The sequence below is a fragment of the Gossypium arboreum genome, chromosome 2, assembly GCF_025698485.1.
Source record: "Gossypium arboreum isolate Shixiya-1 chromosome 2, ASM2569848v2, whole genome shotgun sequence".
In the NCBI taxonomy this organism is placed as follows: Eukaryota; Viridiplantae; Streptophyta; class Magnoliopsida; order Malvales; family Malvaceae; genus Gossypium; species Gossypium arboreum.
This window is the reverse complement of record NC_069071.1, coordinates 14802392-14874480: the sequence shown is the minus strand read 5'-3', so window position 1 is coordinate 14874480 and position 72089 is coordinate 14802392. Positions and strand designations below refer to the sequence as shown.

The 72089-nt window shown below is 34.7% G+C and overlaps 2 protein-coding genes and 1 non-coding gene across 11 annotated transcripts; 2 read left to right on the top strand and 1 right to left on the bottom strand.

Annotated features, from left to right (window-relative positions):
- Positions 1–28649: 28649 nt before the first annotated feature.
- Positions 28650–28756, top strand: LOC128290038 (small nucleolar RNA R71). The gene has a single exon (XR_008279679.1). It is a non-coding gene; the product is annotated as a small nucleolar RNA R71 (small nucleolar RNA).
- A 21303-nt stretch (positions 28757–50059) lies between these two features.
- Positions 50060–63184, bottom strand: LOC108467182 (8-hydroxygeraniol oxidoreductase-like). 9 transcript variants are annotated; one of them, XM_053024391.1, is made up of 10 exons: positions 62914–63184; positions 62181–62226; positions 52222–52284; positions 51920–51968; positions 51661–51803; positions 51479–51516; positions 51004–51406; positions 50649–50918; positions 50384–50539; positions 50060–50297 (listed from the first exon to the last, which is right to left on the bottom strand). In XM_053024391.1, the coding sequence occupies exons 4-10, from the start codon at positions 51954–51956 to the stop codon at positions 50187–50189; spliced, it is 1158 nt and encodes a 385-aa protein (XP_052880351.1). In that variant the 5' UTR covers positions 51957–51968; positions 52222–52284; positions 62181–62226; positions 62914–63184; the 3' UTR covers positions 50060–50186. The 9 variants fall into 9 exon arrangements, with proteins under 9 accessions (XP_052880351.1, XP_052880362.1, XP_052880349.1 ...); XM_053024402.1 differs by lacking the exon at positions 51920–51968; XM_053024389.1 differs by lacking the exon at positions 62181–62226.
- On the top strand, positions 53209–54820 carry LOC108465629 (uncharacterized). The gene is made up of 2 exons (XM_017766005.1): positions 53209–53839; positions 53955–54820. Exons 1-2 carry the CDS (start codon positions 53209–53211, stop codon positions 54818–54820), a joined length of 1497 nt encoding a protein of 498 aa, XP_017621494.1.
- Positions 63185–72089: the final 8905 nt, after the last annotated feature.

Sequence of the window (72089 nt, the reverse complement as noted above, 5' to 3'; positions counted from 1 at the left end):
CTTTGTTTTGCTTAAAACTTACTAAGCATTAAATGCTTACTCCGTTTTCTCTGTTTCTCTGTTTTATAGATTTTGCTCGTTAGCTATCGGATTCGGGATCATTGAAGTCGAAGTCATCCACACTATCAAAGCCCCCATTTTGGTACAATTTTGGTTGAACTTTGAAATGGCATGTATAGGACTACCCTTTTGTTGTAGGTTATGTACCTTTCGGTTTTGTGTAAATTCGGATAGCCATGCGAAAATGGCTTATATCGTTTCTAGCATAGTACTATAATCGTTTGTATGTTGATCATTATGAGGTATGGAATTGTTTTGAAATGATTAGCCATTGGAATGGTTAATCATGATCACACCTTGTGCTATGTATGCAAAAGGGGCCAATTGAATCATGGAAACCATGAAATAGGTCAAGCCTACCTTAAAGGCAGATGCTGACAGCAGCAGTGATGTGGATGTGAAAAATCACTAAAAATAGTAGGAATGGTATTAAATAGTGAATAAATTATGTAAATGAACCTTGATGAATCTACTTTCATATAGAAGAAACGAAACGGTCATATGAGTTATATATTAAGAGATATTAAAGTTCTCGTGAAACAGGGCCAGAACGGTTTCTGGATCCCCTGTTCCGACTTTGGAAGTTCATTTTAAATTAACCAGATATAATTAGGAGTCATGCCATATATGTATAGATTTCTATCTGAGTGTAATTTCTATAGAAACAAACGGCATCAGTATTGAAGCCCTGTACAGGGAGATATCCAATTCGTAATGCACGAAGGTCAGTGCAGTCGGTCCCTGCAACAGGGGAGACTTTAACTAATAAACTGTACTAATTGGCCTGACCAAAAATTCTAGAAAAAAATATGTTGATGGACTTATGAGTCTAGTTTCAGGGAAAAATTACAAAACTGATTTTCGAGCTTTAAAACTCAAGATATGATTTTTAAAGCGACAGTGATGCAGTAACCAGCTAGTCTGGAAAATTTTTTTTATGGACTGTGAAAACAATTAAGCTAAGTCTGTGTGCACCTTGTGTTCGACTCCGGTAACGGACTCGGGTACGGGGTGTTGCATGGGTCCTCCCTACATGATCAAAACCAAACATTCTATACCAAATTCTCAACCAATTCACAACTAAAATATACATCATTCATGCTATTTCATTAACAACAAATTTCATCCTTTTTAACCAATTCAAAACATACCAAAAATCACATAGCAAACCCATTCATTCTAACATATCCTTATCTCAATATTTCACATCCAATCTCATGCCAAAATCATACCATTTTTATAACTAAATCACATTACCAACTTACCAAATTGACCATTTGTCACTAGGACATATATATATACACCAAAAATATTATTTTTGCATCACATATCACATATCAAAATCAAACCATAATCTAGCCATATCACATGGCATGATATACAAATTACAAAACATATTCAAATACTTCTAGCCTATACATGCCATACTTTAATATATACATTTTCAAAAGGTACCAAAATAGAGTTCGATAGTGTGATGATGATCCCCAAGCTCCCTCTAAAAATAATGCAAACACACACAAAGTAAGCTCTCAAAAGCTTAGTAAGCCATATACAAATAAACTCAACACATAACATATTTCTAAACCATTTCATTCATGTATTTCATGGAAAAACATAACCACATACTCATAATTCTCATATAACTCAATTATTCATAAGTCACTTACACATAACACATTTCATACTCATATAATTCATACATATTTCATATGTCCACATACAAACATATACTTACCTTTCATTCTTAATCATAATATACATTTCAAATGTACCTGAATTTGGATACACATTCTCATTTTCATTTATTTCTCGAAATGCCCGTTGAACAGTTCAGAATCAATAAGGATACTCAGATAGCTCGGAAAGCTCATAAAATGCCAACGTCCTAGACGTGGTCTTACATGTAATCAAATATCGACGCCACTGTCCCAAACAGGGTCTTACACAAAATCAAATATGATGTCGATGTCCTAGACATGGTCTTACACGTAAATCATAATTCGATGCCAACGTCCCATATGTGGTCTTACACGAAAACACATATCAGATCCTATGTCATGACATATGTATCGTAACTATTCCTATGGTTCCTACGGGGCTTATCGGACGTCGAAACACTGTCGATGCTTTCACAATTTCACATATTCATCTTCCAAGCCATTCATTTCATTTCAATAGCATATAAGCAGAAAAAAATTGATTTAAACACATTTATTTGTATATCGACTTACCTCGTACGGATTCAAATGAACGGAGTCAATTACTCGATGACTTTCGACTTCCCCCAATCTAATTCCGTTTTCTTTTGTTCTTGATCTATATAAATTCAAATTTAACTCTTTTATTCACCAAATCATTCAATTCAATCCCTATATGCATATTTGGGGAATTTTACAAATTAGCCCTCACATTTTCACATTTTAACACTTTAGTCATTAATCATAAAAATCACAAAATATACAAAATTTCCATATACCCATGCTTAGCCAAATTTTCATATAGTTCATACAATTCCACATATTTCATTTATTTCATATTTTAGTCCCTCAATTTTCCATTTTCACAATTTAGCCCAAATTATTCAAATTCATCAAAAATTCAAAGACAAAGTATATTTATCTATCACATATCTTTCATTTTTCATCATTTAGCAACACAAAGCTCACAATTTCATCAATAGGTCAACTCAAAACCATTAGCAAAATTAGAAATTGAGACATGGGCTTAGTAAAACACAAAGCAACGATCACAAAAATGTAGAAATAATAAAAAACCAAGCAAAATACATACCTAAATCAAAGAAAACATTGGCTGAACCCTAGCTTGTATTTTTCTTTCTTTTTCCTTGATAACTTCGGCAAACATGGATGAATGAAACACAAATTTCATGTTTTCTTTTATTAAATACTTAATAATACATCATTTACCATTTTTCCCATAATTAATAAACATTTAAAACATTAATGTATAAGGTCATAAATGTCCACTTACCATGTAAATGAAATATTAACAACATAAGGACCTTTCAATTAAAGAGACATAGCAATTAAGCACTTTAACAAATAGAAGTCCACTTTTACATTTTACGTGATTAGGTTCTTTTATCAAATTAAGCACACAAACGATCAAATTTTCATACGAAATTTTCACACATACTAATTCACATATAATAAGCACGAAAAATAATATAAAAATAATTTTCTAACTCAGATTTGTGGTCCCAAAACCACTGTTCCGACTAGGGTCTAATTCGAGCTATTACAACTCTCCCCCCTTTGGGATTTTCGTCCCCGAAAATCTTACTATTGAACAGATTCAGATATTGTTGTCTCATAACATCTTCGGGCTCCCATGTAGCCTGTTCAACACCATGTAAATGCCACATCACTTTGACTAACAAAATTTTCTTATTTCATAGTTCTTTAACCTCGCGAGCTAAGATACGAATCAGTTCTTCTTTATAAGTCATATCGGACGGAATCTCAATCTCAGGCGGAGAAATTACATGTGAAGGATCGGATTTGTATCGTCGAAGCATCGATACGTGAAATACATTGTGAATCTTTTCTAACTCAGGTGGCAACAACAATCGATAAGCAACCGGCCCGATACGCTCGACAATCTCATAGGGCTTGATGAACCTCGGACTCAATTTGCCTTTTCTGCCAAATCGAAGTACTTTTTTCCACGGGGACACTTTCAAAAACACTTTATTGCCTATCTCAAATTCAATGTCTATTCTTTTAAAATCTGCATATGATTTTTGACGATCAGAAGCTACTTTCAGACTTTTACTAATCATTTTCACTTTCTGTTCAGTCTCTTTAATCAAATCAACCCCGTGAATCTTATTCTTGCTAAGCTAAGTCCAATACAAAGGTGTACAGCATTTTCTACCATATAAGGCTTCGTACGGTGCCATTTTAATACTTGATTGAAAACTATTATTATAAGCGAATTCAATCAATGGAAAATACTGTTCCCACGTACCTTTAAACACAAAAATACAACATCTTAACATATCCTCGAGAATCTGAATAATCCGCTTGGATTGACCATCCGTCTACGGGTGAAGTGAATCTCGGGTCTCTATCTAACACAATAGATAATGGCACATCGTGAAATCTCACAATATCATAAATGTATAACTTAGATCGTATCAAAATAAAATGAGCTAATTTCGTCAATCAATCAACCACAACCCAGATATCATCTTTCTTTCGTGAGATAGGGGCAAACCCGAAACAAAATCCATCGTCACACTATCCCATTTCCACTCGAGAATCATAATCGGGTGTAACAAACCAGATGGCACTTGATGTTCAGCTTTAACTTGATAACAGATCAAAAATTTCAAAACAAAGTCGGAGATATCTTTTTTCATTCCAGACCACCAGTAATGTTGTTTCAAATCATTATACATTTTTATGCTACCTGAATGTATAGATAAACGACTATTGTGAGCTTCGTTCAAAATCATCTAAATCAACTCTGGATTTCTAGGAACACAAATTCTATCTCGAAATCTCAAAAAATCATTAGTACTAACTCAAAATTCAGAATCAGAATTCAAATCACATTGAGCTCGTTTTGCTATAATCTTATTATCAACCTTTTAAGCATCAATAATCTGTTGTAAGAACAAAGGTCTCGCTTTCAATTCAACTAAACATTCATAGCACGTAATGCAAATAATGATTTCTAACTCAAAGCATCAGCAACAACATTTGCTTTTCTCGGATGATAATCAATAAAAGTTCGTAGTCTTTCAGATATTCTAACCATCTTCTCTATCACAGGTTCAAATCTTTCTGAGTCATTAGATATTTCAAACTCTTATGATCTGAATATACATGACATTTCTCACCAAATAGATAATGGCATCAAATATTCAAAGCAAATAGAATTGTAGCTAACTCAAGGTCGTGTGTCAGATAATTCTTTTCGTGCGGCTTTAACTGTCTCGAGGCATAAGCTATGACTTTGCCTTCTTGCATCGAAACACAACCCAGACCGTTCAACGATACATCACTATAGATCACAAATTCTTTACTCGATTCTAGTTGTACTAACACCGGAGCTTCAGTCAATAGGGCTTTCAACTGATCAAAGTTTTTCTAACACTTTTCAGACCATTCAAATTTCACCTTTTTAAAGTAGTTTCGTCAACGGAGTTGTAATCATAGAAAAGCCATTTACAAATCTTCGGCAATAACTAGCAAATCCCAAAAAACTGCGGACTTCAGAAATATTTCTTAGAGGCTTCCAATCCAGAATAGCTGAAATCTTGCTTGGATCAACTCGAATACCAGATGTTGACACAACATGTCCGAGAAAACTGACTTCTCGTAACCAGAACTCACATATGCTAAACTTCGCATACAACTATTTATCTCGCAAAGTTTGTAGCACTATTCTCAGATGTTCAGCATGTTCAGTTTCATCACGCAAATAAATCAAAATGTCATAAACGAATACGACATACGGTCTAAAAATTATGTTAATCAAATCCCTAAAAATAGAAGGTGCATTTTTTAATCTGAAAGGCATAACTGGAAACTCATAGTGTCCATATCTCGCTCAATGCGTTTTGAATGTCGAATCTTTTACTCAAGAATCGATAGTAACCCGATCTCAGATCTATCTTTGAAAACATAGTAGCTCCTTTCAACTGATCAAACAAATCGTCAATTCTGGGCAGAGGATATTTATTCTTGATAGTTACTTTGTTCAACTAACGATAATCAATGCACATTCTCATTGTACCGTCTTTCTTTTTCACAAATAGAGCATGAGCACCCCAAGTTGAGAAACTCAGTCTTGCAAATCCTCTATCGGTCAACTCTAACAATCTAGACTTTAATTCTTTTAACTCTGTCGGAGCCATTCTATACGGAGCTATCGATATCGGAGTAGTTCCCGATACTAATTCAATGCCAAATTCAATTTCTAAAATCAGAGGTAATCCCAAAAATTCTTCAGGAAATACATCAGGGAATTCACAAACAACATGTACTGATTAAACTTTCTTTTCTCTTACTTTAGAATCAATCACATAGGCAGAGTAGGCTTCACAACCCTTTTTTAAAATACTTAGAGCTTTCATCGAAAATATCACAGCCGACAACCCATTTAAGTCACTAGATTCAATTCAGACTATTTCATTATTCTTGCATCTCAAATCAATAGTCTCTTGTTTGCAATTCACAATAGCATCGTGCAAAGTTAACCTATCTATATCCAAAATTATATTGAATTCGTCAAAGGGTAATAACATCAAATCATCCAGAAGACAAATGTCTCGAAACATTAATGGAAAATTCTTATAGACTTTATCAACCAAAACACATCTGCCTAAGGGGTTCGTGTAACGCCCCAAAACTTGGGCCTAGAAGAAAAGGGCTTCGCGTCCCGGAGGAATTGGAATTTAGTTGTGCAAGTGAATGACACAATTAAATGTCTACTTTAGTGGTTAATGGCCCTAAGAAGTGTTGGAGAAATCTTGGGTTCAAACTTGGGCTTTAGCAAAAATTTTAGTTTTAAGTGAATAAAACCCTGGATGCTTGGATGAAGGCCTTTTAAATTATTAAGTTAAATAAATGACACAAGGAAACATGTGGTCTGGTGGTTGTGGTGTCATTAAGATTGCAAGGGAGCCTGGGTTCAAGTCTTGGCTCTTGCAATTTATTTTAATTTTTGCTCTCAAGTGAATCTGAACGTTGGTATGTAGGGCTTATATTTTATTACGACTGATTGATAACACAAGTGAGCTTATGGCCTAGTGGTGGTGGCATGGCAGATTATTGTGAGAGTAAGGGTTTGAATCCCATGGCAAGCAAGGATTAATTATTTTGCTATCAGGGGATGGCAAGAGTTAGTGTTGGATTTGAACTCTAGTGATGGAAAATTTGAATTGGTCTTGTGGTTGGTTGTGGAGGATATCAGAGAGAGATAAAGGGAGAGAATTAATGAGATTTTCAAGGAGTTTGAGTGGAGAAGAGTTGTAGCCGAAATGGACAGCTTGATGATGCAAAATTCGGCCAAAGGGTTTGAGGGTATGCATTTTCGACAAATAGTATTGAGTAGTGGCCGAATTACCTTTTAGGCATTTTGGGGTTCTCCATTTTTAGCTTCTTTTTTCTCTAGTTCCGGCTTCCTTGGCTATCATTTGTGTTTCTTCGGGATTTGTATAGTGCAAGTCTTTTGTGTCAACATACCGAATATCTTGTTTTGTTCTACTCAAACCTTTTTCCTCTCTCCTTTGTTTCTAAAGCTGCCGAATCTCTCATTGGCCAAATATTGACTACCTATTCTTTTCTTTCTAGCCGAACCTATTACTCTTTTGTCTTCAATATTTCTTCTTTTGTTTTTAAAGTTTTTTTAGGCTGAACACAATTACTTCTTTCTCTTTTATTGTTTCTTTTCTCTTCAAGAAAGCTGAATACTCTGCATTCCTAACCGTTGCTTCATCTCTTCGATTTTTGGGTAAGTGGTTATTCTAGCCGAAACTTAGGTGGCTCCTATTTTCATGCTCGATTTTTGGTATCTCCTGGGCCGAAAGGCTATCTTCTTTTTGTTTGTCGTATGAATAAGTTCATCTAACACCTTTCTTCCTCGTTCAAATAATGCTAGGGATTCATTCTCCTTAACCAGGGTGTAGGCTGATTACCTTTCTTCTACAAGGGATCTTTCAATTTGTGGTAAATGTTTTTTGCATAGCATAAATGTATTCTTTTGGGATTATGGATTCATATAAGACGATTCACGGTTCTTGTGAAGGTTATAGCATTAAAGAGAGTACGGGTTTTTAGGGGCTGGAAGTGGCTGCAGTTGTTGACTGGTAAGTAGCATTAGTTTGTTAAAACGTTTTCAATATTATGGTGATAGATTAATGAGGGGCTGAGGCTATTGATGGGGTTGTCGTTATCATAGGTGCTTAATCTTGGAGGATGTTCAACTACAATCCATAACAAGTGTGTAACGGCGTACCGTGAATCGTTACTGTCAGGAAATCAAAATAGGTGTGCAATCGGACCCCCTTGGTTAACTGCAAATCTGCAAAAGCTGGAAAGCCGAAAAGCCAAAATGTCAACATTTGAGGCCTCGCGAGCGTGTGATCACTTGTGGGGTATACCGAGCCCACAAATCATGGGCGATAGACTGTAAAGGCTTCCACGTGCATTTTCGTAGACTTAAGTCGTTGTGGGCCTCGATGGGCCAAAATGGGCCGTAAGGCCCAATGGCCTCGTGGGCTCTACACGGGAAAAATCCACGGTAAGTGACTTTTAATGAACCAAACTATGGGGTACACATAGTCGTATCAAAATTTGGGCTAAATGGGCCACACGAGTGTGTGGGCCCACTTGGGCAGAGTAATAGGCTTTAGGCCCATTCATATCGTTATGTCTGTTTAGGTCACTTAAGTCGCTTGAGGTGACGGTGGACCTTCTGTTGGGTCGTTAAGACCTCGTTTGTAAAATTACCAAAATACCCCTAGTTGGTAAAATTACCAAAATACCTTTGTACAGTAAAATGACCATAATGCCCCTTAGGGTAAAATGATCGTAATACCCCTGTATGGTAGAATGAAGATTATGCCTTTATGTTCTGTATGACTGATGTGCTTATAATTTACATATATAATTGTACTGAGTATGACTTTGCATACACATAATATTTATGACATGACATACTGCATGGGGTTGGGTTATTATTGATGGAGGAAGTGTACAGCCTGTAGCCGTTCTGTGCAAGGCTTTCAACCATTCTGTGATACTTATGGCTTATAATTGTTCTGTTAACTAGCAACGTTATTGTGATATTTACGACCTTTAGTCGTTTTGTCTACGGTGTTGAGTCGTTCTGTCTATGGAGTGCCGCAACCGGTGTTAAGCTTGGTGTGTTGGCTAGGTGGGTCGATTTTATCCCCACATGGTGTCTTTGGTTGGACTGGTGGGAATCATCGCATATCTACATCGACATCGATTTCAGATTGGGCTTAGGCCCACCTGACTCTGTTAATGGGCTAAGGCCCACTTGATACTATTTCTGTGATGGGCTCAGGCCCAGTCTGTTTCTGCATACTGTATATCTGACTGTTTGCATTTTTAAGGTATTACACACTGTGTTTTCACAAACTCACTCTTTCTGACTAACTGTGCAGGTAATACCTAGCCTTAGACGATTTGGAGTCGTGAGGGACTCGAAGGTGGCCACACGATTGCAGTGGATCTGCAACTTGTCTTTATTTATTTTAAATTTCATATTAGGTTTTTGATTATGTAATAAGGCCATTGTGGGTTTCAGTTTTAATTAGGCTTTTGATTTCTTATATTAGACTGCTAGTCTAGGAAAACTCAAGCTTTCAAATTATTCACGGATTTTTGAAGAACACGAGCTTAAAACAATAAAGTTCTCAAAAGAGCTTCCGCGATTTAAGTTGAATTAATATTCCAAAGGCAAATATTTTGGCAAACGTTTGTGACGAGATGATTTTCTAACCCCGTACAAAAGGTTTTAATTTTAGGAATAAACTTTTAACGACAACTCGATTTTTGAACGACACTTTGATGCAACATGCTTGATTCAGCCATAAGGTCTAAGCCGGGTTTGGGGTGTTACAGTTCGATACTCTAATTACAAATTTAGTAGACTCTACAGGCAAAGTCTTACTGTTCACTAAGTCCATGCATATATAAGAATGCATTGATCCTGGATCTATCAATGCAATCACATAAGTATCGTAAAAGGTAAAAGTACCTGTTATAACATCTAGAGACGAAGCTTCCTCACAAGCACAAATGGCATAGGCTCTGGTAGGTGCGCGAGCCTCAGATTGAACAGCAGTTTCTTTAGTCCCTCTTTGACTACCACTCAGATTTTTCGTATTTCTAAGAGGTCTACCTCTAGCTGAAGTGTTACTCGGTCTTAGATTTTGCACAATCTCTTGCTCAACAGACTCGGGACAATCACGGATAGAATGATCTAAAGATCCACATTTCAAACAAGCTCGATCATACAGTCTATAATTTCCAGGTTGTCTTTTACCACAGTGTTTGGACTCAGGTCGATCGAATCGGACATTTCTAGCACTAGCAACAGAAGCAGCTGGATCTCTGAAGCTCAAATGTGATCTTGCACGATCTCTACTCGAATGTCCCCCATTAGCCTTTGAACGACTATAATCATCTCGAAATTTCTTTGACATAGACTGAAATAATTTTCTTGTAGATCTCTTTCTGAGTCAGCTTTTCTTTTCTCTTTCCCGAGTTTTTCAACTTTACATGCTCACTCAACAAGCACAATAAACTTTTTTATTTCTAAAATCTCGAAAAACAATTTGATGTCTTCATTAAAACCATCCTCGAATCTCTTGCACATGATTGCTTCAGTCGAAACACATTCTCGTGCATACTGGCTCAATCTCACAAATTCTCGCTCGTATTCTATAACACCTTATTTTAGATTAAGAAACTCTTTACGTTTCTGATCGATGAATCCCTGACTGATGTATTTCTTTTGGAATTTATCTTGAAAGAAATCCCAGGTAACTCGTTCTCTCGGAACCACATATATTAATGTCTTCCACCAATGATACGCCGTATCTCTCAAAAGTGAAACATCACATTTTATGCATTCATCCGGAGTCAATGACAATTCATCGAACACTCTTATTGTATTCTCTAACTAGAACTCAGCTCTCTCAGCATCATCATTAGTAGTAGCACAGTATTCTTTGGCCCCATATTTTCTAATTTTATCGACTGAAGGCTTATTCAACTCAAATCGAATTAGCTTGTGGCATAACAAGAACTTGCAGAGGATTAACTAGGGGTGAAGGTTGTGGCATAGCCGAATTAGTTTTGATATATTGCGTGAACCAATCATTCATCATTTGATAAAAGGCTTGCTTAGCCTCCTGTCATGACTGCTAGTACCAAGTCTAGAGTCGGATGGCGCTGTCCCTTACGCGGGAGCAAGCACATTACTCTCGACATCATTAGCTACGGCTCGTTTGAGATCCATTTACTATATAAAAACATATTTTCATTGTCAAGATTCATCACACTATCCAATTCATAAATATGGCATGTATAGCTAGACTTACATACGCTACGTTAGTCCTAGAATCGACTAAATCGTAGCTCTGATACCAAAAAAATGTAACACACTTAGCCTGTATCTGTCACCGGACTAAGGTTAAGAGTCATTATTGGACATATCGAGACATTTCGCATTCATTACACAATTATCATAGTATCATAGTCACGCATCATTACAGAGTCCCTTATATAGGTCAACAAGACCTTAAACATGCTTTAGAAAAGGGTCGAGAATAAACTGAACGCATACAAAATTTTTTGAAACTTAAACATTTTTCAAAGTTATAAAGGTCACACACACATGTGAGTAGGCCGTGTGTCTTACACGGCATTAGACAATAGGGCATACATACTGACTTGTCTGTACGGATTACACACCCATGTTCAGTTTCATCACGCGAATAAATCAAAATGTCATAAATGAATACGACATACGGTCTGAAAATTTTGTTCATCAAATCAATAAAAACAATAGGTGCATTTGTTAATCCGAAAAGCATAACTAGAAACTCATAATGTCCGTACCTCGTTCTGAATGCAATTTTCGAAATGTCTAAATCTTTTACTCGCAACTAATAGTAACCCGACCTTAGATCTATCTTTGAAAACACGGTAGCTCCTTTCAATTGATCAAACAAATCGTCAATTTTGGGCATAGGATATTTATTCTTGATAGTTACTTTGCTCAACTGACGATAATCAATGCACATTCTCATTGTGCCGTCTTTCTTTTTCACGAACAGAGTAGGAGCACCCAAAGGTGAGAAACTCAGTCTTGCAATTCCTCATCGGTCAACTCTTGCAATCGAGACTTTAACTCTTTTAACTCTGTCAGAGCATTCTGTACGGAGCTATCAATATCGGAGTAGTTCCCGGTACTAATTCAATGCCAAATTCAATTTCTCAAATCAAAGGTAATCCCGGAAGTTCTTTAGGAAATACATCAAGGAATTCACAGACAATAGGCACTAATTAAACTTTCTTTTCTGTTACTTTTGAATCGATCACATAGGCAAAGTAGGCTTCACAACCTTTTTTCACAATACTCAGAGCTTTCATCGAAGATATCACAGCCGACAACCCATTTAAGTCACTAGATTCAATTCAAACTATTTCATTATTCTTGCATCTCAAATCAGTAGTCTCCTATTTGCAATTCGCAATAGCATCGTGCAAAGTTAACCAATCCATACCCGAAATTATATTGAACTCGTCAAAGGGTAATAACATCAAATCATCCAGAAAACAAATGTCTTGAAACATTAACGGACAATTCTTGCTGACTTTATCAACCAAAACACATCTGCCTAAGGGGTTCGATACTCTAATTACAAATACAGTAGACTTTATAGGCAATGTCTTACTGTTCACTAAGTTCATGCATATATAAGAATGCGTTGATCCTGGATCTATCAATGCAATCACATAATTATCGTGAAGAGTAAAGTACTCGTTATAATATCTGGAGACGAAGCTTCCTCACTAGCACGAAAGGCATAGGCTCTGGCAGGTGTGCGAGCCTCGGATCGAACAGCGGTGTCTTTAGTCCCTCTTTGACTGCTACTCACATTTCCCATATTTTTAGGAGGTCTACCTCTAGCTGAAGTGTTACTCGGTCCTGGATTTTGCACAATCTCTTGCTTAACAGACTCGAGCAATCACAGATAAAATAATCTAAATATCCACATTTAAAACAAGCCTGATCATACAGTCTACAATTTTCGGGTTGTCTTTTACCACAGTGTTTGCACTCAGGTCGATCGAATCAGACATTTCCAACACTAGCAACAGAAGTAGGTGGAGCTCTAAAGCTCGAATGTGATCTTGCACGATCTCTACTCGAATGTCCCACATTAGCCTTTGAATGACTATAATCGTCTCAGAATTTCTTTGACATAGACTGAAATGATTTACTTGTAGATCTCTTTCTCACATCTCTAGCTTCTGAGTCAGCTTTTATTTTCTCTTTCCAGAGTTTTTCAGCTTTACATGCTCGCTCAACAAGCATAATAAACTCTTTTATTTCTAAAATCCCCGCTAACAATTTGATGTCTTCATTAAAACCATCCTCGAATCTCTTGCACATGATTGCTTCAGTCGAGACACATTCTCGTGCAGACTGGCTCAATCTCACAAATTCTCGCTCGTATTCTGTAACACCTTGTTTTAGCTTAAGAAACTCTTTACGTTTTTGATCGATGAATATCTAACTAATATATTTCTTTCGGAATTCGGCTTGAAAGAAATCCCAGGTAACTCGTTCTCTCGGAACCACATATATTAATGTCTTCCACCAATGATACGCCGTATCTCTCAAAAGTGAAATAACACATTTTGTGAATTCGTCCGGAGTCAATGACAATTCATCGAACACTCGTATTATATTCTCTAACTAGAACTCGGCTCTCTCAGCATTATCATTAGTAGTAGCACAGAATTCTTCGACCCCATATTTTCTAATTTTATTGACCGGAGGCTTATTCAACTCAATCAGATTAGCTTGTGGCATAACAGGAACTTACGGAGGATTAACTGGGGGTGAAGGTTGTGGCACAGCCGGATTAGTTCTGATATATTGCGTGAACCAATCGTTCATCATTTGATAAAAGGCTTGCTTAGCCTCCCCGTCATGACTACTAGTAGCAAGTCTAGAGTCGGATAGCACTGTCCCTTACGCGGAAGCAGGCGCATTACTCTCAACATCATCAGCTATGGCTCGTTTGAGATCCATTTACTATATAAAAGCATATTTTCATTGTCAGGATTCATCACACTATCCAGTTCATAAATATGGCATGAATAGCTAGACTTACATACACTACGTTAGTCCTAGAATCGACTAAACCATAGCTCTGATACCAATAAAATGTAACACCCCTAACCCGTATCTGTCATCAGACTAGGGTTAAGAGACATTACCGGACATGTCGAAACATTTCGCATTCATTACACAATCATCATAGTATCATAGTCACGCATCATTACAGAGTCCCTTATATAGGTCAACAAGACCTTAAACATGCTTTAGAAAAGGGTCGAGACTAAACTGAATGCATACAAAATTTTTTGAAACTTAAACATTTTTCAAAGCTATAAAGGTCACACACCCATGTGAGTAGGCCGTGTACCTCAAACGGCATTAGACATGCCCGTGTGTCTAGGTCGTGGCAAAACAAGGCTTACATACTGACTTGTCCACACAGCCATAAGACACGCCCGTGTGCCAAGCCGTGTGAAAATTGGGGAGGCTACTGAGTTGGTTCACACGGCCGACCACACGCCCATGTGCCAGCCGATGTGTCACACACGACCGCTAGACACGCCCTTGTATTTAGGCCGTGTCAAAACTGTACGGTATACTGACTTTAAATCGTAGGGTACCCCAAGGGACACACGGCCATGCAACATACCTGTATGTCACACACCGCTGAGGCACAAGCCCATGTCTCTTCCCGTGTAGACAAAAATAAGCTATTTACAAGGCTAACTTGCCACCCTAATTTTGGGTCCTCCCTACATGATCCAAACCAAACATTTTATACCAAATTCTCAACCGATTCACAACTAAAACATATATCATTCATGTCATTTCATTAACAAACAAAGGTCATCCTTTTTAACCAATTCAAAACACACCAAAAGTCACAAAGCAAACCCATTCATTCTAACATATCCTTATCTCAATATTTCACATCTAATCTCATGCCAAAATCATACCATTTCTATAACTAAATCACATTACCAACTTACCAAATTGACCATTTCTCACTAGGTCATATATATATACACCAGACATATCATTTTTGCATCACATATCACATATCAAAATCAAACCATAATCTAGCCATATCACATGGCATGATATATACATTACAAAACATATTCAAATACTTGTAGCCTATACATGCCATACTTTAATATATACATTTTCAAAAGGTACCAAAATAGAGTTCGATAGTGTGGTGATGCTTCTCAATGATCCCCGAGCTCCTAGTTGCTTCAATATCTAAAAACAATACAAACATACACAACGTAAGCTTTCAAAAGCTTAGTAAACCATCTACAAATAAACTCATCACATAACACATTTCTAAACCATTTCATTCAAGTAGTTCATGGCAAAACATAACCACATACCCATAATTCTCATAGAACTCAATTATTCATAAGTCACTTACACATAACACATTTCATACTCATATGATTCATACATATTTCATATGTCCACATATAAACATATACTTGCCTTTCATTCTCAATCATAATATACATTTCATACGTACCTGAATTTGGATACACATTCTCATATTCATTTATTTTTCAGAATGTCCGTTTAACCGTTCGGAATCAATAAGGATACTAAGATAGCTCAGAAAGCTCATAAAATGCCAACGTCCCAGACATGGTCTTATATGTAATCAAATATCAATGCCACTGTCCCAGACAGGGTCTTACACAAAATCAAATACAATGCCGATGTCCCAGACATGGTCTTACACGTAAATCATAAGTCAATGCCAATGTCCCATACATGGTCTTACTCGAAAACACATATCGGATCCTATGTCATGACATATGTATCGTAACTATTCTTATGGTTCTTACGGAGCTTATCGGACGTCGAAACACTGTCGATGCTTTCACAATTTCACATATTCATCTTCCAAGCGATTCATTTCATTTCAATGGCAATAAGTAGAAATAAATTGATTCAAGCACATTTATTTGTAGAATAACTTACCTCGTACGGATTTGAACGAACGGAGTCGACTATTTGACGACTTTCGATTTCCCCCGATCTAATTCCATTTTCTTTTGTTCTTGATCTATATAAATTCAAATTTAACTCTTTTATTTACCAAATCGTTCAATTCAATCCATATATACATATTTAGGGAATTTTACAAATTGGCCCTCACATTTTCACATTTTAACACTTTAGTCCCTAATCACAAAAATCACAAAATATACAAAATTTCCATATACCCATGCTTAGCCAAATTTTCATGTAGTTCATACAAGTCTGTATATTTCATTTATTTCACATTTTAGTCCCTCAATTTTCCATTTTCACAATTTAGCCCAAATTATTCAAATTCATCAAAAATTCAAAGACAAAGTATATTTATCTATCACATATCTTTCATTTTTCATCATTTAACAACACAAAGCTCACAACTTCATCAATAGCTCAACTCAAAATCAGAAATTGAGATATGGGCTTAGTAAAACACAAAGCAATGATCACAAAAATGTAGAAATCATCAAAAATTGAGCAAAATACATACCTAAGTCAAAGAAAACATTGGCCGAACCCTAGCTTATATTTTTCTTTCCTTTTCCTTGATAATTTTGGCAAACATGGATGAATGAAACATAAATTTCATGTTTTCTTTTATTAAATACTTAATAATACATCATTTACCATTTTTCCCATAATCAATAAACATTTAAAACATTAATGTATAAGGCCATAAATGTCCACTTACCATGTAAATGGCATATTGATAACATAAAGACCTCTCAATTAAAGAGAAATAACAATTAAGCACTTTAACAAATAGAAGTCCACTTTTACATTTTACGCGATTAGGTCCTTTTATCAAATTAGGCATACAAACGATCAAATTTTCATATGGAATTTTCACACATACTAATTCACATATAATAAGCATGGAAAATAATATAAAAGTATTTTTTGACTAGGATTTGTGGTCCTGAAACCACTGTTTTGACTAGGGTCTAAACCGGGTTGTTACAATCAAAGTACTTGTATGATCTATTGATGGATTCCTAAAGGTGAAACTCTTAATATTTGTGTACTTTGTAATGCATTGAACTTAGATGTTGTGATTAAAAGTGGTAAGTCAACTACTCATCATGTTGAGATTGTTTATAAGTATGAAATGCCTAAGTCGTATGCTCCGAAGTCAATACTTGTATCATATTTGCTCAAGGGTCACCATTTTAATATCATTGTTTATGTTGCTTAAGGACAAGCAATGACTTAAGTGTGGGGGAGTTTGATCTATCATAATTCGGAGTAGCAAATTAAATTAGATTTCGCAGTTAAGGAGCCTGAATACAAGCATTTCTGTTATATTTTAATTAAGTTTCTTTAGTTTTACTTATATCTAAGAAAATTTGCGAATTGAGTCTTTTATTGACCTTAAGGGCTGAATAAGGCCTAAGGGTGAGCTAACGTACTTTTTGAGTGGGTAGCAAACCATTAGAAGGTGTACTAAATGAATACTGGATGTTATTTTGCAACATGGATTACTTGATGTCGCAACATAGGGAACAAAATAAAAACTCAACTCTACCTTCAATGTTGTGACACAAACTGAGGGTGTCGTGACATACACCTAAAGATGGATGCAGAGGAGCATACTAGTTGTTATGTCATGACACAGGTCCTAGTGTGTTATGACATTGACTCTGTGACAAAAACTAAACATGAAGCAGGGACGTTTTGGTCTGCCCAATCAAACTTTAAAGCTCGGGAATGTTAGGCTACCTAGGGTTAAGGAAAATAGCCACCTGAAGGCTATAAATAGCCTCATTTGTCACCTCTTAAAGACATTATTCCTTTAGCTTAGATTCTTTGTGTAAAATTTAGTTTAGTATTTTCTATCATTCTTGGGTTTTAGTTTTATTTAGTTGTTCTTATCGATTTCAAGAGATCTGGATTGTGGAATCATTCAACTCTGTGGGTTGGCGCTTCATCTCAATATAATCAGGCTCTTTCATTTACTTTGTCTTCTTGATTTAATTAGCATGCTTTTTCTGTACATCGATTATATATTGTTTATGAATGCCATGAGGAACTAATCCTTCTATGGGGGATTAGTGGGTGGATGTAAGATATGTTAACTATTTTGTAGGGTTACTCAACTGATCAACTATTTGGGAAAGGAAGAACGTGAAACAAACCCTAGGCCTCCCAACCTTAAGAAGTCATCAAGGTGGGAATTAACACAAAATTAGTATTACCCATTCGTGAACACCTTAAGCCCAAACCAGTCTGGACTACGAGGTCAGAAGGTAAGTGGTTCTTGTTGACTCATTGTGTTAGTGGAAGATCAGAAGATCTTGCTAGGGTAGTGACTAGTTGATTGACGAGGAAACCCGAAATGATAGTTGATGGAGAATATCGAAGTGAGTTAATCACCCATAATCAGATTTGATTTATTCTTCCTTTTTGATCTCTTGAGTTTTATCTTTTTATGTTATTTTGTCTTATTACTATTATTATAAAAACCCCAAAAATCTTTTATTTTCTATTCTTTGTACTATAAATAATTAAAATTACTAATTATATCTTTTAGTGCTTAGGTTAAAATTGATCTAGCATTTTCCTCCCTTTGGTACGATCCTCGGAGTACTCACCTACTTCGCTATAAAACTATATTACAACTCGACCTGTATTCTTGCAGATACTACCTTGTCTATCTATCTTTTAATTGCAACATTCACACTCTAGGCATTAGTACGTCCAAAGGCGGTCAAGTTGCTCTCTAAGGTTAATAAAATACTCAATTTGCACATTTTATTCACTAATTAAAAATGTATGAAAACATAATTCAAACCTACTGAAAATGCTTGTTTTCAAGCTCCTAAAGTGGGATAATTATTTTAGTTTGCTACACAGAATTACGAAAAATCAAAGTCCTCCACACTTAAGTCATTGCTTGTCCTCAAGCAACATAAACATAAGCAAGAAATACAAATGATGACCTTTAAGAAAATACGATACAAGTATTGAGTTTGGAGCACATGACTTGAGCATTTCACATTCATTAACAACTTTATAATGATGAATAACTGATTTACCACTTTTGACCACAAACATCTAAGGTCAGTATGTTACAAAGTATACAAGCATTAAGGGTCTCACCTATAGGGATCCATCAATAAATCATACAAGTAATTTGATTATCTGAGCAGAATACAAATAGTCGTTTATGCATATGTTTAGTATGATGTCTATTCATGTATAAGGATATTTAGGTCACATAGGACTTTTCAGGTTGTAACATTCCGAGGCTTAAGACAGGTATGTATTTTAAAGATAGTAAGCATCAAGAGAGTTGCAAACATGAAAATAGTTTGGCACATCGCATTGATCCCTATTCTTTCCCCATAGTGACCTGTACCCACTCACCACATTATTTCTCCTTCTCTCACCTTCCTCATCTATCCATATATAGGAAATCATTGCATGACATAGTAACTATGGCTAGCCTACGAGTTTCTGTGCAATAATGAACGAGTTTCTCTTTCTTTTGTGACTTTATCTCTTTCTTTTTCAACTCATCTCACTTAAGAATACTCTTTTTTGAGAACTTTTTCTACTCATATTACTTTTTCTTTTTGAGTATTTCTTTTGTTTTGCACTTTCAAGTTAACCTAGGGTTCCAATATCACACTAATCTTTCCTATTTCCCTATATTTTTACAAACTCCACCGTGATGTATCTACTTAACCCTCAATACATATGGCCAGACATCTATAGTCGTGCAGCACAAGACCAAAAAAAAAGAGGAAAATACAAATTATCATCTTTAGGCTTGGGGTTTGTAATAAGGTTCATCAAGAAGTGTTAATAGGCTCAAAAATCGGTACTAAAGGTGAACATGAATAGGTCAGCTTTTTGGCTCTAAATGTGTTCCAACAATGCCTTAGGCCATCCCTGAATATCTCAATATGCACAAATTTAATCAACTAAGAAAACTCAAATTCAATCATTTATCATTCATACTAGCATGCTCGTTTCCTTGTATTTTCTATATCATTTGGTACAATTGATTACTTAATACCTATTTATAGTGTAACATATAGAACTTAGTAGTCTAATAATAAAAAATTTAAAATCACCTACCATCATGCCAATTTTTTTTGTGAACAATGCTCCTAACCAATCACTTGTATTTCTACAAACTCAAGCACACCAAAGACAAGAAAAATCCAAGAAAAATGTAGAAATTGAAAACAAATAAACAAGTTTTCGATGTTACCCCCCACACTTTAGTTGACACATTGGCCTCAATGTGTACCCCATAAAAAGATAAGGAAAGAAGTTAGCCGATTGATCGTGGTCGCTCTAACGGCTAATGGTGGGTGCTTCTCCCTTTGATTGTGTAAAGCTCGAATTGTTTGTGTCTCTTTCGTGTTAGGTTTCTACATAGAAAATGAAATGCAATATAACTAAAAATCTACTATTAATCCTACTCCTACAGAGTGTAAATCAAAATTAGTAAAAAATTAATACAAGTATTTAATAATGAAATTAAATTTATTCAATCTTTTTCTTCAAAATCCATCTTCTCGCTTTTGTCATCCTCTTCATTCTCTCATTCCTCTTCGGTTTCACGCCTCTCTTCTTCCTATTCCAGATTTGTTGGCCCAAACATGTCGAGTGTATAATTAGGGACCCGGATGTTGTTTTGCCAAGCAAATTATTGAAAAAGTGGTCTCAACTCTTGTATCCACTGAATCGTCCAATCTAACTTTGGATCACTACTCTCACCAACTTCTTACTGAGGTCATGCCAACCTTTGTGAAGAAGTTGGTGTAGTTGTCAATTCGTGCTGTTGCTTGTTCCAATCTTTTATCTGTTTAGCTCATAGTTCTATAAATTGTTGGAACATTCTCCCTGATAATACTTTGGGAAGGTTTCAAAGGCTACTTAGTAGATGTCATAGATACACCCACCATTTTGCATAAAGTCGTCACTAGATAGAGAAAAAAAAAACTCCCACCTTCTGGCCACTAATGCATCTCTTCATGTTCTAATGGATCCATTTGCCAATACACACATGTTTTTTCTGCAATACTGCATATATTAAAACTGCTCAAATGGTATTAACATTAGAAACATTTAAACCAGATACTATTTGTGTGCACACAAATTGAATCCATATTTTAGCCTCTGGAAACATAATAGCTTGATGAAAGAACATAAGAACATTGGTACCTAAGTGATATTTCCATTCACCCCTTCCTTCAGTTAAAAAGTTTATAATGTTATCCATATCTATATCCTAGAAATATTCTAAATTAGTTTCATCAATAAAATTACTTTCATAGTATGGAGCATTATAAAAGTCTTAAATAATTTGAGGGGTTACGTACATATTTTTCCCTCGCACAAGTACTATATCCCATTTATGGCCTTCAGTGTTCCTACACTCTTGATCCCTTAATGTTGCATAAAATTCATGGACTACAAAGACCAGAAAACTATCTTTGGGGATCATCCAAAAATGTTCCCACCTATGATATCTGACTAAAGGCCATATTTCCTTACACAAAATCATGGACGGATCAATCCCCTCTCTTGGATAAAGGCTTTTCCTTGAAGTTCAATAAAATATTTTTCAATATCCGGGTTTGAAAAATTAGAGGGATTTAGAACCGTCGCTGGTTATGGCTCATTATTTCGTCTAACTTTTCTAGGAGGCAAGGTGTTTGGGTTTTGACTCACTAATGAAATATCAAGCAGATAAATCTAGTGAAACAATAAAAGTTTGAGTTAGAAACCCTTAACCTTATATATATCATTGGATTCCTTGTCACACTTTATTTTCTCGTTTTTCCTTGGAGTGATTCAGTTCTTGCCCGTCACAAGTAAGATTGAAAGAAGCAATTTTTCCAAAAAAATCAAAAAGAAAAAGGAAAGAATGAGGTTTTAAGGTTTAAGGTATTTAGGGAGATTTAACAGAGGTAAAGGGTGTTTAAATAAGCGTTAATGTGTTTTTAGGTTAAGAAACAAGTGTTTTGAGGGTTTAAAATTAGGTAAATTAAGGGTTAAGCTGTCGGGTTGCCGAAATGGGTCAAGTTTACCCTGTAGATAAATTACAATGATGTCGTAATACAGAGGTTTTGTATTGTAACATCCCTGGCATTTTGACGTTGCCACAACTCATGGTTCGATGTCGCAACCCACTCTAGATTTTTAGATTTTTGAGTAAGCTGATGGTGGTGTTACGACACCTAAGGTCAATGTCACGACATCAAAAGAATTTTCTCGATTTTAAAAGCTGCCTTCAGTGTTACGATACAGGATTCCTGTGTTACTACACAGGCTCTATTCTAATTCAAAACTCCATTTTCCAGAGTGCTATAGTTGCTTATAAAACATAAATTTAATGTGAATTAAAATCTATACTAAAGAGTTAGCTAAATATACAATATTTTACAAATGTTAAGCATTAGGTCAAATATTTTAAGTCTTACTGTTAGGTTCATCCGACAGTATCATCAGTTCACCAATGGGTGATTCTTCCATTTTGTCAGTATTAGTCCATCGTCCATCATGCCATTCAACTTGTGCCCGCTTCTCCCTTTCCTTAAACCTATTTATTCTTTCTACATCATAAAAGGAGGCATGTCCCTTGACTCGGGAATGTTAGAAATAAATAATTTTTTGCACTGCTTTACCAACTTCCTCCTAATTTTCTGGCTTGGTTGATGGCCACATTTAAAAGTTTCAGTCTCACCATTGATTTTTATAGTTATTTCATTTTTCTCTAAATCAATGGTTGACCTAGAAGTGGCCAGGAAAGGTCTACCTAATAAGATCAGCATCTCACGATCTTCTTCAAAATCAAGCACCCCAAAATCTGTTGGGATAATGAAACTGCACACTTTGACTAACACATCTTCTAATACACCTCTTGGATGAACTGAAGATCTGTCGGCCAATTGTAGCGTTATATACATATTTTTAAGATCTCTTAACCCGAGTTTTTTAAAGGCACATAAAGGCATTAAATTAATACTAGATCTTAAATCACATAGAGCTCTATTAAAATAAATGCTACCTATCTTTATGGGAATAGTAAAACTTCTTGAATCTTTTAATTTTTGGGTAACCCATCTTGAGATAATAACACTACACGAAGCTTTTATACTAACTTGTTCACCTACCTTAATTTTCCTACGCTTAGACATAATTTCCTTTAAAAACTTGGTGTACTTAGGAACTTTCTCTATTAGTTCAATTAAAGGTAGGTTAACATTTAATATCAAGAAACTTACAAATTCATCTTCATCTCGCTTTTTTCTTTCCTCCAGTCTCGAAAGGAATGGGAATTATGTACTGGTAGGATATTTAGTTATTTTCTTCTCTACCTCTATTGTCGATGTGGTTACCTCCTTTGGCTCTGAGTCATCTTCTACTTCTAAGGATTCCTTTTAAGGATCGTCATTATTCTCTGCAATTGTCTCTAGAGTAGTGGTTTTGGGGCTACTCAATACTTTGCCTGATCGGAGCGCAATCACTTTCACGTGCTCCTTACCTTCTCTCTATGGATTATCTTCTATGTTATTGGGAATACATATGCCAATTTGTCTTTTGCGTCACCCATCATGCTCATCAATTGGCTCATTTGATCATCAAATTTAGTTAATGTTCTTGTTGAATTGGTGCACTAAAACTTCACTTGCTTGACATCCATTTTCATTGACTGCATTTCTCCCTTGATTCTATCTAGATGTTGATCACATGCAGTATGGTCACTTAGGTTGACCCTATCCTAAAATTTTTGCAAATAAGGAGGTTGATAGTTAGTATTTTTAGCTTGATTTAAGTTGTTACCTCCTCCTTGATTTCCTCACCATCATAGGTTTGGGTGATCCCTCCGGTCGGAGTTATACGTATTCGAATAAGGGTTTACATCATCGGTAGGATTATTTGTAACCACCCATTTTGCAGTGGTGTCGAAAATAATGGTTTCAAGACCAGAAATCTGATGTGTAAGTTCATATAATTAGTATTTAAATTATATGAATTAATAATAATTTTTATATTAAATTTTGATTGGATAAATTTTAAATAACTGAATTAGCGGTTAGTATAAGTTTAGTCCAAAGTCAAGTGGTTTTTAAAAATGAGGCATTGAAACCTTATTTCTGTAATTTTAGGTCGTAAATATTTTTATTAAATATTTATAGTCATATTATAGGTGTATTGAAGTCTGGTCCAAAAATTTTAGTGATTTGATAGTTAATTAGGGTAAAAGGATTAAATTATAAAAGATGTAAAAGTTAATCGCTACAGATTTAAAATGCAAAAGGAATCAAAATGGTGATTAAACCATGGTAAAAAAAGGTCCAAGTAGTGGTGACCTCATTAAATCCGCTAGCTTTCTGGCTATTTTCTCATTTAGTCCTAATTAGTTTAAGGTTAAATTGAACTTAAGTTTGTTTAGTTCAAAATTTGAAATATTTGATGGACCAATCGTGCAATTAAACCTTTCTTAGATGGTAATTATACCATATACTTATATTATGGACGTTTATGGACATGTTTTAATGGTTTTATAAGTTATAATTTAAAGGTTAAAATTGTAAGTAATTAATTGGTAAGTTAAAATTAGAAAATTAAAGGTTGATATCATCTTTTTCCTTTCTTTTTCTTGTAGTGAGAACCGGTTGGCCATTGTTAGGGCTTGAAAGCTTTGACCAAGCTTGTGTTCTTCGATTGGGTGAGTAAACCGTGCCCGTTTTTAGTAATTTTTATGTTTTTGAGCTTGTATTAGCTTAATCTAACTAACTCGAGGACTAATTTGTAAAACTATCAAAAATTTTAGATTATGCCATTGAGGAGTTTGAGTTGTTCTTAAATTTTTATGTTAGATTAAGTATATGGTTCTCAATGATGTTCAATGCGGATAATAACTCTTCTTTGTAAACTTAGAAAATATTGCGATAGTTGTTTAGGCATATTTAGCATAGGTCAATAGTTGAAAATGAATTTCTAAAAGTAGAATAATTGAAATATAAATGCAATTAGGCTATAGTAGCATTCTTTGAATAAATTTAGGACTTCTTGACTTAAATTCAGTATAGTAATAATGTATAATTTATGTCATGGTGAAATAATATGAATACTCCAATGTTTGAATCTCTTGAGTAGGTCAGAAATATTTTGTTTGCTCCATTATATTGTTGATCAAAAAAATGAGTTCAAATATATATGTTTGTCTAAAAAAGAAAGGGGTATATATTTTAGGGACACCCTACTGAATTTTTAGGCTAAATTACTAAGAAGGTAGTTGGTTGCTCTACCCATCTTTTTAATTAAAAGCTTTTGTTTCATGAGTGATTTATATTCAAATTGTGACATGAGATAATACATGGCAATCTAGTGCATGCTTCATTGAGGTTGTCAAGTATAAAATCATGTGAGAATATGAATTCCATAGAACAATTTTGTGTTGGAAACTGATATATATGAAAAAAAAACTGAATTTAGGAGAGAGATAACCTAAGTATATTCAAAAGAAATCTGCTATATTTTAATTGTCGAAATATTTAGGAACTCTTACCTTTAGGAAACATTTTCTGTGGTTCATTTGTTAAACAAATTTATAAGAACTATAAGCAATTTTTTCTTTGTTTCAGTAAAAGATTGCTAAGAATAGAGGTACACAGTATGCTTTTTATGATTTGGCATTATAATTGGTGATTGATTGTTTTGGAAATTCCTTGCATTCATGCATATTCATATATTATTTACTTGAGGACAAGAAATAATTAAGGTTTGGGGGTGTGATAACTTTTGAAAAAGAGTTATATTTTAAGCCTCTAGATGGAATTAATTGTTTGTAATTAAGTAAATGTATCTGCATTTTTAGGATAATTTTAGAACATTGCATAACAAAGCTTGGATTGTGCTATAATGGTTATTATTTGTTACTTTTATCACTTTGGGAGGACAGGGTGGTTTTGTGTGAACACAGGTGTAGGAAGAAGAAGAAGAAGCTAAAGAAAAGGAAGAAGATGAAGAAGGAAAATAAGGAAAATAAGGAAAATGAAACATTGTCATGGAAAATGTTAAGATTGATTACCAACAGAATTTTCATGGCAATTCTGGGAAGATAACTCAGCACTCTAACCACATCTCTCAATCAATTGTACATGTATTAGAAAAACCAACACGAAAAGAGGAATGAAAAATGTGTGCTAAGGTGGGACGGATCTACCCAATAAAAGAATAAGATGGAAGAAGAAAGGGAGGGGAATTTGCATGAGAAAAGAAAATCGAAGACATCAGTTTTCTCTCTAGACAGATAAAAACTCCATTGGGAAATTCCAAAGAAAGAAGGGTAGCAGCTAAGAGAGCAGAGCACAGGTGTGAATAAAGGGAAGAGACATCTACCATGGGTTCACAAGACTGAAGACCAGAGAGGAGCTGGAGTGTGGCAAGAAATTCATGCATTTCTGCTTTATTTTCCTGATTTCTATGATTCAAACTTATTTGAGAATGTTGATAAATGATTTTATTTTGATGTTAACGTTTCCACCCATGAATTAAATCCTTTTTAGCTTGGAGTTATTTTGGGTGAATGTTTATCACATTTAATGCCCATGATTAGAGATTGCATACATCACTGTTTCATTCGATTTACGCTTATTTTAAATACAGGCAAGAAAGCTCTAGACATAGTTGATTGTGTGTTGTGTTCTTAAGTATTTTAAATTCTGAAAAGGTTAAATATATAGGATCTTGTATCATTTGATGCAAGCTAATACTCGATAGAATATTTGTAGCACTCTAGTCATAGATGTTTCAATTTGTATAGAGAAGAACGTTCATTATGGTTATTAATCCTGAGTTCTATAGACATACAGTAACTCAGATTTCTAGCTTAAGATATAACTATCGATAGAGGCAGATCACAGTAGTGATTCTCTGTGCAGTAGATTAGACAATATTTTTCCATGGAATTATTTTTATATGAACATTTCACCTAAATAATTCCAACCCTATTCATTCAGCAGCAAAAACGCTCTTTCTTTTCTCTGTAATTTGCCATAGCATTTTATTTGCCATATCAATTCTTTTTTTTTCTTCTCATTTGATTTCATTAATTCATTATTCAAATATCTTATTCAACTTGAAAATATTTCCTTATTCAGTATAGCCACTGGGATTATTATAACTTACTCCATTTATTGACAATTTCTGATCCCTATGGAAACGACACTTACTTATCACTTTATTACTTGAATGATGTGTATACTTGCACAATTACATTAGTTATTTACACGCAATAGTATGCAAAATATCGATCCACTAGTTGGAGTGTAACTATAGTCGGTCTGGCCTTACCAATATCTAATCATCTAAACACAGACGTAGGCATCAGGTTAATACTTGATCCCAATTTGCATGAAGCGTTACCGCAATAAGATTCTCCAATATTTCAAGGTAAGGTGAAACTTCCTAGATCCTTCAACTTAGGAGGTAACTTGTTTTGGAAAAATAGGCTACATTATGTACTCCAGGCTACAGTTTCAAATTCCCTAAACCTTCTTTTCTTAGATAGAAATTCCTTCATAGCTTTTGCATGGTTCAACATTTACTCCAAAACTTCCACCAACAAAATGTTGATACGTAGTTGTTTCAACATATCCAAAATTCTCCTAAATTAAGTATCCTTATGTTTCTAGAGTCTTTGAGGATATGGAGGTTGTGGAACATTGGCTTGGATTGGAAAGCTTTTTGGAGGTAATGTCTCTGCATTTGACATAGATGTTAGATTATTAGAATTTACAAGTTTAGATTTTACCTCTTCAGAATCTACAGCATCTAGGTTTTTTTGGTGTAGGAATTTCAACTGTTTGTTGATTTTCCTTTTCCTTGATAGGCTCCTCTTCAACCTCAACTTCCTTGGGTTCTGAATTTGTAACACAATTGCCTTCCAGTGTTCCTTACCCATTCTCCTTGGATTTTCCATGTCACTAGGCAAGGTACCTTGCGAACTATTATGAAGTTCTGTAGCTAACTGACCCATTTAAGTTTCCAAACTTTTTAGTGTTTTTGCTTGACTTTGGATTAAGGCATCATTCTTCACCATGAATGCCTTCAACAAATTCTCTAAACTATTAGATGATTTAACTTATGGTGGGTTCTGAACTTGTTGCTTGAACCCGAGAGGTTGATTTGCTCTATGCTGCATGTAGTTGTTGTTTGGTCCAGCTCCTTGGTTACTTCAAGAAAAGTTAGGATGGTTACGCCATGAAAGATTATAAAAGTTAGGCTGTGGTCCTTGTCCACTTTTATTTTGGTGTTGATTCACTACATAATAACCAGACTCAGAATTTGATGGAAAATTCTAAAAAGAATGATTGTCTTCACAATATACACAGGAAACAACATCAAATTGACTCGATGGCTGAGCTATAACATGATTAAAACCGTTATTAGTAAACTGTTTCAATATTGAAGAGATAGAAGATACCTGAGCTAAGAGTGAAGTAAGGGCATCTACTTCATGCACTCCATTTACTTGTCTTTCTGAAGTTGCTCGATTTGTCAGCCACTAGTAATTGTTACTGGCTATTCTCTTGATGATCTCGTAAGCCTCGTTATAAGACTTCAACAATAGAGCACCATTCGCAGAAGCATCTACCACTAACCTTGTGTGTGAGTTGAGACCATTATAAAATGTCTCCAACTGGATACAATGTGGAATCCTGTGGTGGGGGAATTTACGAAGTAACTCCTTGAATCTTTCCAATGCCTTGTAAAGGGATTCATCATCCATCTTTTGGAAAGTGGTAATCTCATTCCACAATTTAGCATTTTTACTAGGTAGGAAATGCTTTACTGAAAAGCGTTCATCTAATTCTTACCATGTTGAAATTGAATGTGGTGGCAACAAATTAAGCCTGCTCGTACTCGACCTCACAACGAGTATGAAAACAACTTCAGTCTCAATGCTTCTTCAGTTACACTGACTACCTTAAAGGAATTGCTCACCATCATGAATAGTCGAAGGTGAATGTATAAATCTTCAGCTAGCATTCCACTAAATTGGCCCGTTGTTTGAAGCATCTGAAACATCACATGCTTAGGTTTAAACTGCAGTGCCTCGATCTCCGATTTCCTAATTCTCATATTTAGTTAGTTAAAAAGTGGCATAACATATTGTCTTATGGCTCAATCCCTATCATCAGCAACAAGGATTGGATTACGGACATTAGTGGCTCCATTCCCTTGAACATCGTTTTGATTTACAAGGTCCATCTCTACGACTTGTCTTTGGGCTAATCTTTCTTGTCTTTTTTTTCAAGATGTCCGCTCGATTTCAAGGTCTACAGGAGTAGATCGATGATAAAATCTATGCTAATCAACACTTGGAAAAAAATTAATTAAAAATGAAAAATTTTAATTAAATAAAATAAAAATAAATAAACCAATTCGTAAGAAGTAATTTCACAAATAATGATTAAATTAATAGTCCCTAGAAATGGAGCCAAAAACTTGTAACGCGTAGGTTTGTGCAAGTATACACAATCGTCATCAAGTAATAAGCAAGTAAAAGAGTTATCGTCTCCATAGGGACTCTATATGTTAATCAAATAATTGCAAAATTAAATATTGCAAGTTGGTAAGAAAACACAATAATTTCGATTGGTAGGTGTTAAATTAAATTAATTAAATGTAAATGAAATAATTTAAATGCAATGAATGAAATGAGATGGTTTAGCAGCAAATTCGCAAGCTTTAACAATAATAACATGAATGAGCTAGAATAATTACAACATTCAACTTAATTCATTTTTTATCATGCTTATCAATGTCCGGAAAGTATTACATGGCAACTTGATCTTTCATTAACTTGAAACCAGTTTAAGTCCTTTTGGAATCTTTTACTTAGAAAAACATACATACTACCATGATCATATTTAACTAAGGGTTTCTTAGAGTTATGTGAAGTAACAGGAACGGATTAGATTTAAAACACTTTAATCACACAAATCTAAAAGTTATGTCAGGTAATAAAGCTCTCTCAAATTATTATGAACATTTAATTTCATCAAGTTAGGATCTAAATTAAGCATGCATCTTTCAATTATTACGTCCAGTAATCATCATCTAGCTAGGATTGATCAACTAATTCTAATGCACTTAATAACATTTTAATGAATGAAATACATGAATGAGTTTAATTGAAAGAATGAACAATTGAGGCACAAACATCATAAACATGAATCAAATGAACTTCATCAAATAAATGTAATCATTCTAGCTAAAATAAAATTAAGCTATCATTGTTGATGAAAAAACATTAAAACAATTTGCGAACATGTTGATTAACTAAGAACAAATTAAAGATAAAAAAGAATATAATCTGAATGATTTCGGCAGTCCTTCGGGAATCAATCGTAGAGGCTTCCTTCAATCCTTATGTTTGGTCCTTCACAAAGTGCTCCTCAAGGTGGCCGACCAAGGGAGAATTTTCTCAAGGAATTGCTAGCTTAGGGGAATAGAGAGAATGAATGGATTTATGCGTGAAAAGGAGAGGAAATGTGTAACGACCAAATAGTCAAGGGTGTCGAAAAACATATTTTTGGGACTCCGTTTTTGTAACCCAAACCTGTAAATATTTTTATTAAATATTTACGAGGCTAGCTTAGTAGCTAATTAATTTTTGGAATAGTGAATTTTGTGAAATTAGGAGTTACTAAGGTACAAGGACTAAATCGTGTAAGGGTTAAAAGTTGAATTATAGATTGAAATAAACTAAAGGGGTTAAAGTAACAATTAAACCATTTAATAAATGGTTGTGTGTAGGTGGTCGAATATGGTTAAGTGTAAATGCATGTATGTATATTTTATATATGTTATAATATAAGTTAATAATGATAATAATAAATTAAATGAAATAGAAAGAAAGAGAGGAAATGCATGCAAATTAGAAAAGAAAGAAAAAGAAACGAAAGAAAGAAAAAGGAGAAGAAGCTCACAACTAGGAGTTTGGAAGTTCAAATCCAAATTGGTTAGTGCAATTTAGTCCCTATGCTTGTAATTTTTATATTTTTGGAATCCAGTACTTAGGGCTACCTGGCCCATATTGTAATTTTTAGTATTGTTCAAGATTTAAAATGTTGACATTGTTAACTAGTTTAAGTATTAGGGATTAAATAAATAGAATTTTAAGTTAGAAATAGAAAAATACTAAATTGTGGAATTAATTGTTGATTTTGAACAATAGGAACTAAATTGTGAAAATTTCAAAATTATGGGGTCGAATTGGAAAAGAAGAAGCTAAGCGTGGTCCAGGGTGAAATTAGTACAAAAATATGAAGTTAAATGTGATGATTAAAATTAGTCTCGGTTTAGGGACTAAATTGAAGAATAAGTAAAATATAGTGTGAAAATTTAAAATTTTAATGTGAAGTTGAAATGTGTAATATTAATGTGATTTAATTATTTTATTCCATAGCTAACGTCATACTGGAATCCTTGAGTAAAAAGGGGAAGGATAAAATCAATGTCGAATAGCTCGGAAATCACGGTTTGTGTTTCTATAATCCGAATTAAATAGTAGATTATTGCATATTTAATTGTTTGCGTATGGTAAGCAATTAAGGTGAGTACTTTGGTTCTTGGAAATTGAATTAAATTCATAATTGAAATTAAATGGATTGGTTTTGTATATTGTGAAATATATTGATTATGAATATATGTGTATTAAGAAAAATGTGGTTATTATCAAATTGAATATATGCTTATATGCGATGATATATATTCATGAAACTGAGACATTTGTTGTATTAAAAAGTGAAATGAATCCCTATTAACTGTATCGGGCTGAGTTGGATATAGATGGCATGTCTTAGGATAGGAACAGTTTAAGGATTACTTCGACCTCGAGTTGATGAGGCACTCGGTGCCAATTTGCTTCGATTTAGCCGATGAGACACTAGGTGTCAATTTATATATTGTTGGGTGTAATTACAAGGAACGGCTTACGAATTTGAGTACATAGTGATCGGAAGCCTGAAGTTTAGCTGAAGCATATAAGTTTAAACAGAAGCCCGAAGGCTAACTGAAGCACACAAGTGCTAAACGGAAGCCCGAAGGCTAACTAAAGCTCATCAGAACTGAACTGAAACCCAAAAAGGGTTAAGTGAAACTCATATGAGTTAATGGAAGCTCGTAAGAGCTAAACGGAAAGCAAACATGAGAATTTGCAACAAATGTTGAATCTCGGTTTACTTGGGTAATTTACCGTCGATTCATCTTTTTCACTGAACGATCGTACTCATTTCCTGCGTTCCGTTCCTCCAAAATACTGAGTTCAATTTCGTAACTTTTGTACATAATTTACTTATTTTCAATAATTAACATACATAAATATTAATCACCATTCATAAAATGATATTGAAATTTAATAATTTAACCGTACGAACTTACCTGGGAAAATTCGCAAAAGTCATACAAGTTCAGGGACTAATCGGCTATTTTCTCTTTTCTACAATTCACTTCGAGTTCTTGATCTATAATTGTAAAATCATTCATTTATTAGCATTCATTTCAATTTTACTCTACTTTACAGTTTATACCCTTTAATTCCCAAAATTACACTTTTGCCCTAAATTTTATAAATTTTACAATTTAGTCCCTGCTCAATTAACCCATCAATTGAGCTAACTTTTCTCAACTAACACTTTATTTATTCATTCTAAGCTACTACACAACCTTTGAAAATCATAATTTCAGTACCAAATCTTAATTCACAACTTTTTCACAATTAGGTCCTAAAATCAATTTCTATCAAAATCACTTAATAAAATCATCATATAATAAAATAAGAACTTCAATTCCACAATAATTCACCATAATCATATATCACCTATTCATGGTCACTTTTAAAGTCACCCATAAAATAAAAAACTAATGAATTAGATAATTGGACCTAATTGTAAAAGTCACAAAAACATAAAAATTACCAAGAAAAAGTAAAAATTGAACTCACATATGTCAAAATATGAAAACCCAGCAACTTCTAGACCTCCCATGGCGTTTTTGCTGAAGAAAAATGATGATATCTCTAGATTTTTCAATTTTGTCTTTATTTTATATGTTTAATTTGCAAAATTTCCAATTTTGCCCTTATTTCTTCTTGTCTTTTTGATGATTTTCTTGCCCAAACCGTCCAGCCTATATAATTTGGGTCTAATTGCCTTTTAAATCCCTCCTTATTAGTCACTTAGGCTATTTAATCACTTTACCAAATTTTGCACTATTTTTAATTTAGTCCTTTTTAATTAATTGACTAACCAAACGTTAAAATTTTCTAACGAAACTTTAGTACTAACTCAATAACACTCCATAAACATTTATAAAAATATTTATGGTTTGGTTTATGAACCTGAGGTCTCGATACCTCGTTTTCAACTTGATTTACCTAATTAATTCTTTTAAATCACAAAATTCACTAATTACAAAAAATACTTCTATAATCACACTTGACTCATAGGTATTAATTTATTAAATTTTCAACCCACTCGTTGAATTTAGTGATCTTGAATTGAGGTGCTACCGTCCTTAAACACATGCTTACAAACATTTTCACACCATACATTTTCGTCTACATTAAAACTTTTTGAAATCCAAACATAAAGTCCCTAATACGAGCCCACGAGGCCCAAAACACACCTCAAAAAAGATCCGGGACTTAACTAAGTACTTTACAAAACTTTGAAAAATTCCAAGGTAAACAAGGCATACGCCCGTGTGTCGACTTAACATGACCGTGTTGAAGGCCCGTGTAGCTCACACGGCCTGGGCATATCTAGACAAGTCTATGTCCCTAACCCGTGTGGATTTATTTTTTGATCCGAACCTACAGGGGTTTTAGCACGGCCTGGCACACTCCCGTGTCCATTGCCCGTGCCCCTCACACGGCCATGACACGCCTGTATCACAACCCATGTACAAAAACCTTGACAATCTGTTTCTGACATCATCAACCAATTAAGGGCACACAGCCAAGGCACACGTCCGTGTGTTAGTCCGTGCCCTTCACACAACTGAGACACACGGTCGTGTTTCTGCTCGTGTGTTTACTACCATGCATACTGACTTGTAAAATTGAGGTGCAGGGGACACACGGCCAGACTACATGCCCGTGGGGCAGACCGTGTGCCATACACGGCCTAGACACACGCCCGTGTGCCTGCTAATATGGACAGAAACAAGGCTATTCACCAAGCATTTTTGCGACCCTTACTTGCACCAACCTACACAACATCAACCAAAACCAATCCAAGCATAACACATATGTCCAAACAACCACAACCATGAGAAATTTGCATCAAATGCATTTAATAATAATCAATATTAGCTAGCATTACTAGCCCATACAAAATGAATATCACTTCCATCATATGAGCCAACTCTTGTGGCTAAACTAACAAGACACTAAACAAAAGACTCAAGTCCCTATACACGCCAAAATCAAAATATTAATCTAGCTATACCAAAGCTTCAGGTGATAGTGTGATCGATGCCTCTGACGTCCCTTGATCCTCGATACTAGCTTGGTGGCACTATAAGAAAACGGAAAAGAGAGGGAGTAAGCATAAAGCTTAGTAAGTTGCATATAAATAAGTAACAACATCAACCATGCATATTATAAATCAACACAACATTCTTGAATGAACATGGGTAAATATCACTACATGCTTATATATATCACAAGTATAAACTAAAGATTTCAATATCGTCCCAAGATCATTTTCATAACTAGAACTTACTCAAGTCATTCTTACCATCAATGCAACATAACTAGACTCATATCTCATAAGTTTCAAACCTGAACCTGTACCACTCACAACGTGATTACATCATTTCATATCATTGTCATAAGCTTTTAAAATAACTCTTGAAACTATTTGGAATACTAAAGGATATCTGACAAGCTTAACACAAAAGGGTAAATTGCCGATGCCATGTCCCAGACATGGTCTTACACTAGCTTACATGTCGAGGCCAATGCCTTGTCCCAGACATGGTCTTACACTAGCTCTCGTCTCAATGTCGATACTATGTCCCAGACATGGTCTTACACTGGCTCTAATGTTGTGGCCGATGCCATGCCTCAGACATGGTCTTACACTAGCACACACATCAATGTCGATGCCATGTCCTAGACATGGTCTTACACTGGCTCTTACAACATCACCGATGCCATGTTCCAAACATGGTCTTACACTGGATTTCATATCGTGGTCGACGCCATGTCCCAGACATGGTCTTACACTGGCACACATATCACCCAAATGTCATAGCATAGATATCCAATCTATTCCTAGGTTCAATCGGGAATCTACTATATTGAATTTCATCATGCATTATTCATAAGCAATTTCAACTATATTACGCAAAATTAATCATTCAACACATAATAATGATAAAGTTGTCTTACTTACGTACAACTTACCTCAGTATACAAAAAGTGGATGACTAATTGGCTTTAGTCTACTAGCTTGGCCTTTCCCCGGTCTAGGTCTGGATTTCGTATTTCTTGATCTAAAATGATAAAAATTCAATAATTTAATCATCATATTAATTTATACATTTCATAAATCATATTTTGGTAAAATGACCATTTTGCCCCTAGACTTTCACAAAATTACGATTTTACCCCTAGGCTCATCAATCGATTTTTATCAAATTTTCTCACTAACCAAGCCTAGCCGAATTCTTTTTATACTAGAAGCATCCCACAACTCCCATCGTTTCACACATTTACCCCATAATTTATAACTTATGCAAAATGGTCCTTAACTAGGGTTTTCATGAAAATCACTTCACAAAAGTTGTTTGTTTAACAACCATGATACATTTTCTTCCATAAAAATTCAAAAAAAAAATGAAAAATCCCATGGAAAAACCTTAGACTTTCAACCATTTTGCAAAATAGTACCCTCATTAGCTAGATTATGCTACAAGGGTCCCAAAAGTACAAAAATTATCAAGAAAGGCCATCAAAATCACTTACTTGTAAGAGTAAAGAGTGGCTGAAATTTTGAAGCTCCAAAACCCCTAAAATGGCTGAAATTTTTGGTGGTGAAATAAGGGATTAAAAAGATGAAGTCTTTTGTTTTATTTAATATCATTTTCTAGTCAAAATAGGCTACAAACTTTACCAAATTTGATTTTTTTTATTCATCTTTGTCCTTATGGCTGACCACCCCTATTGAAATGGGTCTATTTTCCCTTTAAAGACCCCTAATTATGATTCTCTAGCTATTTAACACCATTTTCTAGAAAAATAAAACTTTTGCTCTTTATGCGATTTAGTCCTTTTTCAAAATTGAGCATGCAATCACTAAAATTATTTCACCAAAATTTTCATGCACTCATATAAACATGCTATAACACATAAAATAATATTAAAAATAATTTTTCTGACCTTGAGTTAGTGGTTCCGAAACCACTATTCTGACTAGGCCCAAAATCGGGCTGTTACAATTCTCCCTCTTAGGGATTTTAGTCCCCGAAAATATTACGAGTGAAAAAGTTAGGGTATTGATCTCTCATAGTCTCCTCGGGTTCCCATGTGGCCTCTTCAACCCCATGTCGGTGTCACAGTACTTTCACAAGAGCTATACTTTTATTTCTCAATTGCTTGACCTCTCGGACTAAGATCTTAACCAGCTCTTCGCCAAAAGTCATGTCTGATCGAATCTCAACCTCTATTGGCGAAAGAATGTGCGAAGGGTTAGAACAGTAACGGCGCAACATCAACACATGAAAAATATTGTGGATCTTCTCTAACTCGGATGGCAAGGCTAGCCGATAGGCTACCGGTCTAATTTTCTCACCACCTCATAAGGTCCAATAAAGTGTGAACTTAATTTTCCTTTTTTTACCGAATTTGAGGATTTTCTTCCACGGGGACACTTTCAAAAACACCTTATCACCCACTTGAAACTCAATTTCCTTTCGTTTCAAATCCACGTAGGATTTCTGTTTATCCAAAGCGACCTTCAAACAATCACGAATTACCTTAACTTTTTCTTCAGTCTCTTTGACTAAGTCGACCCCATCAATCTGACTTTCTCTAAGTTCAGTTCAAAACAAGGGCGTTCGACACTTACACCCGTATAAAGCCTTATAAGATGCCATTTTCAAACTCGACTGATAGTTATTGTTGTAAGGAAACTCTACTAGCGGTAATTACTTTTCCCAACTACCTTGGAATTCAAGAACACAACACCGCAACATGTCCTCAAGAATCTGAATTACTCTCTCCGACTGACCGTCGGTTTGCGGATGGAAAGCAGTACTAAAATTCAACATTGTCCCCAAAGCTTCTTGTAACTTTTTGCAAAACCTCAAAGTAAACCTCGGATCTCTATTCGAAATAATTGACAAATGTACTCCATGAAGTTTCACAATCTCAAAAATATACAACTCGACTAGCTTATCGAGTGAATAGTCGGTACGCACTGAGATAAAATGAGCCAATTTTGTTAATCGATCGACTACGACCCAAACAGCATTTTCTTTCTCGGTGACACCAGTAATCCCGTCACGAAGTCCATAGTAATTCGGTCCTATTTCCCACTCTGGAACCATAACAGGCTGAATTAAATTCGAAGGTGCTTGGTGCTTGACTTTCACTTGCTGACAAATTAAACATTTGAGACAAACTTTGAGATGTCTCTTTTCATACTCGGCCACCCATACAATCTATTCAAGTCATTATACATCTTAGTACTACCCAGATGGATTGACATACAACTACTATGTGCCTCGTGAAGAATTTTCCCAATAATCTCATCATCTCTAGGTACACAGACCCTATCACGGAACATCAAACAACCATCGGTACTAATCCAAAAATCTGACTCGTCAACTGTCTCACACTGAGTCATCTTGTCTTGCAAATCTTTATCGTTCTTCTGAACTTCACAAATCTCTTGAAGAAACATAGGTTTAGCTCTCAACTCTGCTAGAACCAAACCATCCTCAATTACAGAAAATAGAGTATTCATAGCTCTCAAGGAAAACAATGACTTCCTACTTAATGCATCAGCGACCACGTTAGCCTTTCCCAGGTGATAGTCAATTACTAACTCATAATCTTTAATCAACTCCAGCCACCTTCGCTGTCGTAGATTTAAATCCTTTTGAGTCATCAAGTATTTTAGGCTTTTATGGTTAGTGAATACCTGGTATTTCTCGCCATATAGATGGTGTCTCCAAATCTTCAGTGCGAACACTATGGTGGCTAACTCTAAGTCGTGAGTCGAATAGTTTTTCTCATGCGACTTCAGTTGTCTCGAGGCATACGCTATCACCTTACCTTCTCGCATGAGCACGTATCCTAATCCATTCAAGAATGCATCACTATACACTACAAATTCTTTTCCTGGTTCTGGTTGCACTAAAATTGGAGCTTCAGTCAACAACGCCTTTAGTTTCTCAAAACTCTATTGGCATTTTTCCATCCATTCGAACTTGACATCTTTCTGCAGCAACCTTGTCAACGGAGTAGCAATCATGGAGAATCCTTAAACGAATCATCTATAGTAACCCGCTAAGCCTAGAAAGCTTTTAATCTTCGATACATTCCTCGGTGGTTTCCACTCAACAATATCTAAGATCTTACTTAGGTCAACTCTAATTCCACCACTCGACATGATGTGTCCTATGAATCTGACTTCTTGGAGTCAAAACTCACTTTTACTACACTTGGCATACAATTGTTTCTCTTAATGTCTTCAAAATGGTTATTAAATGCTTCGTGTGCTCACTCTCATTACGAGAATAAATTAATATATCGTCGATAAAAACAACCACGAACTTATCCAAGCACGGCTAAAAAATATGATTCATCAAGTCTATAAACCCGATGGGGGCGTTTGTTAAGCCAAAGGGCATGACAAGGAACTCGTAGTGACCATATCTCGTCTGAAATGTGGTTTTCGCACATCTTGTTCCCTAACTCTTAGCTGGTAATAGCCAGATCTCAAGTCTATCTTAGAAAACACCTTGGCTCACTTAAGTTGATCAAACAAATCATCGATCCTTGGCAAAGTATACTTGTTCTTCACTATCACCTTATTGAGTTGTCTGTAGTCTATACATAACCTCCTCGGCCCATCTTTCTTTTTCAAAAAAAGTACCGGATCACCCCATGGGGAATAGCTCAGTCTCGCAAAACCCTTATCTGTTAATTCTTGTAACTGTACTTTTAACTCCTTTAACTCTGTCGGAGCCATCCTATACGGAGCAATTGAGATAGGTGTCGTACTAGGGACTAACTCAATACCAAACTCAACTTCCCTAGTTGGAGGTAATCTAGGCAATTCTTCCGGAAACACATCCAGGTACTCACATACCACTAGCACTGACTCAATCTGTACTCCCGACTCTTGGGTATTCAACACAAATGCAAGATAAGACTCATACCCTTTCCTTAAGTATTTCTCAGCAGTCATAGAAGAAATCGGTACTGGTAAACTGTCCGATTCACCTGATTCAACCCGAATAATATCCCCATTTTCACATCTCAATTCAATAAATTTTCTACCACAGTTTACTAACACGTTATGAATAGTCAACCAATCCATGCCAAGAATTAGGTCAAATTCATCAAACGGTAGTAGCATGAGGATAGCCAAAAAATAGTGGCCACTAACCATTAAAGGACAGTTTCTACACACTTTGTCAATTATTACATGTTTGCCTAACGAGTTGGACACTTTTACCACAAATTCAGTAGACTCCACTAGCATTTTCATACTAGGTACTAATTTCATGCAAATATAAAAGTAGTTAGATCCCGAGTCGATCAAAGCAACTACAGATATATCATAGATAGAAAAGGTATCCGTAATCACATCAAAAGATGCAGCATCTTTGCAGGTGCGAATGGTGTATGTCCTTGCAGGAGCTCTACCCTCGGACCTCACAGTAGAATCTCTAGGCATACCTCTGCTACCAGCCCCAGTCCCAGGTTTTTTCTGTGGTATACCCCTCGAGGGAGCATTAGTCGCTCTCACATCTTCCTTTTTGTCTTTCTCCTCCATCTGAGGATAGTTTCGAATAAAGTGATCTACTGAACCACACTTGAAGCAGCCTCTATCATTACCTCAGCACTCACCGAAGTGTCGTCTACCACACTGCGAACACTCTGGTCTATTCAGTTGAGCACTACCAACGCTCGCAATGGAACTGGTCTGAGCTTTAGACGCCGCATACTGCTTATTCTTATTTCTGCTCAAGAATCATGTCGACGCATTTGTTCGAGTAGGAAACTCCCTCAATTTCTTGGATGAGGTCTGAAATGATCTACTCATTTGTCTTTTCTTTGAGTCACGTGACTCAATATTAGCTCTCCTATTTTCTTTGGCCAATTCTTCGGCCTTACATGCTCTATAACAAGTACTACAAATTCTCTTAACTCCAAAATACCAACCAACAATCTGATGTCTTCGTTCAAACCATCCTCAAACCTCTTGAACATAGTGGCTTTGGTAGATACGCACTCCCTAGCGTATTTGCTAAGTCTCACGAACTCACACTCATACTCTATTACCGTCATTCGACCTTACTTCAATTCTAGAAATTCTTTCCTCTTCTGATCTATAAACCTCTGACTAATATACTTCTTCTAGAATTCTTCCTGGAACAACTTCCATGTAATCCTTTCCCTTGGTACAACTGACACAAAGGTGTTCCACCATTGGTAGGCCGAGTCTCGCAAGAGTGACACAACACACTTCATGCACTCCTCAGGGGTGCAAGACAATTCATCGAATACCTTAATGGTATTTTCCAACCAGGACTCTGCTCTCTCTGGGTCATCATCAATTTAGCCTAAAATTCCTCGGCCCTATGCTTACAAATTCTATCTATCGGAGGTTTTTCTCTCCTAACCATCTCTACTCTTTGGCAGCCATATAGGCAAGCTGAGGAATCGGAGGAGGTAGGGGAGGCGGAGTGTTGGGATTTGCACGAAAACACTCTGAGTACCAAGCATCCATTATATGGAGGTAGCCTTCTCTAGCACCTCCGCCCTGACTCAATGTCACAGGCCCACTTTCGATTAGAGCGGTCCCTTCAACGGGAGCCGCCACATTACTTTCCACATCATCCACCATAACTCTGTCAGGATCCATTTACTATATGAAAAACACAATTTAAATTTGTCAAGAGTCATCACACTATCACAATATATTTTTGGCATGTATAGCTAGACTCGTACTCATGCTAGGTTAGTCTGAAAATCAACTAAACCATAGCTCTATACCACTAAATGTAACACCCCTTACCCGAGTTTAACGCCAGAATAGGATACAAGGTGCTATCGTTCTTAAACACATGCTTACAAACATTTTTGTGCCATAAATTTCGTCTAAATTAAAACTTTTTGAAATTTGAAAATAAAGTCCCTAATACGAGCCCACGAGGCCCAAAACATGCCTCTAAAAAGATTCGGGACTTAACTGAGTACTTTACAAAAATTTGAAAAATTCCAAGGTAAACAGGGCACACGCCCGTGTGGAAAAGTGACACGCCCGTGTGTCAGCTTAACATGACCGCGTTGAAGGCCCATGTAGCTCATACAGCCTGGGCATATCTGGACTCACCCGTGTCCCTAACCTGTGTGATTTATTTTTCGATTCGAACCTACAGGGGTTTTCACACAACCTAGCACACACCCGTGTCCATGTCCCATGTCCCTCACACGACCATGACACTCCCGAGTCTCAGCCCGTGTACAAAAACCTTGACATTCTATTTCTGACGTCATCAACCAAATAAGGGCACACAGCCAAGGCACAAGCCCGTGTGTTAAGTCGTGTCCTCTACACGGTTGAGACACATAGCCGTGTCTCTGCCCTTGTGTTTACTACCATGCATACTGACTTGTAAAATTGAGGTGCAGGGGCACACGGCCAAACTACACGCCCATGGGGTAGACGTACACAGCCTAGACACACATCCGTGTGCCTACCCGTGTGGACAAAAACAAGGCTATTTACCAAGCCTTTTTGCCACCCTTACTTGCACCAACCTACACAACATCAACCAAAACATATCCAAGCATAACACATATGTCCAAACAACCACAACTGTGAGACATTTGCATCAAATGCATTTAATAATAATCAATATTAGCCAACATTAATGGCCTATACAAAATGAATATCACATCCATCATAAGGACCAACTCTTGTGGCTAAACTAACAAGACACTAAACAAAATATTCAAGTCACTATACATGCCAAAACCAAAATATTAATCTAGCTATACCAAAGCTTCAGGTGATAGTGTGATCAATGCCTCTGATGTCCCTTGATCCTCGATACGAGCTTGATGGTACTATAAGAAAATAGAAATGAGAAGGAGTAAGTATAAAGCTTAGTAAGTTGCATATAAATAAGTAACAACATCAACCATGCATATTATAAATCAACACAACATTTTGAGTGAACATGGGTAAATATCACTACATGCTACATATATCACAAGTATAAACTAAAGATTTCAATATCGTCCCAAGATCATTTTCATAACTGGAACTTACTCAAGTCATTCTTACCATCAATGAACATAACTAGACTCATATCTCATTAGTTTCGGACAAGAACCTGTACCACTCACAACATGATTATATCGTTCCATATCATTTTCATAAGCTTTTAAAATAACCCGTGAAACCGTTTGGAATACTAACGAATATCTGACAAGCTTTACACAATAGGGTGAATTGCCGATGCCATGTCCCAGACATGGTCTTACACTAGCTCTCATCTCAATGCCGATGCCATGTCCCAGACATGGTCTTACACTAGCTCTCACAACATCGTTGATGTCATGTTCCAAACATGGTCTTACACTGGCTCTCATATCGTGGTCGATGCCATGTCCCAGAAATGGTCTTACACTGGCACACATATCACCCAAATGTCATAGCATGGATATCTAATCTATTCCTAGGTTCAATCGAGACTCTACTACATTGAATTTCATCATGCATTATTCATAAGCAATTTCAACCATATTATGCAAAATTAATCGTTCAACACATAATAATGATAAAGTTGTCTTACTTACGTACAACTTACCTCAATATACAAAAAGTGGACAACTAATTGGCTTTAGTCTACTAGCTTGGCCTTTCTCCGGTCTAGGTCCGGATTTCGTACTTCTTGATCTAAAATGATAAAAATTCACTAATTTAATCATCATATTAATTTATGCATTTCATAAATCATATTTTGACAAAATGACCATTTTACCCCTAGACTTTCACAAAATTATGATTTTACCCTTAGGCTCGTAAATCGATTTTTATCAAATTTTCTCACTAACCAAGCCTAGCTGAATTCTTTTTATACTATAAGTAGCCCACAATTCCCATCATTTCACACATTTGCCCCATAATTTATAACTTATGCAAATGGTCCTTAGTTAGGGTTTTCATGAAAACTACTTCACAAAAGTTGTTTGTTTAAAAACTAGGATTCATTTTCTTCTATAAAAATTCAGCAAAAAACATGAACACTCTCATGTAAAAACCTTATACTTTCAACCATTTTGCAAAATAGTCCCCTCATTAGCTAGATTATGCTACAAAGGTCCCGAAAGTACAAAAATTATCAAGAAAGGCCATCAAAATCACTTACTTGTAAGGGTAAAGAGTGGCTGAAATTTTGAAGATCCAAAACCCCTAAAATGGCTGAAATTTTTGGTGGTGAAAGAAGGGATGAAAAAGATGAAGTCTTTTGTTTTATTTAATCTCATTTTCTAGTCAAAATAGGCTATCAACTTCACCAAATTTGATTTTTTTATTCATCTTTGTCCCTATGGCTGACCATCCCTATTTAAATGGGTATATTTGCTATTTAAAGACCCCTAATTATGATTCCCTAGCTATTTAACACCATTTTTTAGAAAAATCAAAACTTTTGCTCTTTATGCGATTTAGTCCTTTTTCGAAATTGAGCACGCAATCACTAAAATTATTTCACCAAAATTTTCGTGCACTCATATAAACAAGTTATAACACATAAAATAATATTAAAAATAATTTTTCTGACCTCAGGTTAGTGGTTCTAAAACCACTGTTCCGACTAGGCCCAAAACCAGGCTGTTACATATTCAACTCTGATTTGTAGAGTTAAGAGGCTACTGCAGCAACCATGGGAGGTCAAGCTAACACATGTTTTTCGAGAGGAAAATGAAGCTGCCAACCATATGACTAGTGTGAGGAATAGAGGAGAATATGGGTTAAAATTTTATGACAATGCCTTGGATAGCATTCAGGGAATTATTTGTAAGGATACAGGTGATTTATTATTTGTAAGGATATAAGTGATTTATAACTCTTGTTCCTCCATATTATTTGGGACTGAATACTAAGCATCTTTTTTCACATAAAACAAAGTCTAAAACATAATAAATAAATATTAAATCTTGGCAATAAATTTTCAATTTAAATGCCAACTAAAACAAAAATAAATATCCAATTTACATATATTCAAATAAATATTTTCAATATCTCATGAGAATACATCATATAGAATAATATTGTAACAAAAATTATAACTAAATAGTGATTTTTAAATTTAATGCATGCAAGTAAAAATTTAAAACAATATATATTATAATTATATTATTTTAATAGATTATCTATTACAACATATATAATTTAAGTTTATTTATATTTTAAATTGTCTAATTTCTATCTCACAAAACATGATTTATATATAACAAATATTCCCTAAAAAATCTATCAAAAGCATTAAAATATGGCTAAATTAGGCATATTTGTTTACTTTAAAACCTATTTGAGGGATTAGTTCAATTTTTACCACATTTATCGAAATAGGTTTCACCATATTTACTAGTTGGACGTGTTTTCTTCTCTCTCTTCAATCGAGTTTTATTTTTAGGGTTTGTTTAGTTTAGGTTAAGGTTTGGGTTTGGGTCAAGTGCTTTTAGGGTACTAGTTGGATTTTAGGGTGTTGTTATGGTTTTTTAAGGGTTTAGGGATAGAAATAATAAGAGGACGATTTATTTTTGTTTGTGTTTGAGGTAGACATTGTAAAAGCTCAAAGGTATATTTTAGCTAACGGTGATGCAACAATGCTTGGAGACCCATACATTTAATCTGTTGCGTTGGCATGAAACTATTGCCTTAGAAGTCCATCACAAGCAACTCAGGCACTAAGTTCACGGTGCATATACTATCACGAGTTGAAGTATAAGTAGAGCTCCTAGTTGACGGATGTTAATGTGGGGTCATGATTTGGAGTATAACTTAGGAGTACTCCTTATAGTGGTTATGCGGTCATGGCTTCAAGTTTCGCCTCACCACAAGAGGATGTTTTGTAAAACCGATACTAAAATTTGAAATGATAATCATAGGGAAAAATTCAAGGGCTTTGCAATATAACCAACTTATTTTTTTCTCCATCTCCACCAAAAGTAGGATTGGTAACCTTCATATTGTCTGAAATGGTGACAGAGTTGGATAGAAGAGCACTGTCAGGGGAGGAGAGATGGTAGCGGTGGAGAGAAGCTAGAGGCTGAGTCGAGGTGCAGCGGTAGCTGGAGGTCAAGTCAAGTCAAGGCGATAGTGGTTGTAATTATTAGTCAGTGATTTAATCGCAACAACCATTGTTGAGCCAAAACGACCTCCAGCTTTTGTCCAACGCGATAGTCACTCACCCCCTAACAATGCACCTGCCCCCAACTTTGTCACTAGTTTCAAACAAGAGAGAGGTTAACAATATTGCCTTTGGTGTTGACGAAGAAAAAAATAAGTGGGTTATATCAGAAAGCCTTTGCGTTTTCCCCTACAATTATCATGCCAAACTTACTATCGGTTTAACAAAGCATCCTCTTCTTGTGAGCTGGAAATTGAACCTGTGGTCACATAACCATTGTCAAGTAGGCCTCCAATTCATACTCCAAGTTGCGACCGCACATTAACATCCGTCAACTAGGACCTGTAGTTAAACTACAACCCATGACCATATAAGCACTGCGAACTTGAAGCTTGGGTTGCAATGAGATGGGCGGCTTCTAATGCAATGGTTCCTTCCCAACACAGCGGATGAAATATGTGGGTCTCAGAGCCCCACACATCATTGTGAATTTAAACACATCTTAAAACTAGCAAATCGACTCCCCAAAACAGAAATAAATTTATCAATTGGTAAAGTTAAAAAATTGAAAGAAAAATATAAGCAATGGTTTAGAGAAGTTTTTAGGGGTGAGGGGAGGTGACTAAGAGAGTTATGCACTAGGGAGAGCATAACCCTCCCTTTATATAAGGAAACGGATGGCAACGAGTGAAGGAGGAAAATTTAAAACGTAGTTATGGATTTCTGAAAATATCTCAGGATTCTCGAGATATATGAAAAAAGGATCGAGATTCCCATGGTTTAATAAAACTTTTCAAGTGAGTTGAAAATGGTAGAGTGAAAATGCTCTGCCTAGGGCACGCTTTCAATGATGTGGTAGAAAGAATCACTGAAAGTGAGCTCAACAGGACATGTTTTCAGCTGAATCATGAAAATGTGGTTGTTTGTCTTTTTTTATGGCCGTTGGAATTCGACCGTTGGGAGAAATCATTCTTGGAGAAAGAGGGGAAAACGCGTCCAACAGCCTGTTCCGATAAATATGGTGAAATTCTTCCTAATCCATCAAGTAAGTTTTAAAATTGACATATATGTCTAATTTACCCTAAAAATATAGCTTACAAAATGTGTTATTTATTTTATGAATATTTAACCAAAATGGATATTCACTATTTAAATTTATTCAAATAAACGGAATAACAAATATAACATATTTTATATAATCAATGCAAATTAATTCTAAGATTTGCAATAAATTAAAATATATGATGAAAAATATAATATTTTACTTGTCAATTTCATGAGTTAATCTTTTATTCAAATAAAATATACATGTTGGATCTTTGAATAAGATAAAAGTTCTTGAATATTAATTTTATAACTTAGTAAAATTAATTTTAGATAAGAAACTTAATAGGGAAAAAATATCATTTATTCATTCTTACCTAAAAGCTTAAAAATAAATCTCAATATTTGTATAAGTTGAAAATATAAGCAATAACTTAAGAAATCATTCAAAATAGAGTAGGCGAGAACCATCGAAGACTAAAGAGCAACCATACACCAATACTTGAAAGAGCAAAATATTTAGAAAGTGAATAATTTTTTCGTATATAAAGCAAACAAAACATGTAATATTCTATAATTATAACTAGCAAAATTTAAAATATTATTACAAATTTAATATCTTTATAAAAATATTATTTTATTAAATTAGAGTTTGAATTGGACTTTAATTTTTATAAATTGTACGTGGGTACTATATATATATATATATATATATATATATATATATATATATATATATATATATATTGGACATGATATTCGGTAGGGGTGGCGTTGATCGAATTGAATCGAATAAAAAATTTTCAGTTAATTGAGTTGACGAATCTTATTTTATCATCCTAACTTGATTTAAAATTTTCTCGAATCAAGTCAAGTGAGATGGAATTCGAATCAAATATATTTGTTCGAATTAAATTTTAAAAAAATGACCTTGGGTCCTTATAGCCATTGTCACCCACCGCAATCAAATTTGCCCATCTTAATCAAATTTGTTATTAATTTTCATCTCCTTATAGTTTATTTATTAATCTTTTATATACTGAGTTAGCTTATTTGCTTGCTTAATTACTTTAATTATCTTCTAATTTTTGTCAATGTGTATTTTGAAATTAAAAATATATTAAATATAAAAATGTAATTTTTAATAAAAGTTATCTTAAAGATAAAATGTGAAATTGATACCAACATAAAATTTTAACATGAATATTTTATAGCATCATCAATAATTCAATTTTAACATAAATTTATAAAGATTTAATATGATTAAACAATTCAATAATATAAATAGTACAAAATGTGAAATTTAATTTAATAATATAAATAATAGATATAAATAAAATTATTACTATTTAGGTTTAAAGTTTGTTTGGATGATTTTTTATTTGGGAGTAAATGGGGGGTGATATTCAAAAAAAATTGGGAAGAAAATGGGTTTGAGGTAAATCAGGGGTGAGATGGGCGGGGAGTAAAAGTTTTGAGGGGAAAGTGGAGGAGTAAAAGTATTAGGGGAAAAGTAAAAAAGTTTGGGGTAAAAATGTAAAATATTATAGTTTGATACTCGATTTATTCGAATCATTCGAGTTATTCGAATTCGAAAATTAAACTTGATTCGAACTTGAAATTCGAAAAAATAATTTGAGTTTACTCGAATAACTCAATTCGTTTAACTTAAAATTTAAATTTTTTTTCGATTTTTTTGAGTTGAATAGAGTTTTGCTCACCCCTAAAAAAACAATCTCAGTTAATTAAGTGACTAGTTTAAAAAAACTTATAGGAACCACCCATATTATCTGTCTCTTTCTTTAAAATTAATTAATTAATGGGTAAATTACACCAACAATCACTCAACTTTGGGGTAGCTAACAAAATAGTCACTCAAATTTCAATTCAATCACTCAACTTTTTAAAAATAACAAAACAGTCACCACTAACCATTTTCCGTTATAGACGTAACGAAGCTACCATTTTCCGTTACAAACTTAACGGACCTGCCATTTTCTTTCCCCCTTCACTACTCTCCCATCCCTCTCCCTCTTACCCCACCATCCCTCCTCCTACTCTAATTTTCTCTCCCTCTTCCCCTCTTTCCCACCATCCCTCCTCCTACTTTGATTCTTTCTCTCTCCCCCACCGTCCCTTTGCTAACCCTCTATCGCCTTTCAAGATTTCAAGGGTTTATAAGTTGCTGTTGAAATTCCCAAGCTGCTAAACCAAAAATGGTGTGTTGAAGTTGCTCTTTGTGTTGTTTTGTTCTGTTATTGTTTTCTTTTCATGTTGGTTTTTTTTTTCATTACTGAACCTGATAGATTTGAGTTTTGTTTATAACTTTGAAATTATTAGGGTCTCCAAAATGACATCGATTTGCTCAATTCTCCAGCAAAACTTGAGAAAAAGAAGCACAGACTCAAGCGTTTAGTCCAGACCCTCAATTCCTTCTTTATGGTAATTTTTAAAAAAAAAAACCATTTCTCAGTACATATATAGATATATGTATGTGTTGAGATTGACTTTTTTTCTTTGGGTGTTGGCTTTTGTTTGTTGAAGGACGTGAAATGTCAAGGCTCTTTCAACATGTAAGTTGTCTTTGTGTCTCTAAATTTACTTTTTATCTATTGAGCTATGTGTGGTATCCATTTGATGATTTCGACATAATTGGGTTTGTGGTTTGGGGACAGAACAACATAAATTTGAAGAAAAATAGGAGATCACCGAGATTTGTATGATTATTGATCCTTAATGACAATAACAACAAAACGAAAAGGCGAGAAATGAAAAAGGATTATACTAAAAATGTGTGCTCCAAACATATTCACAATGTGGTAAAATGGATAAAAAGGAAAGAATCAGAGTAAGGAAGAGAGTTAGCAAAGGGACGGTGGAGGAGAGGGAAAGAATCAAAGTAAGAGAAGGGATGGTGGGGAAGAGGGGAAGAGGAGAGAGAATTAGAGTAGGGGGAAGGATGGTGGGGAAGAGGGAGAAGGATAGGAGGAGAGTAGTGATAAGGGGATGAAAAATGACAATTCCGTTATGTCTGTAACAAAAAATGGTAACTCTGCTACGTCTGTAATAGAAAATAATCGATGGTGATTGTTTTGTTATTTTTCAAAAATTGAGTGGTTGTTTTGTCCGTTACCCTAAAGTTGAGCGACTGTTGATATAATTTATCCTTAATTAATAAAAAGTTGAAACCCCGGCAAAACTATCCAATGGGGACTAAAGTTCTGGTTAAGGTTTGATTTGGATTCATAATTTAGCTTATATGATTAATGTAATTAATTATCTTTTAGAAAAATGACCAATAAATATGGGTGATTTCAGCACATATGATTTCCATTTTTAAAATTTTGAAATTAAGGTTTCTTTTATTAAGAAAAATTACGTGTAGTTTTTGTAAAGGACTTTAAGCTTCTGAAACAAAAAATAAAGATTTTTAAGCCAATACAAACAAGTTTAAGTTTAGTAAAAAACAGGAACAGAAAACAGCAATTTAAGCATGGCATTGCTTTATTTGTGGCAAACATGAGTAATAGGGATCAAATTTTGATCAAAATCTTGACACAATCTGGTTGCTTCAACAACTCAAAAACTTTGTCTACGTCTTCCAGCTTAATCTCATGACTCAAAAGTTCATCAAGCTGGATTTCCTGTTCAGAAACAACAACAAATTAAAACATTTATGGAATCGATTCTTCAGCTGTTAGTCAATTAAGTGATATGATACACAACTCACCCTGTTTTTACATTTTGAATATATAATTGGAAGGTCGGTTTTAGCTTTCAGCCCTCCAAAAATTGACCCCTTCAATGTTCTTCCAACGAGAAGCCCTATGATGTTTATGTTCACATTTGGCTCTTCTACTCCCATCTGTATGATTTTTCCTGTTCCCTAACCATCATAATCCCGGATATGAACAGAATAAATTCCTTTAATCTATAATAAAAAAATCATATTTGAGGAATTTGTTAAAAAAAAAAAAAGGTTTCCTTTTTCATACATAAAATAGTGTATGATAGTGATGTGTCAGTACCAATTTTGTGGATTGAATGGCTTGATTGATGAGGGGTGGAACCCCAGTACATTCAAAGCTATAGTCAACGCCCATTCCAGCAGTTAAATCCTTCACCAATTCGGAAATTGATTTATCAGATTCCTCGGGATTTATAAAATCCGTCATTCCAAATGCTCGTCCCTTTGCTGCTTTCATTGGGTTATTGTCTATACCAATTACTTTAATAGCACCATGACTTTTGGCTCCCTTGATGGCCTGCATTCAATGCATCCTGATTTAATTCATCAAATATTAACCCGAGATAACTAAAATGAAAAAAAAGAAAAAAAAAGGTAGGTACCCCCAAGCCAACAGCTCCAAGGCCAAAAACAGCAACAGATGAGCCATTTTTAACCATTGCTTCCTTCCATGTAGCCCCATATCCGGTTGAAAATCCACATGAAAGGAAGCTAGCATCCGGAAGTGGAGTTTTTGGGTCAATCTTGATAAGGAAGTTGACGTTGATAACCAGGTATTGGCACCATGTTGAGCATGAAAATGCATGGTAGGCAGTTTGACCTCTGATGGACATCCTTGAACTGCCATCCAGCATTAACCCATTGTAGCTTAATGGGTATTTTAAGCATAAATTGGTCTTTTCAGACATACAAGTCTCACACGTTTTACACTCCGCTATATAGGCCGGAATCACAAGGTCCCCTTCTCTTAGTCCTGTCACTCCCTCTCCAATGCTCTCCACCACCCTGCAACAATTATTAATATAATATAATATACATATATATACATATATATAACATGTAAGTAGAAAAACTTACCCCACACCTTCATGACCCATCACTCGAGGAAAAGCAGGCTGAAAGGATTGAAAAATATATATTAATTAATAACAATGGCATATCCACCAAGTTAAACAATAATATTAAAAAAATTATGAATGATTGTGCATTTTACTCCAACAAAAGCAAAAACAAAGTGAATAAAGAAGAAGAGTACTAACGATTGGGAATCCATTGGCAAACAATAAATCAGTACGACAAACACTGGCATATAGCATTTTAACTCGAACTTCATTTGATTTTGGTGGTTCTACTTGTATCTCTTCGACCTTCAATGGCTCCCCTTTTCCCCAACTTACAATGCCTGCCACATTAAAATTTCAAAGATCCAAACTAATCAATCAAAATTCCGACCAATTTCTGGGTGGTTTTGAAAATCCAAGGGCCATAAACACGCAATACAAAACAAGAGAGAGTTACCTTTGCATGTTATAACATGAGAGTTTGTTGTAGTCATGATTGGAAGCAGCTTAACAAAGGAGATTAAGAGAGAGAGAGAGAGAGATTGGTAAAAATATGGTTGTCGGTATATAGCATATACAGACGCTTTCATATAAATAAACAGGTATCTAGTAGAAATGTATTAAATGAGATCGCAATAATGCTATTGCTTCAAAGTCAATGCATTAACCGGATTCAAGCAGATCGGTTGCGTTAACGGAAAAGTGACGAATACCATCCATATCTGTCTTCTGAAAACACAAAATAGATAGATTGTTTACCTCAATTATTACATCTACAATGCCATGGTCGATGAAAATTCATTGGGAATCTATTCGAACCCTCTGCAAAATCACAGATAGCACACCCTTGCTAGGTTCAACAGATAATACTTTATAGCAGACTTAATTTAATAATACATTATAGCAGACTTAATTTAATAATACATTATAGCAGACTTAATTTAATAATCCTTACATCCACAATTTCTACTTCGAACAATCATAATTTCTTTAAGAAGAATTTGATTTCTCTTACCAGACTTAATTTAACAATCTTTACATCAACAATAACATGGTCAAATCAAATTAGAAAACATGAAATTTTGTGAATAACAGCAAACTGAAAACAGAAACGACGAGCCTATCGATATAGACCACAAAATAAGAAAAGAAAGAAAGAAAGAAAAACCTATCTATTCTCCTGTTGAAGGTTGGTCAGCATGTAGCACTAGGAGCAGCCAAGCAGCAGGCCAAAAAGGCTGAGCCATGCAGGAGCTGCTGAAGCAAGTGCAGCTGTTTATTTTTGTTCATTTTGTAACCTTAGTTTGATGTAATGTAATTTAGTTCATTTTGAACTATGTTAGTTTGATGTTTGATGTAATTTGATAGTGATTGAGCTGTTAACTCAGCTTTGTTCATGTGTGCAAGCTTGGTTTACCAAGTTTCAATGTATTAGTGGTAGTAGGTATTGTTTAGGTGACCATATACTGATTTTGACAAGCTGAATGCTTGGTTTTATGTATTGGCATTATGCCATTATTCATTCTTAATGAAAATATCAGCTTTTCATTCAAAATACTCACATTTTTCTTGTTTTTCTTTTCTGTTCTTAAGCAAATTCTGTTGTTTGCTCTACAAGCCTCGAGCCTTGCTGCTCAAGCTTCTTTTGACCTTGCTACTTCATCCGGATTAATTGTTCATAACACCAAAAATTGGTATCTAGAGCTATAATCTTAGTGGACTTGTTTCTTTCTAACTTCAAGATCGATGGCTTCATCAGGTTTCTCACCAGCTGCACCACCAATCTTCAATGGAGAGGGCTATCACATATGGGTGGTCAAAATGAAGACCTACCTGCAGGCATTAGACCTATGGGAGGTGGTCAACTTAGATGTTGAATTAGTACCACTTAGAGTCAACCCAACAGTGGCTCAGATCAGGCAGCATGCTGATGAAAGGACCAAGAGGCACAAAGCCATGTCTTGCATTCAGAATTGTGTATTAGATGTGATCTTCACAAGGATCATGGCCTGTGAGACACCAAAGCAGGCCTGGAATAAATTGAAGGAGGAGTTCCAAGGGATAGAGAGGACAAGGCAGCAACAGCTACTGAATTTGAGAAGGGATTTCGAGAATTTGAAGATGGAGGAAGAAACTGTCAAGCAATACTCTGATAGAATCATGGTTGTGGTAAACAGCATAAGGCTCCTTGGAGAGCAGTTTAGTGAAGTAAGGATAGTGGAGAAAATGATCTCAACCCTACCTGAAAGGTATGAGGCAAAAATATCTTCCCTCAAAGACTCAAAGGACCTGACCAGCATCTCATTGACAGAGCTGATCAATGCCCTCTATGCACAAGAGCAAAGAAGAGCTAGCAGATTGGAGGAGCACCAAAAAGGTGCCTTCCAAGCCAAAACCAAATCTAGCTCGAGTAGCTTTGCCTATAAAGGAAAAATGACTTTGAGAGACAAGCCTAAGTCAGATGCTCCAAGAAGAAGGGACCAACCTTGCAGGCATTGCAAAAGACATGGTCATCCAGAAGCAAATTGTTGGTTTAGACCAAATGTGCAGTGCCAATATGGGCCATGTTGAAAAGGTTTGCAAAAACAAAGGCAAACCAAGGCAGGGTCAGCCACAACAGCCAAAGGCTGAAGCTCGAGTAGCAGAAGAGGGCAGTGACCATGAAGAGCAAGTTTTTGCAGTTTCATGCTCAGCTGCTAAGGAGAAAACCACAAAGGGATGGTTTATAGACAGTGGCTGCACAAATCAAATGACACCAGATGCTAAGGAGAAGGCCACAAAGGGATGGCTTATAGACAATGGCTGCACAAATCACATGACACCAGATATTTCAATCTTCAAAACAATTGATAGAAGCTTCAAAACAAAGGTGAAAGTTGGTAATGGCCACTTCATCAAGGCAGAAGGCAAAGGGGATGTGTTGATAAGCACTCCCACAGGCAACAAACTTGTTTCAAATGTGTTGTTGGTGCCTGAGATTGACAGAAGTCTACTCAGCATAGCTCAGTTGCTTGAGAAAGGCTATACTGTAGTGTTCAAAGGCAATGAGTGCCAAATCAATGATCCAACTGGATTCAAGCTCATGTCAGTAGCAATGACTGATAAAAGTTTTGTTATGGATTGGAATAAGGGTCTACACACTGCCTACACAGCCTCACTAGATGAATCCAAGCTTTGGCACCAAAGGCTTGATCATGCCAACTACAGATCGATGGATCAGCTAACCAAAGAAGATCCAGTTGAGAACTTCATCAACTCAGATGAAAAGGAGGAGGTTTGTGAAGTATGTCAACCAGGGAAGCAGGGCAGACTTCCATTTCCTTCAAATAAGGCTTGGAGAGCCTCAGAAAGGCTGTAGCTTGTACACACTGATATGTGCGGCCCCATGAGGACTCAATCCTTGAATGGCAGCAGGTATTTCATTCTGCTTTTTTGATAATCATTCGAGATTGTGCTGGATTTACTTCTTGAAGCACAAATCAGAAGTGGCCTCAGTGTTTTGGAAGTTCAAGACTGCTGCAGAGACTGAAAAAGGCTGCAAACTCAAGACCCTAAGGTTCGATAATGGAACTGAGTACACCTCAGCTCAGTTTCAAGCCTTTTGTGATGAACAAGGCATTAAACATCAGCCTACTAACACTTACACACCTCAACAGAATGGTGTAAGTGAAAGAAAGAACAGGAGCTTGATGGATATGGCCAGATGCTTAATGTTTGAGAAGAATTTGCCCAAAACCTTATGGGCTGAGGCAGTTAACACTGCTGTTTACATTCAAAACAGGCTCCCAACCAAGGCATTAGCTCACAAAACTCCATTTGAGGCCTGGTTCGGGTTTAAGCCATCACTAGCTCACCTGAAGGTCTTTGGTTGCATATGCTATGCACATGTCCCAATTGTGTAGAGGGACAAATTGGCCAAGAAAGCACAACCTGGTATTTTGGTAGGTTACAGTATAGTCAAGAAGGGCTATAAGATCTTGGATCCTTCAATAAATAAGGTGTTTGTGAGTAGAGATGTAGTGTTCGATGAAAAATCATGTTGGAATTGGGAGAAGAATGAGCCAGAGGCAATTTCTAAAGACCTTATGGCTAATCAAACTGAGGCTGATCAAAATAGTCCTTAAATGGAAGTCAGGGGCACTAGACCATTGGCTGAGATTTATGAAAGAGCTCAAGTAGCCATAGTGGAACCAAGCTGCTTTGAAGAGGCTGAAGCTCAAGAAGGCTGGAAACACTGATGAAATCAGAATGATTGAAAAGAATCAGACTTGGGAATTAGTTGAAAGACTAGCCAGCAGGAAGATCATTGGGGTAAAATGAGTCTATAGAGCCAAACAGAATGCTGATGGAAGTTTGAACAAGTTGAAAGCAAGACTAGTTGTAAAGGGGTTTAGCCAAAAGTATGGCATAGCCTATCTAGATACCTTTGTACCAGTTGCTAAGCTTGATACCATCAGGCTGCTAATTGCCTTAGCAGCACAAATACAATGGGAAATCCATCAACTTGATGTGAAGTCTGCTTTTCTTAATGGTTTCCTTGAAGAAGAGATTTTTATAAAGCAACCTCAAGGTTTCAAAGTGGTTGGTAAAGAAGACATGGTGTACAGACTAAAAAAGGCCTTATATGGCCTGAAATAGGCACCAAGGGCCTGGTATAGCATAATCGGTAGCTACTTGGTCAGTTTGGGATTTGAAAGGAGCATTAGTGAACCAACATTGTATGTTAAAAAGGAAGGAGTACAGACTCAACTCATATGTCCTTGTATATTTATCACCTACTAGTGACAGGAGGAGACAAAGAAATGTTGGTTGATTTCAAAGCCAAAATGCAACATATGTTTGAAATGTCTGATTTGGACAAATGTCCTACTTCCTGGGCATGGAAGTAACTCAAACTCAGGAATGAATCTTTCTAAGTCAAAAGGCGTTTGCCATGAAGATTTTAAAAAAGTTCTCAATACAGAATTGCAAGGCTACAAGTACTCCAACTACCATTGGAGAAAAACTATCGAGCCAAGGAGACTTTAAACAGGTCTGTGAGTCAGTCTACAGAAGTTTGGTAGGTTGCTTGCTATATTTGACTGCCACTAGGCCAGGCATTATGTTTACTCTAAGTTTGCTCTCAAGATTCATGCATTGCTGCAATGAGAAGCACTTTCAAGCTGCCAAAAGAGTGCTTAGGTACATCAAAGGTACCCTGAGCTATGGAATGCTGTATAGCAAAGCTAAAAGCTTAAAATTAGTTGGTTATGTTGACAGTGACTGGGCTGGTTCGAAGGATGATATGAAAAGCACCTCAAGGTATGTTTTCACCCTTGGTGCAACTATTTTTTGCTGGAGTTCGAAGAAGCAAAATGTTGTTGCTCAGTCAACTGCTGAGGCAGAATATGTTGCAGCTGCAGCAGCTGTCAACCAAGCCATTTGGCTAAGGAAGATCTTGGCCAATCTGAATCTTCACCAAAGGGAAGTAACAGAGATAATGTGTGACAACCAATCTGTTGTTGCAATTGCAAAGAACCCCTTTTTCCATGGAAGGACAAAGCACTTCAACATTAAGCTTCATGTTGTAAGAGGAATGGAACAAGCACAGGAAGTGAAACTGGTTCATTGCAGTTCTGAAGAGCAACTGGCTGACATTTTGACAAAAGCCCTTAGTGCGTCAAGATTCTTACATTTAATAAGTGAAATAGGAGTTTGCAACATGCTAACCAAGGAGGAGTATTGAAGGTTGGTCAGCATGTAGCACTAGGAGCAGCCAAGAAGTAGGCCAAAAAGTCTGAGCCATGCAGGAGCTGCTGAAGCAAGTGCAGCTATTTATTTTTGTTCATTTTGTAACCTTAGTTTGATGTAATGTAATTTAGTTTATGTTGAACTATGTTAATTTGATGTTTGATGTAATTTGATAGTGATTGAGTTGTTAACTCAGCTTTGTTCATGTGTGCAAGCTTGGTTTACCAAGTTTCAATGTATTAGTAGTAGTAGGTGTTGTTTAGGTGACCATATACTGATTTTGACAAGCTGAATGCTTGGTTTTATGTATTGGCATTATGCCATTATTCATTCTTAATGAAAATATCAGCTTTTCATTTAAAATACTCTCATTTTTCTTGTTTTTCTTTTCTGTTCTTAAGCAAATTCTGTTATTTGCTCTACAAGTCTCGAGCCTTGTTGCTCAAGCTTCTGTTGACCTTGCTACTTCATCTGGATTAATTGTTCATAACACCAACATCTTCATTTATCAAAAGAACGCGACAATTTTTGTTTCCATCTCAGTGTCTCATTATAAATCAAAGTCATAAAAAAAAGCACAAAAATCAAAGCTTGATCTAACTGCCTCTTTGTAAAAGTTAGAGTGCATAACTCTAACGCTCAGAATTTTAAGAATTTAATTGTGAGAATTTACATTAATTAAATTTTAATATCATTGGTTCTGTGCTTTATTTTTGTGTTTAAGGTTTAGAGTTCGAGTTGTGTCGTTGAAACTTTTGTTATTTTAAAAGTAACTCTTAATAATGCATTACATAGTTCGAGTTTCGGAAAGGACGAAAGGATTTTTTTTTGTCCAATGCTAGATGTCTGCTAGGAAGTTAGAAATCTAATTAACGTTAGTTCTTTTCTTCTTTAGTTTTTATTCCCTTTTTTTCTTCATCAATTCTGTTCTTTTTCGTTTCTTTTATTTTTGCTAATCATAGTCGTGAGGGATACGAGATTAACTGAAATTTGTTGTTAGTTGTTGGTCAGAAGGCTATCGACCAAGTAACTATCAATGTGAGTGTTTCCACAGTTTTCTTTCATTTTCGTAACTTGCTTTGAATTGGGTATTTTGTGAGTTGCGAGAATCTTTGATAAACGATCGTTTGTTTCCCTAATAGGCGAGAATATTGGCAATAAGGAATAACAACACGACAATTTTCGTGATTGTCGCTGAAATTTCAGTAAGTTTGGGTCCGTTGAAGGTTTCGTGTCGAAACTCTTGACACAGGCATTATGTGCGTAATCGGGAAATTCTGTTGATTAAATGGCTAAATTGTGTAATTGAATGATTGTTTTAGTCTTTGAGGATCTTTTGCATTGTTGCTACTTCGAAATCTCTTCAGGCGAGTACCGAAAACCTTAATTTGCAAGTTTCGGTCACCGGAATTGGTGGCTATCGACGCTACACGGCTGTGCGGGTGGCCATGTAACTCACTATTCATCAAATTGGAGCCACACGAGCAAGACACATGGACGTATGTCCAGGCCGTGTGTGACAATATTAGTGTAGGGTTCACACGGGCAAAGGACACGGGCATGTGTCTAGACAGTGTAACTCACTGATTGTGACTTACGACAATACGAGCGAGTACATGGGTGTGTGCCCAAGCCTTGTAAGTCACACAAGCAAGGACATGGCTATGTGTCCAGGCCGTGTAACTCTCTGATTTATGCTTTAAAACCACACGTGCAAGGACATAGACATGTGTCTAGGCCATGTAAACCACACTGACAAGGACACGGCGTGTGTCCAGGTCACGTGGCGTATATAAAAGGGCCCGAAACTGTTTTTGTGGCCGTAAATATTACTTAAGACTGATATTGACGTCCCCATGATATGAATGGTTTGAATTTGACTGAATGAGAATTATCTGATACCCTGTGACATATGCATGAACTCTATACCTATATGTGCACTGTGATAGTCTAATATTGAACTGTGCTATTTACTTGTAGAACAATTTAGAATAACTGAATACATATTGTGGATATTGGTTCTCTGCACATGCATGGGTTGGGATAATGTAAAGAATGAAGTAATCTGTTCTAAATTATGTATAATTCTAATCCCAGCGCTTCGTCGCATTACGATTTAGCAGCTAAGTTGCGTTCCTGTAAACGTGTCAGACAGACACTCTATGCTGTGTAGGGTTGGTTGGGCATTGAACGCCTTTAACGGTGTGTTGGGATGGCCGAAGATAGTGTGTAACGAATGGGGTTAGGAATATCTGCATCTGGATCTGATCTGTTCTGTATATGAAACTGAAATTGTTTCTGCATCTAAAATTTATCTGTCTTAGATTTGAACTAGAAATGTTTCTGTTATCAAATCAAATCTTTGAATACAGACACTGTTTGGTAAATGTGTTTATGTGAACAGTTTGGTAAATATGTTTATGTGAACAAACTTCTTTATGCACTGAGTTCACGACTCACTTTATTGTTGGTTGGATTTCAAGTGGTTCTCAGTCTTGAAAGGGTTAGCACCAGTTAAGCTTTTATTTTTCATTTAAATACTACTTTAGAAATTTCGGTAAACTATGATAGTATGACTTTTGGATAATTATATACTTAACTAATCTTTGTGATGAATATTATGCGACGTACGGTTTAGTATTATTGTGTTATATGTGTGGTATTTGAGTATCGTTAACATAACTCTTTAAACTTGGACTGGACGTCTAGGCTAAACCTGCTCATGGGTCAAGCTACCCGGCCCGGCCCAAAGGCCCTCCCGAAATGCGAGTGGGTTTGGACAAAAATATAGGCTCGAAAAACGGGCTTGGACAAAAAAATAAAGCCCGTTTAAAAAACAAGCCAGGCCTCGGGTATGATATTTTTGGCCCAAGCCCGGCCCGAATTCACTAAATGACAAAAAAAATCTGCTATTTTTTTAATGTTGTTTTCTCCCTATTTTGCTATCATATTACTATTATATTGCTACTATTTTGTTGTTATTGTTTGGATATTATATAAAACTTATTTTATTATTAATTTTGTTATTATTTTAAAGGCATTTGTTAATTTTGTTATTATTTTAGAGGTATTTGCTTGTTAAGTTGCATCTATCTTAGTGCTATTTAAGTCTACATATTTTTAAAATTTATTTTCAATTTGTTAAAAATATTTATTTTGATTTTTAGTATTTTTAATGTATTATATATATTTAAAATTATATAAAATAATATAAAAATTTAATATGGGCGGTAGAGCTCAGATTTTAGCATTTTTATTTAGGCCAAACTTGGGCAAAATTTTAGTACCATTTTTAGGCCGGCAAGCTCGGCTCGAGCACAATGAATGGGCCTAAATTTTTAGTTGAGCCTGACCCAAACCCAACCCGGCCCGACCCATGAGCACCTCTAGTCTAAGCCAGGTTTAAGGTGCTACACTAACCGAATAATATATAATTGGAATTTTGAATTCAAATTGAGTTAAATTTTACAATTCGATTAATTTGAATAATAAATTGACGTAAATACTCTTTTGGTTCTTATCAATTTTGAAAATGAACTAATTTATCTCTCTTTCAACAAAAATCACATAAAATAAATTCAAAATAAATTTTAAAATTCAAAATATTCATAAAATTTCCAAATTTATATATTTTGAAAAAATTATAAAATTGTTAAAAAATTCTAAAGAGTGTAAAACAAAATTTTAATTTTAATTTTTTTCTAAAATAATAATTTTGACACCTAAATAAGTTAATAAAATATTCAAGTTTATCGACTAAAATATCTTTTATTATTATTATTTTGCTTTGAAAAATTTTCAAATATATATATGATTTCAAATTTATGTGTTCGACAAAAATTAAATATCTTTGTAACAAGATTTTAATTTAACATGTTTAATTTTTTAATTTAATTCAAATAATTTCACTCGATTCGATTCAACTCGAATTTCGTTTTACTCGATTCAAAAAAAATTTCAAATCTAGTTAAGATGATAAAATAGGACTCGTTAACTCAATTAACTTGAAATTTTTTTTCACTCAATTCGATCGAACGCTTACCCCTAATAAAAGTATGTAGATATAATGACTTTTTAGTCATCTAAACTTTATAAAAAAAAGTCATTTTAGCCCTCTATTTAATTCTTAAACTTACATTATTTGTCAAATCATACTAAAATAAATAGAAAAGTTAACAATTTTTAACTTTACTAATATGGCATACACGTGGATTGCCATATGAAGGTCACGTTAACAATTAATTAACTTTTTTAAAATTAAAAATACTAAAACTTTTAAATAATTTTAATAAATTTTATTTTAAAATTTATCATTTCTTTTACTTTTAAAATTTTAGAAAATTAGTTAATTGTTGGCATGTCATATGCTCAATCAACTAATATGCAGCAGGCCTCATTCATCATCATCCGAACTTATCAAAAAACTTTTTTGAAATCAAAAGTTTTAAAGAATGGTTTTGAACTTATCAAGATCCTATGGAAGAAGAATGCGTATAAAAGATTAAGAAAATATAGAAGATGGAAAATAGACATGGACAAGCATATTAAGGCAAAGACTAATAAAAGAAAGAAAAAAAGAACTAGAAGCAACTGAGAAAAGTTCAAGTATATCATCATGGAAAGACAAGGTTTGCCCAGATCGACACCTAAGTGTTATTTTACTGGATCAGTTGAAGAATTATGATCTGAGTTGTACAGAAAGCTAAGTATTTATCTTTTTCTCAAGTGTGATCATGGATCTAATATATCCATAGATCATATATTTACATTTTGCATTCCATACATCTAATTGATCCACAAGGCAAAAAGGTCAAGTATAAAACTTAAAGCTACAACATTTACTAGATAGTCACCGGCATTGATGCAAGCAATCGAAGATTTAGTACTAACTTCTCCCTACTTCTAAGTTGTAAAAAAATCCCCAGAAAAAAATAATCAAGTACTCGCTTCACAAAATCAACTAAGAAGCTGAAAGCAACAACATTTACCTCAATTCCTACACCTCTTAATGTTCAAGCTTTGCCAGCCATTTTCCTAGGAAAAAGAAATAAAGTATGTATATATATATATATATATATATAGGGGAGACCGTTCGAACGAATCTATCCATTATAGGCTATAAAAACAACACAATTGTCATTTCTCATAAATTTATAGGCTATAAAAGGTGAAACAAGAAATGAAGGAAAAGCAGGCATAATCTATCCATTATAATTGCATAACCATGACAAAAAGACAATATAGTAAGAAGAAGACAATGAACATATATGACATTACAGGGCATGGGAAAATAGATGAAATAAAAATGATGCACATTGTCACATGTTTATGCGGTTTTGTCCTTGAATTAATTAAATAGATATCTTAAAAATCTCAAGAAGGGAAAAAGAAAATATCATTAATGGTAAGTGAGAAAGCAAATAGAATCTGATATGTTCTATTGGTAAGGAAAATTGAAGGTTTTGCATCCACTACCATTTCTAGTGGTGGGTGAGTTTTGGATATCCTCCTTTAAAACTTGGAAGCCAAAAGAAAATGACGTTGTTTCTATTTACAGACAATCTATAAAAGAACAAATAAATAGATAAATCTTCCCCCTAGATTTGTTGGAGAATGAAAAAACAATGACCTAGGTTTAAATTCCAACTCACAATAAATACAGTACGCAATATATACATGGTCGAACGGGGGTAATTTTAGGGATTTGATTTTGGGATTTACCGTTTCCAGACCAGCTTCCTCAGGGCCGCGTGAAGCTTAGCTTGGTAGGTTTAGGAGCTGGGGGATGTGGTAGTGAAGCTCAATTGGAGGGTGGTGATGCAAATGGTTAGGGAAATGGTAGCAGCCACAAGTGACTTGATGTTTTGTTTGCTTGTAAAAGAAATGGATAGATGCAGCGAAAGAAAGGGAAATCTGTGTACAGAATAAAGGAGAGAAAGAACTAAAGTTTTGTGTTCTTTAGAGGGAAAAGCTTAATATTTTCCAACTTTGCTGGGCTAGTTTTGAAAAGTATTTTTAAAAATAGTTTTAGAAAAGTATTTTGAAATTTGAGTGTTTAGTATTCTTGTTAAAAAGATCTTTTAAGAAATAAAATATCCATTTTAAACATATTATTATCGAGTAACAAATATACATTTAAATAATATTTAAATTAGTTAATATTATTATATTTTAATAAGAATATAAAAATATATTATAATTTCTTGTTAATATTTTAATATATAAAATATAAATTTTAAATATTTTAAGCAATAAATATTAATTATTTATAAAATTTAATTAGAATATATAAATTATATTTTAAATATTTAAATATAACTATTAAATATTTGTAATTAGTATTTTAAAAATATTTTTATTTTTAATTAATGATTTTAATACATTTGTAATTAAGTACCAAGAAAAAAAAGGAGAAGTACTCTGTAATTTGAGGGGTAAAAAAGTAATTAAGCACTAAAAGTACTTTTGGGAGAGGAAAAGCTAAAAATTTTAACTTCTCCTTTTCAGATTGCTTTCAAAAATCTTACGAAAATTTAAAATTTCACCAAAGCAGTTTGTTCTACACAGCTTTTCTTCCAGAAGTACTTTTGAAGCCAGAAGTGCTTTTGAAAAATAATGCAGAACTGGCCCAAAGTCAGATTAGATTTTGTCAACCTAAAAAAGTTACTTAAACGTACAACTTTAAACAATTAAAAAAGAGATGGTATAATCTAAAAAGAGTTATTGTAACATTTTTATATAGTTGAAAAATGTATAACAAAAGTCGACTTAGTCTCGGACAAAGTTGACTTTTATTTAACCATTGTCTTACTTATTTATATCTTGACCTTTATATAATAAGTTAATTAAAGCGTATGTCGTTAAATCTATTTTGATACTTAAGAAAATATCGTATTAGGGCTATTTTATTGTAGTGTACAGACCAAATATTGAATCGTCTATTTGATTTTTTAAATTATTTCTTCCTTTTTTTTATTTTTGATTTTGCAGTTTTAAAAGATTTTAGTTTGGTAGTGTTTTTATTTTTGTTGGATTTTTATAAATTTGTTAGTTTACTCCTTACCACAAAAGTGAAAAAAAATTTGTCACATATATGATTTTTGGTTGGATTTAATTTTGTTTTCATTTAGTGGACTCCTCTCAACCATGGGTTTATCATTGGAATTAGGTTTTTGTTTTGTTTTTTTAGAATTTGCTGCTCAATATGGTTCTATTATATACTACTTTAACAAATATATATACTGCCATTTGGTTTCTTTGACGCAAATCAATGTTATTAGAATTTAACTTCTCAATTAATTGGTGGTAGATTATCACACTCAAGGTTACTTAGTTTGGCTTAAAATGTATTTGAAATATTAAGATGCAAATACGATTCTGTGTTATATCGTTAAACATGGCATTAGTATATATATATATATATATATATATATTAATTGGTGGTAGATTATCACACTCAAAAGTAAGAATAGAGGTTTAAACTTGATTGGATTTAGGTATTAAAGAAGAAGGATTTTAGTTGTGTTGAGTTATTAATTGGTACTTTCTACGCCTAATCATTAGAAAAAGCTTAACTTCCTATAAAACTAAAATGAAGTCTTGCATATTGGATATTTTTAGAAAACAAGATAAAATTTGAACTTTTGCCCTTGGTGATGAGTAAACGTGTATTGATTAGCCGTGAATTAAATTTTCTTTTTTAAGTTGTGTGATCTACTAGAGAAAAAAGAGGGTTTGGATAACATGGACACCATATATATATATATAATAAGAATAGTTATGTTAACTCAAATTAAAAATGATTTAATTTTCATCTTAAAAAAAAAGAGAAAGAGTTACCTTTTTTATATATTTGTGACGACTTGACATGACAAATTTTAGTTTATTAAGTTTTTGTTGAGTATGCCACGCATTTCAGTTGAATTTGAAAGATAATCTCCCAGTTAAGCTCTGTTTATTTATTTTAGTCAAACTCTTATTAGTATAAATTATTTTATTATTTTTTGATCTACGAATTTAGCTTATAAATATGCTCTTTTACAACATTAGAAAAGACACTCATTAAATATTAGAACTCATAACACTTTTGGAGAATTTTGTGGGTTTCAGAGTTTAGTTTTTTATCTTCATCTTTTGTACTCTTCGTTCTTTTGTCATTATAGTAAAATTATCTTTACTTGTGGTTTTTTATCCTCTTCGGAGGGATTTTTTTCTACGTTAAATTTGTGTATTCAATTTCTCAATTTCTTCTGCTATTTTTTACTTGTTTGTTGCTTAATTGGGTCGATCCCCAACAAGTGGTATCGGAGCTTGTTCGATTTCTGCAAATCAAATCGTTCTAAAGGTATCCATAGGTTGGGCAAGGCCTAACAAAAAGTTTAGGCCTTTTTGTTAGGCTCAGCCCCGGTCCGACATGAAAAATGGGCCTAAAATTTTTCCCAAGCTTAGCCCGGATAAAAATACTAAAACCCGAGCCCAACCTGCTAATATTAATTTTTTATATAATTTTTATAAAAAAATATAATACAAAAAAATACTAAAAAATTAAAATAAATGTTTCCCAACAAATTGAAAATAAATTAAAAAAATATGTATACTTAAATAACATTAAGATAAATGTAACTTAATAAGAAAATGTGAAAAATAGTAACAAAATTAACAACAAAACAAGAGGTATACAATATCCATATAATAACAACAAAATAGTAGTAACATAATTGTGAAATGGTAGCAAAATAGTGAAAAAAGAAGAAGAAAATAGCAAGAAAATAATAAAAACAGTAAAAAAAAATTGGTTTTTTTTTTCATATTGGGGCAGGCCGAACCAAGCTCAGGCCAAGAAAGCCTTATTCAAGGCCCAACCTGTTTTCTAAATGGGCCTTATTTTTTTTGTCCAAGCCCATTTTCGGACCTATATTTTTACCCAAACCCTCTCACTTTTTAGGCAGGCAGGCCCTACCCGTGGACAGGTCCCGTTCAGAGATGACAGCAACAAGGTTTGACATTAAGAAGTTCGATGGTTTCACAAATTCCAATCTGTGGCTTCACAAATTTCAATATGTGGCAAGTTCGGATGATAGCAATTCTAGTTCAGACTGGCCTAAAAAAGGTCATTATCGGGAAAAAGCCTGAGAATTTAGATCAGACAGAATGGGAAGAGCTTAATGAAAAGGCCCTACAATTTAGTTGTGCCTTGCAAATAAGGTATTGCAGGAGATATTGATGGAGAAAACCTCATCTGCCTTGTGGAAAAGGTTAGAAACTCTTTATGCGACTAAGTCTCTAGCTAACCATTTAGTGTTGAAATGTCTATTCATGTTTTGCATGAACGAAGGCGAACTTCTTAAAGATCAAATTAGTCAATTTATTACTCTTTTGAATGGTTTAAATAATGTTGAAGTTAAGATTGACGGTGAAGATCAGATTATGCTATTATTGTTCTCTTTACCCCCTTCATACAAGTTTTCTCAGGGAAACCTTGATTTATGGCAAAAACAAACTATTGTTCAAGGATGTGAAATGTCATTTGTTAAGTAAAGACAAACTTGAAAATGAGTTTGGTTCGGATAGCAAGAAAAATAAGCACGCTTCCGTTTTGGTAGCATCAAATAAGCAAGACAAAATGTGTAACTATTGTAAAAAGTTAGGTCACGTCAAAGCAGATTGTTATAAACTACAAAATAAAATGGCTATTGAAAGCAACGAAAAAGATGTAGTTGGTGCTAATTTTGCCGACAAAGGGGGTGATGATTTCTTGTTAGTATCAATTAGAGAAAGCTCCAAGCTTATGTCCGAGTGGATCTTAGATTCGGGATGTTCTTTCCATATGTGTCCAAAGAGAGAATGGTTCTCCACACATAGTTCACTTGAAGGTGGAGTTGAGCGCATGAGAAATGGTTCATTCAGTAAGGTAATCGATTTTGATATTATTAAAATTAGGATGCATGATGAGATGATTAGGACACTCTCAGATGTCAAGTATATGTTTGATTTACGAAAGAATCTCATCTCCTTGAGTATTTTAGACCAAAAAGGTTGCAGAATCAACATCGAGTTGAGTGACATTAAGGTGTCTCGTAGGGCTTTCGTTTTGTTAAAAGGTAAAAGGATTAACAGCTTTTATACTTTAAAAGGTTCTACAGTGACCGGTGAAATTGGACGTCACTCGTCCATTACGCAGTCGAAGTCAACTCGTTTGGAGCAAAGGCAACTTGGTCATAGGAGGGAAAAATGTATAACCATTTCATAGAAGAGATGTTTTCTTTTGGATGCATGTTTTGAAAAATTAGGGTACTGTATTCGTGAAAATCATACCTGAGTTAGTTTTGATTTGGAAGTGCACAAGTCGAAGGCTAGAAGTCTTTTAGTTTCTAAGGATAGATTCGACTCAATTAATTCCTTGCATAGTTCAAGATAGGCAAGTGGCAGGCTCTGATAAAGATGGCGTTGTGGAAATAGAGTTAAGGTGGAGATTTGTTGAGTATGCTACTTATTTTAGTTAAATTTAAAAGATACTTATTTCAGTCAAAATTTAAAAGATAATCTCCCAGTAAAAATCTGTTTATTTGTTTCAGTTTAACTCTAATTAGTCTAGATCATTTTATTATTATTTGACCTACCACTTTAGCCTATAAATAGACTCTTTTACAACCTTAGAAAAGACATCCATTAAAGATTAGAACTCATAACACTTTTAGAGAATTTTTTGTTTACGTTTTTTAAGGTTTTTTATTTTCGGGTTTTGGGGTTTAGTTTTTTATCTCTATCTTTTGTACTCTTTTGTAACATCCTAAAATAGGGCCTAGTCAGAACAATGGTCTTGTGACCACAAATTTAACATCAAAATATTTATTTTATGATTATTATGAGGTCTAGAATATGAGAATATGCATGTGTTAAAGTTTCATGAAGGAATTCTTTGAGTAAGGTGTCCAATTGGACATTAGGGACCAAATTGAATAAGTTGCAAAACTTGGATTTTAGAAGCAATTTGTATGAAATTGCTTTATAATATTAATTAAAAAGGTCTTGAGGAGCAATTTGCCCAATTTCTAAGTTTTTGGACAAAAATGGGCTTGTATGGATGAAATTTTAAAGAAAGGATTTAAGGGCATTTTGGTCATTTGGCAATTTAATGAAATAAAATGGGAAAAGAAATGCAAAAATAAGTCATTCTTCTTCCTTGTCCAGCTGAAATTCTCAAGTCACCATATCTAGGGTTTTCAACATTTTCAAGCTCAATAATAAGTGCTCCCAAGCCCCGTTTTTAATGTTCTTCATATTTTTGAAATCTCGGTAGCTTACTCTCTCTATTTCTACCCATATTTCATGCTAGGGTTCATGTTTAGAAAAGTACCCATGCATGAGTTAATTGTATTTTGGTGGTTTATGGAGGAATATGGAAGTTGGATGTGTGTTAAACATCTTTTCCTAGGTGATTTTCATGAAAAAACCCCTAAAAAGGACCTTTTTGCAAAAGGTGTAAAATGTGAGGTAGAAATGTGAAATAATGGAAAAATGTGGGCTGCCATAAGAGGAAAGAACATTCGGCTAGGCTTGCGTAATGTAGAAATTACATGCATCCCATTATACGAGCCGAGGGACTAAAACGTAAAAATGTGAAAGGTTAGGGGCAAAACGGTCATTTGGATCGAGTTGAAATGTAGGCTCAAAAAGTACAATTTTGATGTGTTAATGATTTATTTTTATTGTTATAGACCCCGAGAAACAAATTTCGGAGGTCGATCGAGGAAAATGAAAGGTTTCGGAATAACCGAAACATGATACCAAGACGAGTACTAGGTAAGTTTGAATAACTTAAAGTAAACTCATAGTATGCTTAATTGCATGATTTATGAATGTATGGTGATTGCATTTGATGATGGCATGAAAATCTATGAAATATATCCTTTATAATGACATGTTGATAAATGTCTCGGTTGAGGTTTTAAAGGAAATCTGATGGATAAACCATGGCTTACATGACTTGAGATCCTGCATGCATTGCAGAAAGGATTTAGCCCAGACGGTAATCTGTTGATCTCAAATATAAAAAGGATCTAGCCCGAACGTGTGTTCCTTGAGTGATCGAGCCTCCCGAAGAGTATGCCTACATTGTGGATTTAGCCCGGATGGGTAATCCGATTAGGGTCTGAATTTAGCCTGGACTGGTAATTTAGATTTGAACTCATTACAGGTGTTTGTCGCTATAAGGGATTTAGCCTAGACTGGTAATGCCGACCTCACCTTATGAGTTTACGATGAGGGGGATTTAGCCTGGACTGGTAATCCCGCCGTAAGATGTGAGATTCGCGGGAGTGCATACTTGAAATGATCATTCTTATGACTTGACGGATAATGGATAATCCATCGAGATTTTATACAAACTCAACGGGATTAATATGATGTATATAAATGAAATGATGAATGATGAGCTCATCTAAGACCAATTACATGGTACATTATTATTGTGACTAACTTATTGATTGAATGCATGTGATAGGGAAACTATTTCATCCTGGTTGATTTATTTGCTTAATATGGTTGTATGCTAATTAATCGGTAAGTTTACTTTCCAATTATTCAGGCTTACTAAGCATGTTAATGCTTACCCCTCTCTTTTCCCTGTCTTACAGAGCTCGAGGACTCGTAAAGATTGGAAGACGGTTGGAGAGTCAACATACTATCCACTAGTCCAGCTTTGGTATATAGGCACTTTTATTTTGTTCAATGGTATGTATAGGGCTCTTGGTTTATTTTGTTAGATATGTCATTTGATTAGCCATAATGAAGACATGTAAATATATACACATCTATTTATATATGGCCATGGAAACTGGCTCATTTTGAAGTAGGCTATGACCTACAAATCTATGCATGTTTATGTTTACATGGGATGGCTTGACTATCATTGGCAATGAGTTGTAAGAATGAGCCAATCTTAAATGTGTCAATGAGACATGGAAACCTTTAATACAAAAAAGGGAATTAACCTAGCATGTATAAAATCGATGATATGAGGTTTACGTGCAATGAGGTTTATCAAGGTTACATGTAAGTGTATAATCTGGCTTTATTATGTATTAAGATAACCTATAAGTGTGATTGGTTGATAGAAGGTGACCAAAGGCTTGGAAAATAGCCCTACAAGGTCCACACAGGTAGACACACGGGCATGTGTCTAGGCCGTGTGTGATACATGGATCACCCCTATGGGCGTGTGGTATGGCCGTGCATCTCTTGCACATATAATTTCAAGTCAGTTTCAAACATGGGATGAAGACACGGGCGTATGCGTATGTCCAAGCCGTGTGCCCCTAAATGCATGCTGACGTCATAAACAGAGAATTACACGGGCTGAGGACATAGGTGTGTCCCAAGCTACACGGGCATGTGTGACCACACGGCCCCACCCACACGAGCGTGTGACTCACTAAAGCAAGAGATTTTATTAAGTTGCCCAAAGTTTATTGAATGTTCTTGGTTTTGTCCCGAACCGCCCCGATGTATATTTTAGGCCTCGAAGGCCTGTATAAGGGACGGTACGCATGTGTTTGAAAAGTTTTAATTTTGGGCGAAATTTGGTTACCTGGTTTTGTATGTTGGTGAAGGTTTAAGTCCGGTAATGCCTCAAACCCTGTTTCGACATTGGATATGGGTAAGGGGTGTTACACTCTTCGATCTTTTTTCATTATAGTAAAATTATATTTACCCATCGTTTTTTATCTTCTTTGGAGGGGTTTTTACATGTTAAATTTGTGTGCTCAATTTCTGAATTTCTTTCTCTATTTTTTACTTGTTTGTTACTTAATTGGGTCAATCCTCAACAATTTTGTATCAAGAGCTTTATGGTTCTAACAAGCGACATCTAAGTCTCGTCATATTGATTTATTGAATTTGAATTGATTTTATATTATTTTTAAATTAATTCATTCTTGATATTTTATAGATTTGATGTTTCAATCATAGAAAGATTAAATCTTTTGAATTTATATTAAAATTCTAGAGTTTTGATTTTTGATTTTTAATTTTGTCGATCTTCTACTTGTATGCTTGAAGCATATATATATTTAGTCGATTGATAAAAATTGATTTGTGCAATTTTTGTTTCCTACAATTACTTTGGACATTCAAAATTACTTTGGTGCAATTCAATTTTAACCTTGGGGATTTGGATACTACAATTTGTTTTCAATAAAACTTTGGATATTGTATCATTAATTCATATACCTGCAGGGTTATTATTATTATTATTATTATTATTATTATTATTATTATTATAATAAATTTTGACTAAAGTTATTATTAGATTAAGGTTATAGTTTTTTTGCAATTAAAGAATTCCAATTGGATTGTATAATTGATTTTGAAGATTAATTCACTTTATAACTGAATAAATGAATGTTGCCATGATTTTTACTTACCTTTTTTATATATATATATATATATATATATATAATTCGATTCTGGATTAAGTTATGCTTCAATCTATTTTAGACAATAAAGTATTAGATATGTCTATCCAAATTTTAAAATTTATACATAGATTTTGCAATTATTTTAATTATTTTATGATTTTATAATTTTCTATTTCAAAATCTAATTTTATAAAATCATAAAAATTGTAAAAAAACATACAAATTATAAAATTAATTTTTGACATTATAATTTTAGAATTTTTAATTAATGATTTTTATGTTATAAAATAAAGAGAGATGAGAGAATAAAGAACAAAGAAAATATGAAAGCAATAAAGAATGTACTTTATTAATCAAAAGGATGACTACAATACTTCATTAAAGTCTCTATTTATAGGCATAAGAAATATAAAAGAAGTAGAAATCTAATTCTAATAACTATTAGAATTTAAAGTAGATCAAAAGTTTATCTTGATCATG

What these genes read in the sequence shown, in the direction of transcription:
- LOC108467182 (XM_053024391.1), bottom strand. Translation starts at nt 51,956, where the DNA reads ATGACTACAACAAACTCTCATGTTATAACATGCAAAG. An exon ending in TTGCCAATGGATTCCCAATC is followed by an intron (nt 51,517 to 51,660) that starts GTTAGTACTCTT and finishes CAATCCTTTCAG; the next exon opens with CCTGCTTTTCCTCGAGTGAT. An exon ending in ATGGGTCATGAAGGTGTGGG is followed by an intron (nt 51,407 to 51,478) that starts GTAAGTTTTTCT and finishes TAATTGTTGCAG; the next exon opens with GGTGGTGGAGAGCATTGGAG.
- LOC108465629 (XM_017766005.1), top strand. Translation starts at nt 53,209, where the DNA reads ATGGCTTCATCAGGTTTCTCACCAGCTGCACCACCAATCTTCAATGGA. An exon ending in ATTGGAGGAGCACCAAAAAG is followed by an intron (nt 53,840 to 53,954) that starts GTGCCTTCCAAG and finishes CCAACCTTGCAG; the next exon opens with GCATTGCAAAAGACATGGTC.